General features: G+C 42.4%; 1 protein-coding gene across 2 annotated transcripts; it reads left to right on the plus strand.

The window, feature by feature from the left end:
* The first annotated feature begins 3,536 nt into the window (after positions 1–3,536).
* On the plus strand, positions 3,537–48,211 carry TMOD2 (tropomodulin 2). 2 transcript variants are annotated; one of them, XM_081119426.1, is made up of 11 exons: positions 3,537–3,758; positions 17,126–17,323; positions 18,665–18,821; positions 23,740–23,862; positions 27,124–27,210; positions 28,756–28,886; positions 30,464–30,571; positions 37,770–37,913; positions 44,408–44,552; positions 46,481–46,511; positions 46,658–48,211. In XM_081119426.1, the coding sequence occupies exons 2-11, from the start codon at positions 17,198–17,200 to the stop codon at positions 46,764–46,766; spliced, it is 1,161 nt and encodes a 386-aa protein (XP_080975552.1). In that variant the 5' UTR covers positions 3,537–3,758; positions 17,126–17,197; the 3' UTR covers positions 46,767–48,211. The 2 variants fall into 2 exon arrangements, with proteins under 2 accessions (XP_080975552.1, XP_080975553.1); XM_081119427.1 differs by having other exon boundaries at positions 3,631–3,758; positions 17,129–17,323.
* The last annotated feature ends 11,221 nt before the right edge of the window (positions 48,212–59,432 follow it).

Consider the following 59,432-nt stretch of genomic DNA (forward strand, 5'->3'; position numbering starts at 1 on the left):
CAACATCATTCTATCTCTTTACTCTGCCATCATCAGTGTGTTGGCTTTGTCCTAAGGCTAGATCCCCTGATGGTTCTAAGAAGGCTATTCCAGTTTCAGATAACACAGCCGTAGGCAAAAATATCCAGTGGAAACGGGCATATTTCCCCAGATGTCTCCATTTAAGAGCAAGAAAGTCTTTCCCAGAAGGCCTCCAGCAGACTTCTCCTCAGCTTTCCCTGGCCTGAACTAGGTCACATTCCCACCTCTAATCTCTCACTGGCCAGTCAAGAGGATCCTATCCCCCTTGCCCATGCTAGGGCTAGGGGTATACCTCTGAGATGGTAATAGGGTCACCTTCCCTACTGGGTGAGCACGTGTGCAGGCTTCTGTACAGAAGGAAGAGGGAAGAATGGATGTTGAATAGGCAAGCAACAGCATCTACTACATGTTTCTAATGAGGTGTGCTACATCTTCCATTATGAATAACAAGAATACTTCATTACAACCACCACTTGGGATTTTTCACTTTCTACCAAGTGCCTTTCACTGTCGTGTATCAGCTTCCTCATCTGCATGAAGAAGAGACTAGACAAGATGATCTGTAAGGTCCCTGCCAGCTCTAGGAGTCCTGTTTCAGCTCTACATTTTCATTTTTATATTTTTATTATTTTCAATCCTCACCTGAGGATATTTTTTCCATTGTTTTTTCAAAGAGAGTAGAAGGGGGCAGAGAGAGAGAGAGAGAGGGAAACATCTATGTGCAAAAGACACATCGATTGGTCGCCTCCCACACCCACCTTGACCACTGGGGCCAGGGAATGAGCCTGCAACCGAGGTACATGCCCCTGGCCGGAATCAAACCCAGGACCCTTCAGCTGATGCTCTAACCACTGAGCAAAATTGGCCAGGGCTATTTTCCTTTTTCAAAAAGCAAATTGAAAACTTAAACCTATAAGATATGGTCCAGAAATGCTGATGGGTTTCAAATGATCACAGGCATGGCTGATATCCTTCTCTCCCTTAAAAACGTTTAGACATAGATTTAAACAGCTAAAGAGACTGAAGCTTATGATAACTGTTCATTAAGTTTTAACATAAAAATAGAAAGGTTAAGTGTTCTACCTTCCTCACTCATCCATTAACACCTACTAGCTTCTAGCCCTCCTAGTACAGACAGAGAGATTAGAAGCTCCTTTTCATAACTTTTTTAGTTTGGTATCAACATCCTCTTGGAGCTTATCCATGGCCCTGGGGCTGTCAGATAGCTCTTGTATCTCTGCTTTGGCTGCCAAATGACTTTAACTTCAGAAATCATTTTTCCTTTCACAATCTTTGTCTGAATAATGCTCCATTCATTTCATCACACACAGACGTTTTACACTACTGAGTATCTTTGCTATATCAAAACTTTGCTACCCTTTCTTTTTTATCTGAATAAAATTGCTTTATTATTTTCAGCGTAGGCCTACCATCAGCTCTCTCTGGGAAAACTGCTGGCTTGATCTGTAAGCCACCCTTTATCAGAAGGCTATGATCTGTGACAAATGAACAACATAAAGCCAAGATATCGTGTCTCTTACACAGGACGTTTGGAATAACAAATGTCCAGGAAAACATAGAAAAGTGACTTAGGCTGGTTCGGTCACACCTCCATTTCATTTAACTCTTTCCAAGCGCAGATGTGTCGTGCTGGTGAGGAGGCCCAGGGTGTAGTCCATTACCACAGCTGATAGTGGAAACCACGCTGGTCTCTCAGTCAGAGCTCCTGGGTACCACTGTTCATCACTCTAGTTCCAAAAGCCTTAGAGAGTTCACTTTATTTTCTGATATGCAGCTCACATGCTGGGGAAGGTATGGCCCTGTTTTGAAATGAAATGTGCAAAGGAAAGACAGTGCTGAGGGTGCCTCTTTGGGGAAGGCCCAGCGTACCCAGGGTAGGAGGAGAAAAGATAGGCTTAATGACCAGCTGGATGACCTTGAATAAGTCCTGTCACCTTTCTGTGCCTCTTAGAACTCTGACTGGAGAGAAATCTTTACTCTGCATCTCACAGGTTGTTGCAAAAACCCAGTGAGAACATGAGTAGGAGAGTATGTTCACAAATGCAAAGTGGTGTTATTTTCAAACTGGGAATTTCCTCTGCAGCATTTTTTATTTTTATTTTTTTGCCATGTGATTACTGGACAGGTTATGACAGATTATGATGCTGTTTGACCTCCATTCACCTTCTGCCCATTCCAATCCTGCATCCATCCCTTTGGTTCTTTTTTCTTCCACCACACCTCTGAGATGCACATCTCACCATAGTGTGAAATACTGCATAGTAGCTACTTACAAAGCTCAACGTACCTTAATCTGTCCAGATTAGTGCTATAAGCAAGAGTTACATTAGAAGTATGCAGCATGGGTTCAAAAAGGAGATCAGGTCTAATTAGAAAAAGCTTCTGGAAGGTGACCCCATTATGCCATATATTTTAGTAATTTTGATATTTGTCCTATGTCACCGCATCCCGCTCCCATGCTTCAAAGACAAGACAGTATTTTCTCTATCTGTGTAGCTCCCAAGAACCTGGCAGAGAGGTCATCTCAGTGCATGGTCAGGGATGAAGTGAACCAGCTAAATAGCTGACAATAAACCCGGTGGGTTTTAACTTTTATTTATCCAGGGCAACAAGCCCCAGCTATCTTTAGCTTAGCTTTATATGTAGGACTTTCTAAGTAAAAAGTGAGCCCGGGAAGGTCTCCCTAACTCCCAAGGAAAGGACCTTTATTAAGCTTGTGCTAAGTGCCAGACACAGGCGCTTTCACATAGGAACCTAACAGGCGTTTGGGCCTCACAGCTCGCGCTTTAAGGCTACGTTACAGAGGAGGCTACTAAGGCTCTCAGAGGCTAAGGTGTTCAGCCTCGCGCCTAGTGAAGCCGCTGCAGTGGTGGGCTCTCCAACACCCTCACCCCCAAGCTCAGGCCCGCTCGCTTACCTCCCCATGCCCAGACATGCACCCCAGCTACTCCTCCTTCCCACGCTTGAGCCCCAGGCCCCCGGAAAGCCAGTAAAACCCAGGACAGCCCGGCCGGCGTGGCTCAGCGGTTGAGCATGGACCTAGGATCCAGGAGATCAGGGTTCGATTCCCGTCAGGGCACATGCCCGGGTTGCGGGCTAGGCAGTCGATCAATGACTCTCTCATCATTGATGTTTCTATCTGTCTTTCCCTCTCCTTTCCTCTCTCTGAAATCAATAAAGATATATATATTTTTTAAAAAGAATTTAAAAAAAAAACACACCCCAGGACAGCCCTGGTCTCTCTCTGAGCCTGGCCTATAACTGAGCTGGATCTTGACCAGCCTTCCACGTAAAGATGCTCACTCACCCAACAGCTCCCCGCAAGCTTGCGGGACCCTTGCCACCCTCCCTATCTGTAGACCTAGCTTCTCAAAGAGCCCGCGGCTTCTCCGCAGAGCTGCGGCTCTCCTCGCCCGCGCAGCGCCCACGGGGTCGGACGCAGATTCGGGGAGGAGACGCTCGCGGGGGAGGGAGGCGCGGCGAGCGGGGCGGCGGGCGCCAGGCGGGGGTCGCGCCCGCGGCCGCGCGCCGCCGGAACTACGCTTCCCAGGCTGCTCCGCTGCGGCAGCGCCGGGCGCCGCGCCCGCCGGCCGCGAGCCGCCTGTTGATCGCCGCGCTCGCCCGGCTGCGGCGCCGCCCCTGCTCGTGGCCCCGCTCCCTCGAGGCTGACGGATTGACGGCTCGCACCGCCGGCTCGGGGATGGGCGCACGGACCGGTGAGCGCGCAGGGCGTGGGCGGGGGCCGGCCCGGACCGGCGCGGTCTGCAGCCGGGGTCGGCGACGCGGGGTGGGCAGCGCGGGGGCGGCCGCGCCCTCCCTGCGGCTGGAGGATGCTCCGCGGGCTGCGCGCAGAGAGCCCGGCCGCCGGGTGCCTCCCGGTCCCGCGGGCTGCGCGGGGCTGCGCGGGAGGGAGGCGCCCGCGGGGTGTGGGTCCCGCGCCCCGCACTGCAGCTCCGCAGCCCCCGCAGCCCCCGCAGCCCCGGGGCCGCTGCAGTGAGGGCGCGGTCTCCTGCCCTCCCCGGGCTGCGGGGCTGGGTTTTTCCACCCTGGGCTTTGTTTCCCACTTTCCTCCGCTCCTGCGAACGTCTGACCAGCTCCTGGAGCCACTAATGCTGCTCGCGGCATCGTCGCGGCGGGCGGCGGGGCGGCGGCGGTCTCTAGGATCCCCGGGCTGTCACCCGCGGGCGTTTCAGCCCCGAGGACGCTGCGCGCGGAGCGCGGCCTGACGCAGGTCCTCGAGCCCCTTGTGTTTCTCCTGGTTAAAGAAAAATGGTAGCGTGTGCTGCCGGGAATCTTCCTAAATTTCCCCTGTTGACATGCAGAAATGGAGATTGATTTTTTTTAAAATGTCGTAATAATAATATTAATAAAAGGCTCCTAACGGGAATTTTTACTTAAAAGTATTCAAAGGTGGGAAGGTGATGCAGGCCAAATGCAAATTAGCAATGAAATGCTACGGCTCCATCCTGCCCATGAAATCACGAGGCACTTGGAAAGGGAATGGAAAGAACATCTGAGCGGGGGTTTTTAAGACGGGTTCCTGTCCTAGCTCGACCATGAAGGAGCTGAGGGACCCTGGGCAAGTTCCTTCACCTCTCTGAGCCTCTTCCTCCATGTAAAATGGGCCGTTTGGGTAAATGATTTCTAAACCTCTGTTCTCTCCAGGATGCTCAGATCAGGGAACTGAAGAGATGAGGGTGCTCTATGCAGCATGGTCACAAAAAGCCTGATTGTGAAGGACAAGCGGCTTTACCCTAGTGAGGAGGAAAGATTTTTCAGGGCTTAGGCAACCTAATTATTAAAAATAATAATAATAAAGGTGATTTCTTCTACTCTCTTTAGTATAACCCAGTAAATATGTGTTGCCACTGTTTTAATTTTTGTAGATTACTGTAAATTTGTAGGCAATGTGTTGTGTTCATTTTTGATTTGCTGAAGGTGAGGTCATGAGATCGGCAGGTAAAGGGAGAAGCCAGTGGCTCCCCAGGGCCGGCCAGCAGTGGTCAGATATAGTCAAAAGGGCTGTGGGGAGAAGTCCCAGCAAGAAGTAACTAGAGAGTATATATACTGAGGAAAGCGAGGATGGGCACTGATGGGTTTATTTGAATAATAAATACTACACAATAGAAAGCAGGAGAGAATCTGAAACCAGTGCAGTGTCAGCCCTAACATAACTGATTCAGTCAAGGACTCATCCAAGGTACAAAACCTCTTGAGCAAAAGGTTGGAGAACAGGATTCTCACATTAAGTATTTCACCACAGATTACCTAGGAAAAATGTGTCCTTTCAGTGGAGAGATGAGATTCTCACTTTAGCCAAGCGATTAGGTTTACCAATACCTAGAATGGGTCTCCTGTTGGCATGCAGCAAGGTCATAACTCCACTATGGGGTGTTCCTGCCAAAAAGACTGGAGTAGGGGGCAGTATTATAGATTAAAATACTCAAATGGTGTGACAACCAATTGGGGTGTGTGAACTTGGGATCCTAGATCAGAAAAAATAGCTATAAAAGATGATTTGGAGCAATTGGGGCAAGTTGAATATGGACTGAATATTAGATAATGTTATGGAATTACTTTTCATTTTCTTAGGTGCAGTAGTGGTACTGTGGTTACGGAGGACACTGTTCTCATTCTTCTGAGATGTGGGTGTTAGAGGCAAAGTGTCATGACATCTGGAACTTTCAGCTGGTTCAGGAAAAAAGCCTACGAGTAGGAGAGCAAGCTCAGAAATATAGCAAAGTGATGACACTTGGTGAATCAAAGGCAGTGGTATACAGGTGCTTATTGTATTATTCTTTTCCCTTTTTGAAGATTGAAACTTTTTAAATAAAAACATTGGGGTATATCAATAAAATAAATAAGTAAATAAAGAGAAAGCACTGTAGGTGGCTGTGCAGTTGATGACAGACAGCTGCAGTGAAGCTGCGGCTTCCAGTTCCCAGCGTTGAAATCCGATTGCAGGTGTGAGTGGGGTCAGGGAAAGTTCCCTTTTTTGGTTCATTTTGGCTACTATCAATCATTTTCTTAGGACACCCCTGCTCCTAACTCTAACCTCAAAGTATTAATAACTCCTAAACCTTAGAAATTCTAGCCCTACCCAAGAACCATGTTGAAAGCACTTTCTCTTTCCTCTCTATGTTCAAGATCTGTGTAAATGTAGGAGGACGTCCCAGGTGGTAGTTCTTGTTATTCTGAGTTAGGGAAGTGTTGGAGGAAAAACATCTAGCTTTTTGACAGAAGTTTTAGTTTCCTCTCATTCCCTTATTTGTAAGTCACATACAACCAAATGTTTCCTTATAGACAGAATCTCAGTGGTTCAAAAACATTCATAGAAAGCATGTGCAAAAGAGACTTCCTATTTCCAGACCAAGAAAACAGAAATAACTCTTAAGATACATCATTTAATGTAATACAGAACCTTTTGCTACAAGGATATTTTTGCTATACCTGAAATATACATTACTGCTTTTATGTTTGCCCTCCTGTTTTGGCATCAAGACTACCCCATCTCTTTTACGTGTGTCGCCGGTATCCTGGATACCCTTAGTGACAACTGAAGAGAATGGGAATGAGGTCAGCTCTAGGACTGTGGATAACCGGAGTTCATGAAACAAGGCAAAAGGCTAACAGCCATGCTAAGCATGTACATAAAGGAGTAGAAAGCAAATCTGAGGCACCAGCCCTGAGAAAGAAGCAGGAGACCTCTCATTAGAGTGGTTGGAGGGGTCTGGAGTCTAGCGAGATGGGTTCCTGTTCAGCCAGTGTATGCAAGGACAGCCATCTCTGTTGTGTATAGCTGGGCAACCACTCTCATTGGGCAGTGCCCATTCCATACCAGTTGCTAAATATTTTGCATATCACTTGGTAAACACTTGTGAGTCAAGGTGCACACAATACCCATAAGCCATAACAAAGCATTGGTCAAAACCTGGGATACATATGCCAGAGAAAGAGACAAGATAAATAAGCCCAAAATGACGTAAGCAGGCATAAACTACATAAACATGTTTTTTGTCAAAAGACAAAAAGTAGGGAACCCATAGTGCCAGTCAGAAGGTGAAAAACTCTTAACTTCCTGAAGGCAAGATGAGAGGACATGGCTAGCACCAATAGGCAGTTAAAAGCTAAAAAGACACAGATACCCAAGTGGAAGGCAAGGAGGCAGAAACAGGAACTCCCCAGGAAACGGAGACGAGGGCCAGACAAAGGGATAAGCCAGACAAAGGGATAAGCGGGAAGTAGAACCTGACAAGAGGATTGGAAAGCAGGTGGCAGTCTGGGCAGACAGTAAGACTTTCATGCTAAAGAGCTTCTGCCCCAGCCAAGCAGTTTCTTGGCTACTTCCCGCCCAGGTGGAAACCTATCTCATACTTTTGAAAGCCTACACATGCTACACCTGGCAACACTGACTCAGGGCTCGTATAGGACGCTGCCTCTCTCTATTCAACAGATCCTGACAAGAGTAACAGAGGGAACAAATACCCCAATTGGAAGATTATCCCCAGCCCAAGCACAAATGAGAAATGGCTTTGACTGAGGGTTTGCATGTTGAAGGCACTTAACCTAGTACTCACATTATCACATTTAGCATCATCTCCACCTTCTGAGATATGTACTGGTTTTTGCCCATTTTATAGAGAAAGGGACAGAGGCTTGGAGAGGTTGTCATCCGCTCATGGATCTCTAACTATAGGACCCAGGGCTGGTTGACTCCAGGGCTCATGCTTTTTAATCTTCTGTTTTCTGAACCTGGAGGGGGATGGTAACTGGTGGGCACATTGTTTTAAATGGAAACTGTTTTCGCCCTGGCTGGTTTGGCTCAGTGGTTAGAGTATCAGCTCACGGACTGAAGTGTCCTAAGTTCGATTCCGTTCAAAGGCACCATCCCCCGCCCCGGTTGGGGTGCATGGGGGAGGCAACCAATCCATGTGTCTCTCTCACATGGATGTTTCTCTCTCTCTCTCCCCCCCTTCCACTCTCTCCGAAAAGCAATGGAAAAAAATATTCTCAGGTGAGGATAGATAGATGATGATAGATAGATAGATAGATAGATAGATAGATAGATAGATAGATAGATAGATAGGTACATAGGTACATAGGTACATAGGTACATAGGTACATAGGTACATAGGTACATAGGTACATAGCCTGGCCGGGCGTGGCTCTAGGTTGAGCATTGACCTAGGATCCAGGCGATCAGGGTTTGATTCCCGGTCAGGGCACATGCCCAGGTTGTGGGCTCAATCAATGACTCTCTCATCATTGATGTTTCTCTCTCTCTCTCTCCCTCTCCTTTCCTCTCTCTGAAATCAATAAAGATATATTTTTTAAAAATAAATTAAATAAATAAATAAATAAATAATAAATGGAGACTGTTTTCAAGCACAATTTGAGCTATGCCTACTTCTGTGTTGTGTGAGTGGCAAGTTAAGAACAAATAGTCTTAGATACAGACTCTTCATTCTGGTAAGATCTGTTCCTCATTCCCCTTTCAGCTTGTTTCCTCCAATTGCCTGGTCACATTTTTTGTCTGAAATCCCTCCTTATTCCAACTTATTCTCTGCCTTTTATCTCCTGCAAGAATTTTCTAGAATAGGGCAGGAGCCATTTGGTTGTTTTAAAAAAGAAACAGACTTGACTATGCCACCTTCAAATAGCTAGATTCCCAAACACAGGCTGTGTGTTTAGTACACATCTTTGTATTTACCCACAGCTAGAAGAGAATTAAGTATGTAAGATGAATTCAAGTTTTGGGGAGGATATGTTGATATGCTGATTTTATTCTAATTTATTTGTTTTAGAAAATGTAGATTTGGTTCCTGAACAGATTGGCTCTGGTAAAAATTATTATGAAATATTGAAGATATTTGATAAAGAATTATAATTTCTCCCTTACTGACTACCACCACTTGGGATTAAGTACCAGAGCTGAAGCCCTAGTCCCCCTTCTGCAATCAAATCCCTCTCCCCTCCCTCCCAGTGTGATCTGTCCTTTCCATGAGCGGTCCTTTGTATTTTTCCTAAGTACATATGTTTTCCGAAGCAATTTGTGGCACTGTTTTGCCCATTTAAAAAACCTTTTCACTAGGTTTTTACGAGTAGGTTTTGTTTACTCTTTTATAAAAATTATTGTCAGGTTTGGATTGAGTTTAATAAATAGGGCTGCTTGGTTTGGCTTTGGTTGTAAGACTTGTGTGTCGGCAGGGCCAAAGGCTAGGCACTTCCTGTTGTATCTGATTTTCCTTTTTCATACCATAGTTCACAAAGAAGGTAATGGAAAGAGAAGCAAAAAAGCCGCACTCTTTGATTTCCTTCTCAGGGCTTGTATCTTTGGGGAGTAGGAAGAGTTATTTCAGGGCCCAAGTGATTCCTCCTTCAGCTCATGTCCCTACTCCTGTTTCCTGTTTTCCTAACTGGCTCGCTGTGTGTCTGTCCACCTGGACTCCTGCAGCCTTATTTGTCCTTGCTTCATTCCAGGGTGCACGTTAGTATCTCGTTGCATGTTGAGCGCTTGCCATGGGACAAACACTCTTCTGGAGGTGAGGCTGTGGCAGTGCTTTGCAAACTTTCCACTGTGGCATCACTAACAGGAGGAAAGGACAAATGTGAACCCTTCTGGGGCCTGGGTAGGGCTAAAGCAGGCCAGCCATGAGCCAGAAATCTGCCACTTGATTTTAAAAGCTCTGTGAACGCTGCATTCTTCCCTGTAGTATGTCTGTATTTGTTATTTAAAAATAACTAGCTTTTCCCCAAACCTTCAACTCAAACTTGTACCCCAAGAGGATGCACCTTTTATTTTTGTGTCCTCTGGCTTTGAGATCCCCTGGTACACTGACATAACATATGCAATATGTTTTACCAGGTACTGTTCCATAGTATTAACACGTTATTGTAGTCCTGGCCGGTGTGGCTCAGTTGGTTGGGCTTCGTTCCGCGCACTGAAAGGTTGCTGGTTCTATTCCCAGTCAGGGCACTTGCCCGGGTTGCGGGCTGCATCAGTGACTCTCATCATTGATGTTTCTATATCTCTCTCTCCATCTCCTTTCCTCTGTCCGAAATCAATAAAGATATATTTTTCTAAAATAGTAAAAATAATAACAATAAAAATATTTTTAAAAAACATGTTATTGTAACTGTGTAATGTCTCTCTCACTGCTAAACCATAAGCTCATTTGGGGCACAGGATATCATCTGTTTGTTTACTCCTGTTGTCCCAGCAGTATCTGGAAAACATGGGCTTTCAATAGATATTTGTTGAACAAATATATAAACCTGAGCTGGAGAAGGAATGTAAAGAATTTTGATATTGTCCCTGTCCTCTGAGAGTTTGTGGTGTAGCTGGAGAGTGAACCATATATGTAACATATATGGAAAGATAATGGGAGAGCAAGGGATGAACAGCAAATTGTTAACATAGGTGATTCGAATTGAGGAAGCAAAGCAACTTCTGTGGGCTTAGGTGGCCTCAAAAAATTCCGTGACAGAGCGTGGAGGCGGTGGCTATAGGAATGAGCTCTGGACCAGTGGGTCACTCACCTCTCTGAGCTCATTTCCTTCATCTGACATTTGTTGCACAATATTTATTGGATGCCTACTCTGGTTCAAGACCTGTGCTGAGAGCCAGGATTACAACAGTGACTAAAATTGATGCAGTCCCCACCCTCACAGAGATTAGCAGAGAAGATACAGATAAAATAAGCTATTGCAATAAAGTCAGGGGAAGCTCTGATCAAGGGGTGTGCCATGGGGATGAGGAGTGACTCAGACCTTGTCTGGGGGTCTGAACAACGCCTCTCTGAGGAGCTGAAGCTTACACTGAGACTGAAGATGAGTAGGACGGCAGTGAGCCGGAGGAGGAGGGGGTTAAGAGTGCTCCAAGCAGAGGGAACAACATAAGGCATGATCCAGGAACTGGAAGTGGTCCAGGAGGCTGGAGCCAGGAGGAGATGGGGGGAGTGCAGTGCAGGATGAGGCTGGTGAGGATGACGGAGGCCAGACTGCGAATTTGAACTGTAGCCTCAAGGCAATGGGAAGCCTCTGGAGAATTTTAAGTAACTAGAGCAGAGTTGTTTAAAAAGTTCACTTTGGTCATTTGTATGGCGAATGGATTGAAGGGGTAAGAGGGATGGGAAAGTGCAGTAGAGTGAAGTAGGTGGATTCTTAACAGATTTAGGTAAAGACAGGATTTGGTGATTGATGGGTTGAGAGGAGACAAGAAGTGTCAAGAATGGCTCCCTGGTTTCTGGGCCAACTTCCTGAAATTAGAAATTCTAGAGGAGGAGAAGCTGTTTGGAAGGGAAAATGATGAGAGCCCTTCTGACATCTGAGGAGACTGAAGCAGCCAAGTAGAGATGTGGGTTCAGCAGTTGGAAACATATATATATATCTAGCCTCAGGAACAAAGTCTAAAACAAAGATATGGAGTTAAGGATCTTTGGGGTATGGATAATAATTAGAACTTTGGAGGAGAGGAGTTCCCCCAGGGAAAATGTATAGTGAGAAAAGAAGGTCTAAGACCAGACCATGCATCTTGCCAGCATTTAAGGTGGAGGAAGAGGAATTGTCAGAAGAGACCGAGACGGGGTGACCAGAGAAGTAGGAGGAAAACCATCTATGCTGCTGGACTGGGTGATCTTTAAGGCCTTAGTCAGCTCTGACAGTCTGTGGTCCCAGAGAGCCGGAATCCGAGCCAGGTCTCATAAGCAGAGCACATGGATTAGCCATGAGAGCAAAGGAGGACATTCCAAGTAATATCACTGTATCAGCCAAGGTCCCAATGATAAACAGAGGACATACTCAAATTGAATAATTGGAAGGAATTTTAATAAAGAGGCGATTTACAAAGATGTGGGGAGGGTTTAAGGAATCCAGGAAGGCAGAAAGCTGGCCCTAGCCACAGAGAGACCCTTCACCGCCCCCAGCAAGGGCTGAAGTCAGCCAGGGGAGTGCAGCTGTATGGAGAATGCTGCCTGTAGGAGGTGTGGCATCTGGACCAACTTCCTGCCTCTCCCTCTGCCCTCCAGTTTCCTGCTAGTGCCTCCTATTGGCCAAACAAAAGCCAGAGAGCAAGGAAGCCCATTGATGCAGTGTAAATACTTCATCTTCCTGGGGCGCAGAGCAGGGTGGGGAGTGGATGTGGAGGGGCAAACAAGATATCTGGAACAATTACATGGGAAAATGGAAGTGCATGGATAAGAGCATGCATTCGTTTCTTATTGCCGCTGTCAACAAATTCAGTGGTGTAAAACAACACAAATTTATTATCGTACGGTTTGGGGAGTTTGAAGCCCAAAGCAGGTTTTATTGGGCTAAAATCCATCCATTCCTTTCTGAAGGGTCTAGGGGAGTATCCACTTCTTGCCTTTTCCAGCTTCTAGAGCCCCCACACATTTCTTGGCGCTCTCTCGACCCCTTCCTCCATCTTCAAAGCAATTGCATCTGCCTCTGTGGTCCCACCTTGTTCTCTGACTCCTCTGCTTTCCTCTTTCTTCTTTTAAGAGCCCTTGTGATTAATTGGGCCCGCCCAGATAATCCAGGATAACTTCCCTATTTTAAAATCTTTGATTTAACCACACTGATTCCTTTGCCATGTAACATTCCCAGGTTCTGGGGATTACCATGTGGACATCTTTAGGAAGGCGTTATACTCTGTCTACCACATAGAACGAATAAACCATTTTGACTGGGTTGGAGGGCTCCCAAGGAAAGTAATGAAAACAGGAAGTGCAGATCAAAGCCAAATTACAGAGCTTTCAAGGCGGGACTGTCTGAATTTTATTCTGTAGACAAGAGGGAGCCATTGAAAGTCCTTCACTGGGGCAGTAGCTTGTTAAGAAAGATGTTAAGAAAGATGATCTGATAGTGGTGCTCTGGGCGGCGTAGAGGGAAGAACAGAAACCTTTCAAGATGCAATTGGAGTAGTCCAGGCCCAGAGAAACAAAAGTCTAAAACGAGTGACAGGAAGGGATGGTGTGAAAAGTGCTGTGCTGTAGGATTCTACAAGAGGTGCTAACCAACTGGACATGGAACGAAGGGGAAGAACCTGAGCTTTGGAAGTCACTGACTGGTAGATTAATGGTATGATCTAGAAAATCAGGAGAGCAAATCTGTTTCAGGGGGAGAGGAGGAGTCAGTATAGTGGTAAAATCCTAGAATAGAAATACAAATAGAATCTTACCAATGATAAAATACCACTGATTGTAAAACACACCAATATTTTATGTACCACTAAGAAAAAATTAAAATATGGTACATATCTTCTTAAATATACTTTACTTTATTGAAAGAGCTGTTTTAAATTTACAGATTTTGAAGTTTTTTAATTGATATAAATTATACATATTTAAAGTATACAGTTTCATAAGTTTTGACATATGCATGCACCTGTGAAACTATCATCAAATCAAGGTAGTGAACATATGCAAGTTTTTTCATGCCCCTTTGTAATCCCTCCCTACCTCTTTTTTTTTTTTTTTTTTAAGAGACAGAAAGGAGTGTGTTCTTTAACAGTTTTTGTTCGTTTATTATTTTTTAAATATACCTTTATTGATTTCAGAGAGAGGAAGGGAGAGAGAGAGAGAGAAAATAGAAACATCCATGATGAGAGAGTCACCGATCGGCTGCCTCCTGCACGCCCCCGACTGGGGATCAAGCCCGTAGCCCCGGCATGTGCCCTGACCGGGAATCGAACCCTGATTGTTTGGATCCTAGGTCAACGCTCAACCACTGAGCCACGCCCGGCCCGGCTCTCTACCTCTCTTTTATCCCTAAGCAACTACTGATTTGCTTTCTGTGGTATAGATCAGTCTACATTTTCTAGAATATTAGATAAATGGAATTATACTATATACATTCTTTTCGGTCTGACTTCTTTCATTCAGTATAACTGTTTTGAGGTTCATCGGTGTCATCATGTGTATCAATGGTTCATTTGTTTTTATTTCTGAGTAGATTCCATTATGTGGATATACCACAATTTGTTTATCCATCCACCTACTAATGATCATTCAGGTTGTCTGCAGTTTTTGGCTATTACAAATAAAGCTGTTATGAATATACACAGATTTTTAAAATAATATATCATCCCTGTGCATATATAAAAAGGGAAAATGCAAGTGAAATTAATTGGCTGAGCCCAGCCAGCTTGGCTCAGCGGTTGAGCATCGGCTTATGATACAGGAGATCAGGGTTCAGTTTCCTGTCAGGGCATGTGCCCAGGTTGTGGGCTCGGTCCCCAGTGGGGGGGCTTGTAGGAGGCAGCCAATTAGTGACTCTCATCATTGACGTTTCTATCTCTCTCTCTCACTCTCCCTTCCTCTCTCTGAAATCAATATATATATATAATATATATATAAAAGAAAGAAATTAATTGGCTGATATTCTTAAAACTTCATGTTTAGATTCCAACTTTTTGAATAATTTTTTGACTCATAGCCATCAATGTCTGTTTTTTTCCACCCAGTACCTCCTCTGTGCCATCAAGAATGGTAATTTCATAAAAGCCATTTCTGTTGGCTCTTAAACCACTCTGTAATTACATGAACTGGCCTAATCTGGACCTTCCTTTGGGAGTGCTGCTAAATGCACCTGAGTCCCCACCTCTCCCACTCCCTCCCCACTAGGTTTTAAAAGAGTTCTGGGATTTTTTTCAAATCCCTGACACCTGTTCTGCAAGTTTTAAAACTGGTGCTTTTGATATTTATGCAGAGGTAGACAATGATAAGTACATCTTGTCTGCTGCTGCGTCGGTGGTTGTAGAGCCGTCAATTGTAAGATATATCTCAATTTCAGAATGTTAAATGTGGGAAACTGCATCTTAGACTCCGTTAGGTAGGGTAGTTCAGCCAGTTCGTTCGATGGCTAAGAGCCCGGCTGATTGAGATCCTTGTTTAGAGTCACATAGTAAATTGGTGGCAGCTGGGACCAGAACAAAGTGTATATGGTCTGATTGGTTTCTCTGACTTTAGTGGGATGAGTTTTGTTTTGTTTTTACTGGAATATAGCAATTGAAGCTAAAAGAAAGTCAGCTAATGAAAGGGAGAGTTACATTATATACGGAAACGGCATATAAATACACACATAAAAATCACAAACTTGAAGCCCGGCTGGGCGTGGCTCAGCGGTTGAGCATTGACCTAGTATCCAGGAGATCACGGTTCAATTCCCGGTCAGGGCTCATGCCTGGGTTAGGGGCATGCAGGAGGCAGCCGATCAATGTCAACTCTGTCATCATTGATGCTTCCATCTCTGTCTCCCTCTCCCTTCTTCTCTCTGAAATCAATAAAGATATTTAATAAATAAAAAAATCACAAACTTGAATATGGTAGTAGTTGTATTAATAAGGAGACGGGAACAACATTCTTCCCAGGCCAACCCATTTTTCATTCTTACAGTTTGAATTACCTTATTAAAAACAGGGCTTCTCAGATCATTCCTCTACTTTAAAAATTTGTAGTGCGTTATCTTCCAGCAGAATAAAGCCCAGGTTCCTCGGCAAGGGATATAGGGAAGGCCCTGCACAGGTGTCTTCCTTGTCTTTAGTTCTTTCCTCTCCCCTCCCCACAGCCCTCCCCTCATACACACCAAGCATTCGCTAACTTACCATGTACTTTCTTATCTTTGTGCCTTTGTTTATGCTGTTCCTTTTTCCTAAGAATGACCCTGCTCCATTCATGTCTACCTATGACCTCTTCCTTCAAGTCTCAAACTCAACCTCTTTTTCACAGTGTCCCCTCAAACCCTAGACCCCCTTACCCAATCATTATTTCCTCATGAGTCTCTATTATATATTAGTTCTGTTATAACATTTATCAAGTGGTACTATCCTATTTGTGCATCTCAACTGAGCTGTGATCTCCTTGGGGAAGGGGTCATGTCTTGTTTGTCTTGGTACTCCTATTTTCTAGAACTCTGCGTGGCAGTTAGTGGGTATATAGCAAGTATTAATTGTTTTGAAAGGTCTGACCAATATTAATACTTCCTAAGGAGAAATACAATTGGTTGAGGACATTGTTATTTCCTGAATGCAGTATTATCTTTCTAGGGAATACCTGTAAAATCCTCTGCAAAAAAGAAGGAATTGATTAAAAATTTCATTGTGAGTGGGAGTTTAGGTGTGAGGTGATATAGAAAGAGGGGTTTCAAAGGAGAATGGACTAGGGGTGTAAAGAATTAAGCAGATGACCCAGGAAACAAAAAGGAAATGGGACTAAAAAGAGAATGGAAGAGGAGGAAAGAAGAAAAGAGAGGAGAGCCCTGGCCGGTGTGGCTCGGTTGGTTGAGTGTTGTCCCATGAACCAAAAGGATGCCAGTTCGATTCCTGGTCAGGGCACATACCTAGGTTTCCAGTTCAGTCCCTGGTCAGGATACATGCAGGAGGCAACGGATCCGTGTTTCTCTCTCATATCGATGTTTCTCTCTCCTCTTCTCCCTCCTCTCTCTCTAAAATCAATAAAAACATTTAAAAAATTAAAAAGAAAGAAAAGAAAGGAGAGAAGTCTAGAGGGATCACGCAGCCAGGATTTTAGAATCTACATAGTTTAATGGCAGGGGGGTTACTGGACAATGCTTTCTCACATGGACGTTCCAAACTCTCTTTCCTGAATGAACCCCATTTTGTATTCTTCACATCACTCTTTCTCTGCAAAGACACAAGTGTGCTGCTCACAACTGCCTTACAATTAGTGCATTGTTCTCCACTGTGTTCTGTGGAAAGCCGGAGGAGGCAGAGTAGCGTGGTGGGAAGGCACTCACTACCCTGGGAATCAGCAGGCCTGGCACATCCCAGTTCTGGAGCCTCAAGCAAGGCAGTAAGCCACTTTTTGTCTCAGAATCTTTATCTGTAAAATGGGTTATTAATGTCTGTCCAGGCTTTCTTTCCAGGTTGTTGTAAAGATCAAAGTAAGAAAAATAGTATATATGAAAACACTTTTTAAGTGGTCAGGTTGCTCTGCAAATGAAAGTAATACTTTTTAAGATTATTCCTCTAATAGAGATCCTCCACTGGCAGATAGCATATCCCTATCTCCTGTTAATAAATCCTGTTTACAGAAAGGAGATAACAGTGTTTCTTTCTTATTAGTAGTACTCTGAAGTCTCAGGAAACTGGCCCATTTAAATGTTCGTGGCCCATGAGAAAGGCATCTGAGAAACCATGGCACTCCCTTTTCAAAAAGAGTTGGAGAAATACAAGAACATTGATGAAGATGAGCTTCTTGGAAAACTCTCAGAAGAGGAACTGAAACACTTGGAAAATGTTCTCGATGACCTAGATCCCGAGGTTAGTGACCTGGAACTGAAGCAGCGTGGTTAATGATAGTCTCGGATAAATGGCATGGTGTGTCCTTAAACAATAGTGTAGAGATCCCTTAGCTCCAAGTGCAAATCCTCCATTCTTCCCTTGTTGGTCCTGAGTCACTTGCTCTTACAAATTTAAGGAGAAGCTCAGTAACCACCATCTATAATACAATATAGCAAAATGTAGTTCTCAAAAACGGTTTAATGTAAATGGGGGAAAATCATTTCCATCAATTGACGAAAGACTACTCTGACTTGGGAGAACAGAAAAGAAAGAGAGAAAAGGAACAAATCTTATACCAAGTTTCTTCTGTGAGTCACGCATTGTGCTGGGCACAAGAGCCCCTTAAGTAAATTGTATTATCTCCATTTCATAAATGAAGGGACAAACTGGGAGAAGTGATTTACCTAAGATCCCATACTAGTAAATGTCAGAGATGGTATTTAAACCAGGTCTTTAACCCCAAAGGCAAATCTTTTTTATATCTAGCTTCTTTAAAATGTATAAATAACTTGAAATCTTTGATGATCCCACAACAATAGGTAGATTAGAATAACTGTGACCATAAATTTACTCTGTTTAAATGTACTTGATATTATCAAGTACATTAATATTTTTATGAGCTCTTGGAAAGCTAAGTAACTTTTATAGTTTTCATTTAGCAAGCACCTCCTTCAGCCCTGCTGGTATTATCTTAAACTTAGAATCAGCATCCACAACAATGATTTTACTATAAATAAAAATGTCACTAAAAATTATTTATATGATAATCTGATGTGGCAGATACTTTGGATATTATATTTACTTTTAAAAATATAAGTATTCTGTTTGTATTGTTTAAACTTAAGGAAGAAATCTCTAAGCTAATCAAGCAGGTATGAACATCTACCATAATATTCACTTACCTGCTTGGATGTTTCCCCAGGAGAGGGGTTAGAAATAAGAGAGTGTACCCATATTGACTCCTTTATAGAATCTCCCTATGCATGCCAGGGAGCACCTTGGGTGCAGATCTGGCGAAATCTAAGTGGCATCTATAAGGCTGTGAAGGGAGGCTGGCCTTTTGCCATCACACTCTAGAAGGCAGCTGCAGAAGACCCAGAGGCTGCTCCAGCCATCTGTGTGCTGCCTGCACTCATTGGGAGTCTTCCTGTCAGCGCAGGATATTATATATGCCAGAGAACCCCACCCTCAGCTCACACCCACATCCCCACATCTCTGCACAGGTCCTTCTCCACGCTTCCCCCATGTACAGCAGAGGAGGGGGGGTAACAGAGTCTCAGTTTGGCAGACACCTTTCTGCTCACACCTCTGTCTTATCAGAGTGCCCTGCTACCAGCTGGATTCCGACAGAAAGACCAGACACAGAAAGCGGCCACTGGCCCGTTTGACCGTGAGCACCTCCTCATGTACCTGGAGAAGGAAGCTTTGGAACAGAAAGACAGGGAAGACTTTGTGCCATTCACTGGAGAAAAGAAAGGTAAGGACCACAGGTGGCACGTCTTGGGACAAAGGTACTCCTAATGTATTGTCGTGGAAGGTCAAGCAAGGGACCTGACCTGGGAATGGGAAATAAGCCCATAAACTGGATTCAGTGTTAAAAAGAATCATGGTTGATGGATACATGTCAGTGTAGACATTTGCCCAGACCCATAGAGTGTACACCACCAAAAATGAGCTCTAATGTAAACTATAAGCTTTGGGTGATAATGATGTTGATATAGGTTCATTGATTATAACAGATGTACCACTCTGCTGTGGGATACCGATAGAGGGGGAGGTTGACCTTGTGGGGCCAGGGAGTAAATGGGAACTCTCGGTACTTTCCTCTGTGAACCTAAAAACTGCTCCTCAAAATAAAGTTTATTAACTAAATAAAAAAGAAGCATGGAGGCTAATTAAATGAATGCTCAGAGTGTGATGGTACTCAAATTAGTTCTATTAAAAAAAAATTCTTAACTCCCCAAGAAAAAGTTTTGGAAGTGAGAAGTAGAGTCGTGCTCAAAAGACATGAGTGGTTCTCTTAGCCGGGTGCTTTACCCGCTGCAGAAGTCTACTCCATGTCTAGGCATTGGCTCTGTTCCTTTAGGTCAGGGGTGGGGAATGCCTGGCCCACAGGCCACATAGGGTCTGCAAAATCACTTGGTCTGGCCCTGCCAAAGCAACCTCAGATGAGACTTGACATTCAATAAATCGAGGAGCTTTTTTCATAGCTAATTTTTAAGTTGATAATTTTGTATGGCACTTGAATGATGATATAAATTTCCAGATGGCCCTCGGCAGAAAAAATGTTGCCACCCCTGCTTTAGGTGGTACCTTTACAGGTCAGTGCAGTAAACCATTCATTCACTCAGCATTTGCAACCTCTGTGCAGAGCCAAGTACCAGGTACTGGGACCACAGTGAGTAAGACCCTGTGCCCTGCCCTCAGGGACCTTGTGGTCTAGCAAGAGAAACACTATGATAGACCTGGGAAGGCTCTCAGGAGAAGTTCTGAGCTCTCGACCCTGAGCCCCTTTGGAGAAAAAAGTGTATACTAATCACCTGTCCAGGTTCTTCAGCTATAGATGGCAACTTGGGCCCATAGGTACTTATGAGATCATTGATAACCTCATGGCAACCACAGCCTTTTTAAAACACAAATCAGAACCTGTTGCTTCCCTGCTTAAAGCCCCACATCCTCACTGTGGTCCTCAGAGTACTGGGAGAGTTCGCCCTGCCCACCTCTCTGACTGCCTTCCTTCACTAAGCCTCAGCCCCAATATCTTTGTTCAGTTCCCCAAACCTACCAAGTTCTTTTCCCATCTCAGGGTCTTCTTGTGGACTCTTCTCTCTGACCCACATCCTCATTTCTTACATTCTGAGTCTCAGCTTAAATGTCCAGGCCTCTAGCTTTCCCTGACCTCTCTGTCTAAAATAGACCCCTTCTTAAAAAAATAAATAAAATAAATGACAAAATAAAATAAAATATAAAATAATAAAATATACCCCTTCTTTCTGCCATGACTCTCATTTATTACTTTCACAGCCCTTTGACAGTGTTTATCCTTTTATTTGTTTATTTCAGGTTTTGTGTGTTTTTCCATATTAGACTGAGATCTCCACAGTGGGACTGTCTCTTGCATCCTGGCACAGAAACTGACACAGGGGAGGCACTTGATAAATATGGATTCAAATGAATGCCATCTCTGAGCTCCTGTATCATGACCATGTTGGGGGGGACCGCAGGAACACAGTTCCCCTGCTGGCCTGAGTCACAGCAATGCTGCCTCCGCTTACACGGTATCCAGGCTCTCCCCTGAGATGCATATTCGATGGATCATGCACCAATGATATCATTTTATTAAGAAAGTAAAGTTTCCTGGCCTGGCGTGACTCAGCAGTTGAGCGTCTACCTAGAATCCAGGAGGTTGAGGTTCGATTCCCGGTCAGGGCACATGCCTGGGTGGCGGGCTCAATCCCCACTAGGGGTTGTGCAGGAGGCAGCCAACCAATGACTCTCATCATTGATGTTTCTATCTCTCTCTCTCCCTCTCCCTTCCTCTCTCTGAAATCAATAAAGATATATTTAAAAAAAGAAAAAAAAGAAAGTAAAGTTGAACAGTGACAAACGAGGCAAATAACCAAGGATTACCGTACAAATACGGAACTCTTTCTATGACAACATAGTTGCTATTGGACTAATTTAGTTGTGAAAGAAAAAATAAATTACAATGTCAAATTTTCAATAAAATTCCTGTTAATACCCGATATTGGGGTAGTGACAGAATAAGAGGAAAGCAGTTGTCTTCTGTTCTCAGAGTAGAGGTCTGAGGAGTGGCCGTGGTCAATTCTTTCTCAATCCAGATTAATCTACGGATGGTTCACGCGGAGTTAGGAGCAGTCTGAGTAATAAATGGGGATACAAAAGGGGTATACAGCTGTACAGGTAGCTTAGGAGAAGGTTGAGAAGCAACATAATTGAGGAAAATGAGAACAAGTTTTCCAGACAGAACAGAGGGATGGGGGGAGGGCGTCTTCAGGTCCCCAGGAAGGACCAGTGGATGCTCTAGAAGCCATGGGAGGCTGTGGTGAGGGCCTCAAGAGAGGGGTGGTACAGCCTCAGTTCTGAAGGCCATATGCCTGGGCCCTCAGTTCCTGGGCTACATTTAACTCTCCGCTGTAGCTTCATTCACTGAGAACTTACTTGGTTGGACACCAGGAAATGGATGTGCAGCAGCAGTTGTCCTGAATACTGATAGCTGTGGGCCACCTGTGCTAGTGCTGAGAGTAATCCTAAACAGTACCAGGAATTAACAACTTAGAAATCCTATTTTGACTCTAGACTCAATATTATACGAGCCAAAAAAAAAAATGCTTCAGGTTGCAGATACTGTGAAAATAAGTCGGGATAAGCTCCAGTGTCTGAGATGCTATTGATTGGTTGATTTTTTAATTTATTTTTTTGCTTTTCTATCTTCTGGCCATTCTCCTGTTTTGTCTCCCAGGGTATTTTCTTTCTTTCTTAGAAAGAAAATATGAAAAAATTTTCTCAGAAAGCTTATATGAATGTCAAAGGTAGAGACCTATGGCCGGGATACCCTGGCCTGATCACAAGGAGTGGGGCCTCTGTCAGGTGCCCAGCTCTGCCTGGCCCCTGTTTCCTTATGCAACCATTTGAAGATCTGGTGAAGCATCAGGAAGTATTCAGCGCCTGTAACCAGGGATGTCTCCTGGAGAGTTTTCATGAGGGAGAGGTACTGACTTTGGGTTTGACCCTTTCCTTTCCTGTGAGAGTGGGCAGTCCAGACTGGCCAAGGAGACCTGGAAGGAACTTGGGTCCCATTTGGCAGAAGCTGAAGCCAGCTGTCTGTTCTACCCAAGGTGACAAAGAGGAGAAGGATTGGAGGGGGGGCTATTTAGGGAACTCTAAAGATCAAAATGGAGACCAATTTCAGAGATCATACCAAGGAGTAAGAGCATCTCCAAAAAAGAGAGAAGCCAAGGGTCAAAGCCAGGAGGAAACGGAAAGAACATGAGGTCTGGGGTATTGCTATGTGGCCCTGGAGTGTCTTGGGTTCACCTTTATAAGCCCATGTGGGATATGGGTGTACTGGCCTGGCTGAAATTTAGGCTAGGAAGTGTACCATCCTCCCAGTAATGTGATTATTAGTGTAGAGGTTTGGGTGGGGTGGGGGTGTTGTAGATACTGGCATATTCAGAAGTGAGTGGGGGCAAAGTAAAATGCAGTCCAACTGACAGGGTGAGGTGGGAGATGATGGCAGAGAATGTGTGCGTGGGAAGCAGAGAGTGCCCTACTGCTCAGATCTCCATGTCTCTGAGTATGACAGCCCTGATTTTTTATTTTAAATCAGGCTGACTTTGGTATGCTCTAGAGAGGTGGCTGTGTCCCCAAGTCACTGCTTAGTCAGGTGGTCCTAGATATAGCATCCTACTGGTCTACAGTCTGTTGGTGAGAAGAAAACTCTCGATAATCACCAGTTTGTTCCTCAAGAATCCTGGGACCATTTGGATGAATCTGGCCCAAATATTTGCAGGGTCCAAGACAAGAACACAAGTAGAAGCCTGTGTGCCTTTTTTTTTTTTTTAAAAAAAACACAACACAAATATTTAAAAGTTAAACTGTTAAAATATGTTATATCCTACACATATACCTAGGCCAGTCCTCTTGGACTTCCAAGAGTTCCACACAGGGATGTCTGTCCTTTGCTGCTAGGACCTCAAGCACACATGGTTGTCACCTCAGCCATGTGTTGATATCCAAGCTTCATTCATACTCACCCACAAACAGCCTCCCCTTGGCCTGGGAGTGCACATCCCAGCAGCGTGACCTGCATTCAGGAGGGTGGACATAGAGATGGGATTCATGCAGGCCCTGGAAGCAGGGTCAGGGCTCTTTAGGCAAAGAATTCCAGGGTCCCGGGTGCCTGGGGTGTGTTCTAGCAGGTGGCCTTTATCCTGGATGGGAATGTCCCTTTGTCCTATGTCTCTTCCCTTGGTGGGGCAGAAGCAGTGTGGGGGAGTACAGCCAGAGTAGACCAGAGTTGGACTCTTTAAAGCGTGGGGACCATGGCAGGGCACCCCTTGCCCAGGTCTAAGTGCAATGCTGCTGCTCAGTAGGAGGGAGGGAGGTAGAAGCCATTTCTCTCTGTGTTTAAGGACTGTAGTCTCTGTGGATCTCAGTGTTGCAGAATGCTGGATTCCTCCTCTGACCTTCCTTCCCTCTAATTGTGGATTATTGATATTGGCATCATCCCAGCAATTAAGGCATTCCAGTTGGATGTGCAGTGGCTTAACAACTCGATTCTTAATGGCCAGAGCTGCATTCTCTGGTGGGTCCACTTACCCTACAATCAGGCAGCAGCACACAATGGTTTTTGTTTTTCTTCTGATTTAAAGGGAGAGTCTTCATCCCCAAAGAAAAGCCCATAGAAACTCATAAAGAAGAAAAAGTGACCCTTGATCCGGAACTGGAAGAAGCTTTGGCCAGTGCCTCCGACACTGAACTCTACGATCTTGCAGGTTAGTCCTCAGCTTTGGGTCACTTTCCTGTCTGGCTCTGTTACCTCCAGGCGGCACCCATGGCAGTGGCATTTGAGCTTTTCTGTAGCTACTAATTTTTATTATAATACCTGGTTGACTTCAGTCTCTATGTAGCTGTAAGACTTGATACGGGTGACTTAACCTCTCTGAGCAAACATTCTGCTGTATTTCAGCTATAAAATGTCCCCAAAATCCCCATCCTACCAAACTCAAGAGTTTCCTTGAGAAATCAGAGAACAAAGATGAAGCAGTGCTGAGAACTTATACAATAAAGTAACAGCCCTTATGCTTTCTAAAGAGCTTTCACATTTGGCACTTTATCATCACAAAATCTCCATGAAGTTCTCGTTCTCCCCCATTCGCTGTTCCATTTTGATCCCCACTAAGAGGTCTGTTAAACCTGACTATGGAACAGGAGTGATTTACCGTTAGGTTCACTCAGCACAGGAAATCCACATTCAGCCCAATCTGCTGACTTTTTTTTTAGTTTTCTTAACAGTAGCAACAATATAATAATTATTAGCATTATTATTTGAATTGGTTATACATGCAGATAGAAAAAATCCCAAAAGTACAAAAGAATATGTAATGTAAGTAAGTCTCTCACCTTAATTACCTAAGCCCCCTCCCATTTCTTGTCTATCATTTGAGAAAGAGTCCATGCATATACCAGCATATTTGTGTACCAATGGGATGTACTTTTTTCCAGATGGGATGGATATATAGATTATTAGGGTCATTAGGTCATCACAGGAGAGATGCTTTAAAAAACAGCTCATAGAGAGTAACCAAAGAATTTATGCACAACCCAAGGACATGGACAATGATGGAGAGAAGGACTGGGGAGGGGGCTGGGATGGGGTGGAACGGGTCATTGGGGAGAAAAAGGGACATCTGTAATATTTTAAACAGAAATAAAATTAAAAAACAAACAAACACAAAACAGCTCATAGCTTTAGCAAGAATTTTCACATTTTTATTCCATTGGGAAGACATCTCATTATAACCTCCTTCCTCCCCTGAGAACCAACAATGCCTTATTCTAATAGTGTGCAAACCATTCCAGCTACATTTTCATTCCTTCTGTGATATCGGTGATCAGTATTAAATTCACATATTTGAACACCTCTCAGAAGTCACTGCAGCAGTTGAGGCACCTGTGCCACACAGTCAGGAAGGTGCTTTGCAGTGACCAGTCTTCTTAGCCCTGTGGTTGCTGTGGAGGGATCATGTTATGGTTACTGTTGCCTCCTGGTCTGTGCTGGAATTGCCCAAAGGGAGAATGCAGAACTGGGCTTAAAGTCCCAGGAAATGCCTCAGAAGGAAGAAAGAGATAGACACCCATCATTTGGAAGATACTAGATCCTGATATTCACGCAGTAAAACCAGGGGGATAATCCCCCCAAAACCTGTCTTGTTTATTTTACGTAGCCTCGCTCCCTCAGCAAGTGCCCCTCGGCACTCAGGAGGAAGCCCAGTGAGGGTGGGTCGCAGCATCTTCTCTAGGGTGGCACTCTCTGGAAGATGTAGAGACCCTGGGTGAGTGGACAACCAGCCTTTGAAAGAATGTCAACGCCCTGCTCATGTTACTCCAGCAGACCGAGAGCAGAATGACAGATGGCTCATCAACGGAGGCACCCCCACAGTGGCCATATTTTGCTATGGTCACCACCCTCACCAGTCTAGTTCTCAGCTCCACTGGTCTGGAGACTTGGTCTTGTCAGTGCACATAGTAGCAGTCTGACTGGGGCCACGGGACTGATCCACTAGCCAGGTTCACAGGAAACGGGTAACAAAAAAATTAACACTTGCCAATGGGAGCCAAATTATAATTTGAAGTTACTGGTGAGTATGGGCCCGAAGCAAGGTATGTTTTTTGGATGGTCTCAGTGGCCTGTGCTTATCAAATAGGGCATCTTCCCCCCTAGACAGTGCCAGGAACACAGTGACAAATTCTTAATAACAAGAATTCGTAAAGCACTTAGGACAGTGCCTGACGCATAGGAAGTCATTTCATCTCTCTTTTTTTTAAATCCTCATCTGAGGAATAAGGATATTTTTTCCATTGACTTTTAGAGAGGGGGGAGGGTGAAGGAGAGAGAAATACTGATGTGAGAGAGACACATGGATTGGTTGCCTCCCACACACGCCCTGACTGGGGTGAGAATGAAACCTGTGACCCTCTGGTGCTCAGGCTGACACTCTAACCATTGAACACGCCAGCCAGGGCAGTCATTTCATCTTTGTAGTAAGTTAACTATAATTACCCCTCTTTTACAGGTGAGGAAACTGAGGCTCAGAGGTGGTTAGTGACTTCTCAAGTCACACAGGTAGTGCATGACAGGATTCAGATTGGCTGACTGCTGCTGGGTGCCCCCCTTAATCCCTAGACTTGGTGGCTCTAGACGTTTGCTCTTTCTGGTGGTGTGCCGGCCGCCTCCCTCCTTCTAATGTGCAGATTACAGTCGCAGCTGACGAGGACCTCAGAGGCGCGCCTCTGCCACCTCTTAACAGAGGATCTATTCTGGGATCCCTCACCAGGTGGCCACCCGTAATGTTATTAGCAAAGGGAACGCTGGACGCAGATGCAGCTTTAGCCTGCCCCGTGTTCACTCGCCCCCAGTGCCGTTTCTAGCATACTGTGCTGCCTCCTGGTGCCAGGTCCATGTAATACGGGAGACTCAAATCTCTGCTTGCTTAGCCTTCTGTTGCTGGAGTTCCTTTTATTTTCCGCACTGGGATGCTCTGGTCTCTAAAGGGCAGCTTCTCTTGGTGAGGCTTACATTGAAAGAGACCCATGATCTTTTTGCTGTTTGTCTCTGGAAAAATACATGCCATCATCTGTGTAATGTTAGATCTTAAAATATCCTTAGACTCAGTCCTACCATCACATTTTACAGATGAGAAAGCTAGAGTTGAGTCTACTAGGAGGTCTCAGCAGATTTTCAGTAATTTGGGGCCCTAACTAGACCATTGTCCCTCAGATCCTACATGGCATCACAGGTACAGATGTAGAAAGACCTGTGAAGGTTGCTGGTGTTCTTGCAAGGAGGTTTTTTGGTTTTTTAATATATAAGCTTAACACTGTACACTTACTGCACATTATGCAAGGGAATGGGGGCCTGGAGACTTATATTTATGATACAAAGAACTGTTCTTCAAGGAACAAATTAACAATGTGGATAGCCTAACATGTTTCCCCAAATTTAATGTTTATTCACTGATTTTCTTTGCTTTCAGCTGTTCTTGGAGTACACAGTTTGCTCAATAATCCAAAGTTTGATGAAGAAACATCTGACACTAAAGGTGGCAAAGGGCCTGTGAGAAGTAAGTTGACGTGGAGCCTGTGGTTCTGTGAGTCTTGGGAGCCTCGAGGTGTTGCTGGGAGGAGAAAGGCCTGCTGACTGGGCCTCCTAGTGAATCCGGACTTCTGTCTTCCAGGCTTTGAAGGTGGCTTTTGTCAGTTCACCAAGGATCACTGGGCTCGGGGCAATCAAACCAGAATAGAGTTGCTGATAAAGGGAGCTCTGTCTGGCAGTGTAACTAGTAACAATCAGTTGTTTTGTCCAAAATACACCCTGTTGGTAGGTCCCTTCAGGAAAAAGATAAAATTCTGATAGAAAGGTTGCGTAGTCAGGACAGAATGCAAGCAGAGTTTCAGGTTCCTAAGATTGTTTAAATCAACCTAGTACCTCAGATAAGTTCCTTTCTCTATTTGAGTGTCTTTTTGTCTCACTAATGGATGCTTATTATTAGAATTTAAATACCCACTTCCCCCAGAGAACATAAAAGATACACTGGGATGGATTTCCTGGCCCAGAAAGTGCCAGACCACTCTCTTCTAGTCAACGTTTCCTGGAGAAGTGTCCGTTCATTAGACTTTCCCACTTACTCATCAGTCATCCTTCAAATACCTGCTATATGTCAGGGGTGTTCTAGGCTTAGGTACAAAGAGAAAAGATGATCACTGCCCAAAGGAACTTATCTACCCGTAGTAGGGACAGACTAATAATCAGGTAATGTTGGTACAACGTGATCCAGCTTTACCAAAGATCACAGCTTTTCTGAGGTTAATTATACTTTATTCTCTTTGATGAAAACTTGGGAGATGTTTTCTAGTCTCAGCAGCATATTTATGAATCATCATTAATATTGGATAATTTACCCAATGAGCAATATTCCTTTTATTTTCTTTCTGGTTTCTTATGCGTACATATGAAAAATGTTCTTCGTTAATTTCAACATGAAAGGGTAACATTATGACAACATGTTTGCTATTAAAAGTCTGGTGCCTAACCTTCTTGGCTTTTATAAATACACATACATATCATTAACTTTAAAAAACAAAATATTATTTTTTAGAGCAGTTTTAGGTTCAAAACTAAGAGGAAGTCACAGAGATATTTTATATATCCCCTGCCTTCCACATGGAAATCAGAGGAGCATGGGTTATGGCCAAAAAGCCAGAGACGTATAAAGGTTGGGAAATGAGGAGACTCATTTCTTTTTTGCATCTCAGATCCTAGGATTTGGTTATTATAGTCTGAAAGAGGTCCACTTGGAGCAGCAATAACTGCCCAGGGATTTTTTTTTGAGGTTTGAGTTTGCTGTAGAGTTTCCTGCACTTTTGGCTTCATATGGTATCAGCTACTGAGACTTCTCATTGCGGATGAGAAACATCAACCTTTGAAATTGTAACTCAGAGCCATACCTTTCCCATGCTTGCTTAGTTGAGAATAAGCTTTCTGTCACTGATACTATATTATTATTAGAATCAGAGCATATGAAAGAAAGGTCATTTGGGGGAAATCATCACTGATTTTGACAGTAGAGCTCTTACTTTTTTAAAAATTTTTTTATTAAAACCTCAAGATGTGGTCAAAGGCGAAAAGGTCAAGCCTGTATTTGAGGAACCACCCAACCCCACAAATGTGGAAGTAAGTCTGCAGCAGATGAAAGCCAACGATCCCAGCCTCCAAGAAGTCAATCTCAACAACATTAAGGTATCTCATTATGATTGTCGTCAGTCACTTGATTTATCATGAGTTTAGAAAACATAATGGAGATAACTGATTACCTGTTTGAAATCTTTTGAGTCACTGATTTTGAGGCAACATATCCTATTCAAAACAAGAAGTGAGTTTTAAAAAAAAGTGATTTCTAGAATTCCTTGAAAACAGTAACAGTACTTATATTAAACATAGTGTACTCGTTACCTATTGCTGATAGCAAATTACTCCAAAGCTTACAGGCTTAAGAAAAGAAGCATTTATTATCTTACACAGTTTCTGAGTATCAGGAATCAGGGAGTGACTTAGCGGGGTGGTTGTGGCTCAGTGTTCCAAATGAGGCTGTAGCGGTGCTATTAGCCAGGGCTGCAATCATCTTAAAGGCTCGACTGGGCAGGAGGATCTACTTCCTAGATGGTGCACTCATGTGGCTGTTTATAGGAAGCCTCAGTTTCTTACCATATGGCCCTCTGCACAGGGCCGCCTGAGTGTCCTCACATCACCACAGCCGGCTTTCCCCTAAGTGAGCGATCCAAGAGAAAGAGGACAGTCAGGAAGCCACTATGCATGTTACGACTTATTCTCTGAAGTCACATGTTGTCACTTACACTTTATTCTATTTGGCAATAGGTCATGTTACTCTCAAATGGAGGAGTGTGTGTGTGTGTGTGTGTGTGTGTGTGTGTGTGATGTCAACAAAACATCTTTGACATCTGTTTTGTTCATTCTTTTTGGGCCAATTTCTAGCATTTAATAATAATAACTGACTTTTACTGAGTACTCATTATGTACCAGATTTTTTGCTAAATACTTGAAATTCATCTCATTTAATCCTTAGTGGGACTTAAAGAGGTAAAGTTGCTCACAGTCACAGAACTAGCCTGTAGCACATGTAGGATTCATACCAACCTCTAGCTGTGCCCCATATTGTCCCCTCCCCAGTGGTCAGTACCATGCTAAGTGCTGTAGAAGAGGGAGTAAGATTCATTTTGCCTATTCTGAAGAACCTATTATTAAGAGAAAAGCACTAAACAAATAATTCAAACATGATGTGGTAAGCCCCCAAATGTTATGGAATTGCAGGTAAGAAAAACTTTGATCCTGCCTATAAGAGCCAGTAAACAAAGGAGATGATATTTTAGCTGGGTCTTAAAGTGTAGGAACTAATCAGAGAAAGGACAAAGGAATTTCCAGGCAAAGGAAAAAGCATATCTAAAGGTATGGAGAAGGGAAAGACCATGGTATATTAAAAGAATAGCAAGTAGGTCAGTCTGGTTAGAATACAGAGAATGAAAGAGAAGAGGGGAATATGGTTTGTGCATAATTTCTTGGTTAGTAACAAAAAGGTAATGTTGGAATGTCACGTGTTAAGTTTCCTTGTTTGACACTAAGCGTTGCTATTGGTTAGGGATGGCTTGGTTGTAGGAAGATGAGTGATAAATGTCCTTTAGAGGGGTTATCATGCAATTAGTCATCTAAATATATAAAGTACTTAAAAGCTATGGGTCCTTAGCTTTGGAGAAAGGTGCTGCAACTGGGTTTATCAACTATATGTACTGTCCTCATTTTAGAACATTCCAATTCCAACCCTGAAGGAATTTGCCAAGGCTCTGGAGACCAACACTCATGTAAAGAAGTTCAGCCTGGCTGCAACCCGCAGTAATGACCCTGTGGCAATTGTGAGTAAAATTCTTAAAAATATAACATGAAAAGATGAAATTTATTATAAACTCTTTAATTTGTCTTATGAACAATTTTTAGATCTGGTAAATTTATTTTCTACACAGTTAATAAACAAAATAAGTTACAATGAGACAATAAAACAGAATCCAGTTGTCAAGCACTTTGAATTAAGTGGAACTTTGTTAGCAGTACACTTTTAGGAGAAAGAAACAGGATTAGATTAGGCATTTAGCTAAACAAATATTTGGATTTTGTTCTGGGCTTAGTACAAATTTTCTGAAACTTTTATATCTACAGTAATATCCTGTCACAATTAATGGATGTTATAAGTCCCCAAATCCTACAGGAACTTGGCACTATTATATAAAAAATATTAAAGTATGTTTCATTTTAATCTTCAAAATGGATTAATATGTTTCAAAAATATTTTAACAACCAAATCTTGAAACGTTTTTTGTTTGACATTGTTAACCAGAGTATGAAAATAAAACAACCAAAGCCCTGTTCCTTCTATACACTTTAGATAATTCAGCTAAGTAAGGAAGCCCCTTGACCCAATTAAATACTACTACCCTCCATCATCAGTATTATTCCTCCTATTAATAGCTAACATTTCTTGAGCGATTAGTAAATTCCAGCACTGATCTCTATGCTTTACACATGTCATCTCACCTAATCCCCACTATATTACTATGAGGTATGTACTATTATTAGTTCCCACTTTAACATATGAGCAGTCTGAGGCTCAGAGAGGTTAATTCACTTTTCCAAGGTGAGACAGCCAGTAGGCAGTAGAGTCAGGATTCACCATCAGGTCTTTTTGGTTCCACAACCACGATGCTTCACCATCAAGCTGTGCTGTACTTATTTACATGCAGTGCCTCTCTGTCAAACATTTGCTAAAATATGTCAGTTATCAGGAGCCTAAGTATCACCCTGTGGGTCTACAGCATCTAATGCTCAGCTAGAAAAACAGAAGTTTTCTTCACTTGATGGTATGATTTAAAGTAACATGTCTTGGGTTGGCTTTAGCTCAAGCGGTTACTTCGTCAATAAAGTAACATGTCTTGCCCTGGCTGGTGTGGTTCAGTGGTTAGAGCTTCGGCCCACACACCAAAGCGTCTTGGGTTGATTCCCAGTCTAGGGCAGGTACCTGGGTTGCAGATTCTATCCCTGCCCAGTCGGGGTGTATGCAGGAGACAACCAATAGGTGTGTGTCTCTTCCATCAATGTCTCTCTCTCCCTCTCTCCCTTTCTCCCTCCCTTCCTCTCTCTAAAAGTCAATGGAAAAGATATCCTCAGGTGAGGATTGAAAGAAATAATAAAAAATAAAGTAGCATGTCTGTTTGGAAGATCTAAAATACCATTAACAGAGACAATATGAAAGTTTTGGTGCCGGCACAGGGTAGATGTTTGAAAAACACTTGTTGAATGAATGAGTGTGCCCTCCAACCTCTCAGCAATAGAGAGTATTTCCATGATTACATAAACACACATGTAAAAGAGGGACTAAGCTACAAAACTGATGTTTTCACCAGCAGTTATTACATATCTAAATTTGTAAGTTGCAAGCAGTTTTGAATTTGAAACCTATCATTAAATTAGAAAAAAAGCACAACCAGATCATTGGTAAGGTGAAATTAACAATTTAAGGATTCTTATTTGTATATGATTGTATATAATCTCTGCTTTTTAGATTTGTTTTCAATAAAGCAAAAATATTCACAGTGCATTTTGGATGTAAGCGACTAAAGAGATGAATAAAAAAATGATTTGTCACTCCTATTTAATATATTATGTAGAGTAAAGTGGCAGGGATGGAAATAGTTTATAATCTATTGTCAACACTACTAGTAAGTAATCTAACCTACTCTAGGTCAGATAGGTAACTTTCTAAGTGAACTTAGTAAATTCCAAATAATCTCTTTGATACTGTTTTTAATGCAACAACTATGTGTTGAATGTAGACAGTGCAGCAAGCGTACCATACAGTTGTGAGGAAGAATTGCTGTCCTTCAGGGTGTGAAGAGAAAAGCCTGTTTTGGCTTTATGCCAAGATGGCCCAGCTCTCACCTGCATGCCCCCAGATGATTCCTCTTTCAGCTGTGCCGTCATCAGGAAAGACATTACCCCACAGGCAACAGAGATCTTTAGACTGTGTTTATGACTGAACACCTCACTGTTGCGAAGTAAAAATCAGCATTAAAGCAAAGAACTTCAAGACACCTTTTTATGTAAGCTTCAAAAACTGATTCAATGAGGCACTTGTGGATCACTGGGCATATAGACAAACTATGTGTATGTGAGATTGCATTATCCCCATTTTACAGATGAGGCAACTGAGGCTCAGAGAGGTTGAGTAAATTAACTAAGATTATACAGCCTGTGGTCAAGCCAGGAAGTGAATTTAAGTGATCTATAATCAAGTTTAGTTTAGTACCTGTGCCAAGTACTTCCATATAACCACAACTATAGAAGTGAGTATTAACAGAATTTGCCCTCACTGAATACCAATGTAGAGAAAAGGCCCTAATATGTAAAAAATGCTATTACTATTAACAATGGTGCCCTAGAAAAATGAAGAGTTTAGTTTAGCACTGTCCAATAGAAATAAAATGACATGCCTGGCCGGCATGACTCAATGATTGAGCATCGACCTATGAACCAGGTGGTCACAGTTCAATTCCCAGTCAGGGCACATGCCCGGGTTTCAGGCTTGATCCCCAGTTTGGGGTGTGGCAGGAGGCCACCGATCAGTGATTCTCTCTCATCATTGATGTTTCAATCTCTCTCTCCCCCTCTCCCTTCCTCTCTCTGACATCAATAAAGACATATTTTTTAAAAATAAGGAAATAAATAAAATGACAGCCACAAACGTAAACCACATGTATAATTTTCAGTTTTCTAGTAGCCACATTAAAAAACAAAAAGAGCCCTAGCCAGTGTTGCTCAGTGGTTGGCGCATCGGCCCCTCAGACTGAAGGGTCTCAGGTTCAGTTCCAGCCAAGGGCACGTACCTTGGTTGCAGGTTTCATCCCTAGCGAGAGGCAACCTGTCTGTTTCTCTCTATCTCCCCCTTTTACTCTCTCTGAAAAGCAATGAAAAAAACATCCTGGGTTGAAGATTAAGAAAAAAGAAAGAAATAGATGACATTAATTTTAATAATATATTTTATTTAAACCAATATAGTCAAAATATTATTTCAAAATGTAAGTTGAAAATATAATGAGGTATTTTACCCTATTGTTTTCATATACTTCTTTGAAATCCAGTGTGTGTTTTACATTTATAGCACGTCTCAATTCAAACAGCCAGTTTTCGTGGCTACTATCTGGATGACACAGGTTTAGGGACTGCAGAAAACTGCATTTTCATACAGCACTATAAAGTACAGAAAGCAAAGCCTTCTCTTTAAAAATGTATTTTTACTCTAATTATTTCTATAGCATTTAAGAAATCTAGTCTTTGTTTTGCTAATGTTATCATCCCCAGCACATGTAATAGATGCTCAAATATTTGCTGAACTGAAATGAACTTGGGCCTGCAGCCCAGGGTTATGTTTGGCTGGGTCTCCCCTCTTTTGTTCAGTCTGAGAAAAGTGTTTTCTCAAGTTTAAAAGAAATTGGCAAGATCTGGCTGCTTGCCAGGAGGTCCTGCAGCTTTTTTGTAAAGGCAGAATTATTGCTCTGACATTTTGTTATTCTAATAACAAAAATAAATACCAAAGCTTGAAGTGTCCATAAGGAAAGGCCTGATGCATTCCCTCTGGTGCTCTAATTAAAGTGTGTACATTTAATTCTAATTAAAGACCCAACGCTGAATAAATGCACTTTGATTTACATGTTCTACAATAATGTCAGTCCAAATCTTTGAACTTCCTTTGTAGTTCAAGCAACTGCCTAATACACAGGATTATTCTTCTAGTCCAGTGGTTCTCAGCTCAGTGCAGTTCTGCCCTCCAGGGGACATTTGGCAATGTCTGGAGATAATTTTGGTTGTCATTACTGGGAGGGGTACAGTTGGCATTTAGTGGGTCTCAGAGATTGCTAAACCTTCTACAGTACAAAGACAACCCCCCACAACAAAGAATTCTTTGCCTTAAATGTCAACAGTGCAGAGCCTGAGAAACCCAAGTTAGATTCCTTTTCTTTTCTTCTTCCTGTTTTTTCCTCCATAAAAACAATTTAAATAGTTTAGACGTTCCTTGTCCTATTCCCCAGAGCAATCACTATTAGTTTGTTTTTCATTCTTCTAGTTGTTGTCTTTATGACTTTAATTAAAGTGCCTGTCAATCCTGGCTGAATATTAGTCACCTGGAGAGCTTTTCAAAAATGCAGCTCTCCGCCCTTGGACACAGACAATAGTGTGGTAAAGGGGTGGGGTGGGGTGGGGGTTGTGTGGAGGGGGGATTGTGGGAGGGGGGATTGGGGACATCTGCAATACTATCGAAATTTCTTTTAAAAATGTAGCTATCCAGCCTTAGCTGGTTTGGTTCAGTGGTTAGAGCATCGGCCTGCAGACTCAAGGGTCCTGGGTTCAGTTCCGGCCAAGGGCACATACCTCTGTTGCAGGCCCAATCTCCAGCCCTGGTCAGGGTGTGTGTGGAAGGCAACCAATTGATGTGTCTCTCTCACATTGATGTTTCTCTCTCTCTCTGTCTCTTCCTTCCACTCTCTCTGAAAAGCAATGGAAAAAGTTTCCTTGGGTGAGGATTTAAAAAAATAAAATAAAAATGTAGCTATGCAGGCCACCACATTTTGACTTAATTACTCTGGGGTTGGGCCTAAGCACTGGTATATTTTTTAAGGCTTCCAGATCATTCTCATATGCAACCAAGGTAGAAAAACACTAACATCGTACATTTTCATTTTTAATTTATCATAGATAATTTTTGATCCCCCATTAGAAAAGATGAGGGCGTTTCTAAGCTCACTCTACCTTCCATCCCTCCTTCCTCTTCTAGCACCAAATTGTAGTTATTCTATTATTTTCACACATTTGAGCTTTGACACTTTATGTCATTATATTTTATGTTATGTATATAGATTGGCTCCAAAATTTAAAACTTATCCCTAGCATTTACAATTATCGGGATATAAATTATTGGGAGATAATATATACATATATATATAAAAATCTCCCCTGTCCTCAAGGGCCTTGAAATTGAGTGACTAATGTTTATCTGACTAATGTTTCCTTGCTAGAAATTTTTAGGACTCTCTTTCCTTGGAGTTCTAAAATTTCACTTGTATGTGCCCGCTTATGAGTCTCTTTTATTCATTCCTCTGAGCCTCAATGAGTACTCTCAGATAAAAACTTGTAGCTTTCTTCAACTCTGGGGGATTTTTTCTTATTATTTTATAGTTTTTTGCTTTTTCTTGTCTTCTTTGTTGTTGTCCTTCTGAAGCTCCTATTGGATGAGTGCTGACCTCTTAACATTTCTTAGCATCAGTATCTCCTAACACTTCTCTCTTTTGTGGTGTTGGCTTTTCTAACACGTCTGGCAATCACTGATGGCCCATTCAGATTTCTGAGTGGAGGACAAGTTTAATTTGTGTAAACCAGGATCATTTCCTCAGAAGTTGTATAGATCTGATTCACCACATGACAGGCTATCTATTTTATAAATTAATTATTGACTCTGCCCTACTGCTCAAATATAAGCTCCCCAGGAAAGGAACTTTTGTTTCCTCTACTGCTGGAAAATAGTAGAAGACCAATAGCCTTTTTTAAATAAATGAATGAATGAATGAACGCTTTTGTAAGCAGGCAGGTGAATTGACTGGTAACCTTCTCTGTAGTGAGTATATGAGGAACTGGCAGGCAGCGGGGGGTCCCCCACAACTGCTGCAGTTAGGAGGGCTTCATCTGTGAGTGTAGATTTCAGTATGTTTCATTCCTGGGCAATAGCTGCCTCTGTCTCTCCCCTCCTTTCATCCACAGTGTATCTGGTGATGGTCTGGAGGTGCCTCAGTTTCTGTACTGCTTCTCTCTCAGGTCCTAGCACCCTCTCTAGAGGCTCCTCCTGGGAGATTTTTCACTGAGAGTTGTGTGGGCAGGTGCTCTTTTTGGGGGAAGCCACAGGGAGGGGTGGAGTGCTCTCCATCTGCTCTAGTTGTCCCATCTGTTCCTAAGTCAGTTCTTTTTGTTTTGTTTTTCTGAGAGAGAGAGGAAGGGGGGAGGGAGAGAGGATGAAAGAGAGGGAGAGGGAGAGGGAGGGAGAGAGAGAAACATTGATTGGATGCCTCGTACACTGCCAACTGGGCACTGAACCCGCAACCTAGGTATGTGCCCTGACTGGGAATCGAACCCTCAACCCTTCAGTGTACAGGATGATGCTCTAAACAATTGAACCACACTGGCCAGGGCCTAAGGCAGTTCTTTAATGAAATGCCCTAGTTGGGACTTACCTCTGGCATCTTAACCAGCTTTGTGCTGATTTCTCCACCAGCCTTTCTATTTTCTATGTTTTAGCAATTCTTCAAGATAATGGCCATCTTTTTTTGTTTTCTTGCAGTTCTAGTCACTTAAAAACTATATGTTTTCCTCATGAAGTGGAAAACTTTGTGAGCAAGGGGAGCAAGCAGATGCACGGGTGCCATCTGTGGGCTCGAACTGGGATTCTCCAGTGGCTTTGTCGCTCTGAGTGATGACTTTGTTCCAGGAGTTATCTTTGAGGAATTCTGATTTCTGGATGACCTGAAATAACATGACTAAATCAGTAGCACCTAAATGCTAGCCAGTGGCAAAGTTGTTTTTAATCCGTTCATACTAGAAGGGACAAAATAAAAAATTCTGAAATTATGTTCTTTGTACATATTTCCTAATGTTAAAATGTCTTTTCTTAAAAAAAAAAAAAAAAAAAGATAATGATAACAGATGGCAGTGGGTTTGGGTTTTTTTTTTAATGTCCTTATTTAACAAAGCAAAGTTGATAATCCTATGTCAGTATCGTGGGGGTTTTTTTTGGTTTTTTTTTTTAGTTTTACAGATATGTGAAATTCATAAGTCTGGGCTGCTGGACTAAACAATTTTCTTGAGTTTTAAATTATTATCTTTGTTACTTGAAGGAGAAAGTATGATTTAACTTAAGGTTTTAAGTACCGTAAAAAATACTTTTTTAATTTGGGGATGGGGAATTCAGGAAATAACTCTTTAGAAACCCTAATGGTTATTTCCTTTTTGCATAATAAGGCTTTTGCAGATATGCTGAAAGTAAACAAGACCTTGAAAAGTCTAAACATAGAATCTAATTTTATAACTGGACCTGGGATCCTGGCCCTGGTAGAGGCACTAAGAGAAAATGACACCTTGACGGAAATCAAGATTGACAACCAGGTAAGCTGTCCCACAGGATACGTGTGAAAGGAACGCCACAATGGAGGGACAAAGCTCTGTCACTCGACTTGATGCTCTGGCTTTCCTGTACGTTGTAACAGCTGCGGGCCTGTGGCTAAGTTGGGGAGAGCATGTTAATAGTTAAGCAGTGCACCTGGGGCAGCCTGAGGCCTAAAGAGCCAGCGAGCACCCAGCCCTGGGCTAGTCGGGCACTAGAGAAAGAGAGGAGGTGGGTAGAGGTGTGACAGATGCTTTGTCAGCGTCATCACTGTTGCCTCTTAGCAGGAATCTCAACCCATTCTGTCCCAGCCTTGCTGTTGCCTGTCACTGGGACTGTGGCTACAAAGAGAAAGCAGAGTGGCCACTCCCAGAGACAGACTTCTTGTCCCTGTATAGAGGTTGCCAGGGCGGAAAGAAAGCAGGCCAGGCCCCTGCAGTCCTGTGCTGGCCACAGAGCCCATTGAAAGGAATTTGGGATCTAGAAGATGGCCTGCCTTAGAGTAGCATCAGGACTCAACCACAGTGAGATCACAATCTCAGCTCTGTCACAGAATTTCTCAGGTTCCCATGAACAGCCAGAGCAAGTTGCTTTTCCTTCGAGCCACCACTTCCTGACCCCTGGAGAGCCTGCCGTGCCTGTGGAGTTGCTCTGCTGGCTTCAGCTGGCTCCTGCCCACAGACAGCAGGTCTCAGCTCTCAGCATATAGCCCTGCCCCTTTGACTACAGGGAAGTGCCTACAGTGAGCTTTGGTGAATCCAAGGGGTCTAGACACTGTATAGTAGGAAGAAAGGGTCCTGGGATGGAAAGAAAGAGGAAAGAGCAAGGACACTTGTACTGTGAACATTCCCCTGTGGTGTGGTGGGAAGGACAGTGGGGAAGTGTCTGTTGAGAATGCCCCCTGCATGTCTGGGAAATTTCCTGGTCTAGACCCTCTAAGATGTGATAAAGCCCAGAGTCCTACCCAGGACTTTTTTTGCCTAAGCCTAGAGACCCCTAACAGGTTCCGTGGACAGCTCTACTCTCCTTTTTTGTTAACTAGGACAAGGGGACTGCTCAGTCCCTGTACTCCTCCTGAGGTTTGTTGCCAGGGGAGCAGGGGAACCCCACCAGGAGACAGGCAGCCTTCCTCACCCTCCCCAGAAAGGATGCATCACCAGAACAGCTTTCTAAATGCAGAGGGGTGGAGGAGAGCACAGGGGGATGATCATACACACTTAGGGGAAGCTCGATACTGTGTGTCTTGGTACGTGTTCAGCTGCTAGTAAACTAAGAGTCATCAGGGATTGGGAGAGCAGAAAAACAAGCTAGAGAAAATTACCAAAAGTAAGTAATAGCTCAGGGATATTTACCGAATAGATTAGTATCAGGAAGAAGCTGAGGGCACTTCGTAAATATTCCCAGGAGATCTAAGACAAAAGTGCACATTTTACTCCAAAGTATATTTAGCATTTTGTGTTGGTTTAGTCTATAATGAAACCCCATATCTGAAATAATGTTCTTGATTCTCTGTTCCTAGTTCCTTGTAAAATACCACCCAATTAGGGTTGCCAGATAAAATACAGTTGAATTTCAGATAAGCAACAATTAAGTTTTAGTATAAGTATGACCCATGAAGTATTTAGGACATACTTATACTAAAACATACTTGTTATTTATTGAAATTCTAATTTAACTGGGTGTCCTGTATTTTTTTAAATATATCTTTATTGATTTCAGAGAGAGGAAGGGAGAGGGAGAGAGGGAGAGAGACAGACAGACAGACAGACATCAATAATGAGAGAATCATTGATCGGCTGCCTCCTGCACACCCCCAACTGGGGATTGAACCCGCAACCCGGGCATGTGCCCTGACCGAGAACCGAACCACAATCTCCTGGATCCTAGGTCGATGCTCAACTGCTGAGTCACGTCTGGCCGGGCTCCTATATTTTTATTTGCTAAATATGACCTTATACCTAGTGAATGAGCTGAAATCCTGGAAGTTTAGAATAGAACAGGTTTTTCTCCCACTCCCTGATGACTCTTAGTTTACTAGCAGCTAGACACATACCAAGACACACAGCATGGAGTGTCCCCTAAGTGTGTATGGTCATCCCCCTGTGCTCCCCTCCACACCTCTGCATTTGGAAAGCTGTTCTGGAGATGCATGTGAAGAAATCCCCTCTAAAGCATCAACCCCATCACCCCTCTTAGTCATCTAGGCACGGATTTGTGTAATTTTTCGACTTTAGTCCCCCAGTATGCCTCGGAAATGACTTCTCTTTACCTGTGACAAGAAAGAGAGGATTAAGTCTAGAGCAACTGGAAGAATTCTTTGTATTATTCTAAGAATGAGGAAATTCAGAGTCAAAACTTGATTTCCATCCACAACTTTGTTCACTGACTCATAGACTGTTAGAAGTAAATCTCAGCTTCCTCATCTCTCTAATGAAGGGTTTGAAATAAACTAATCCCTAAGACAGTTTCCTCAGGCGGGGCCAGCAGCTGAGACCCAGTTAGTGTCCTTGCGGCAGGCAGCTGCACCAGATGGAGGCCTGCTGAGAGCCCACCACTACGTGGGCTCCAGGTAAATGGGTAATGACTTAAGTGCCCTGTGAGAAGAACAGTCAGTTCTTCTCACATATTCATGCATATTCATGAATAAATAAATTGGAATAGAGAAAAGAGGTTTCTTCAAGAAAAACAGAAGGTGCCCTGGCCTGTGTGGCTCAGCTGGTTGAGTGTCATCCCCTGCACCGAAAGGTCACTGGTTTGATTCCTGGTCAGGGCACATACCCAGGTTGCAGGCTCGATCCCTAGTGGGGGTGCATTCGGGAAGCAGCCAATCGATGTTTCTCTCTCCCTCTTCCTTCCTCTCTCTAAGAATAAAAAAATTAATTAAAAAATTTAAAAGAAAAGAAAAACAGAAGGTGATCTGAAGAAATTTATGCTTAGCCTAACTGGCATGGCTCAGCAATTGAGCATCGACCTATGATCCAGGAGACCACGGCTCAATTCCCAGTCAGGGCATGTGCTGGGGTTTCAGGCTCGATCCCCAGGGGAGGGGGCCGTGCAGGAGCCAGTGGATCAGTATGACTCTGTGTCATCACTGATGTTTCTATTTCTCTCTCCCTCTCCCGTCCTCTCTCTTTGAAATCAATAAAATATATATATTTTTAAATTTATGCTTAAACTTTTGGTTTTTTTCTTTGTATTCAGTGACTTAAAAAGAGATAAATACTATCCCAATTATAAGAAATTTTGGTTCTCATTTGGTGCCCTGGGTTTATACAACACAAAAGACCTTAAATCAAAAATAAATAAATAAATAAATGACTCAGGCTGAGAAAGAAAGATGCCCTACATTATATTACTTTCTCCTCCTCTTTTATATGCCCCCCTCCCAATATAATTTTCTCCAGCTCCTACATCCTTTGTATCACCATCAACATACCAGCCTTCAAGTTACCCAAGTGCAGGACCCCAAATGCTTGAGATTTGTAAGGGGAAATAAAGGGACTTTTATATTATCCCTCTCAGTCAGCCACACCCACCATGAGCTCCTGCTGCCTTTGGATGGCACCACGTTGGCCTGTTCTAGGGGCATAAGCCATGACTGGGGCAGCCCGACCTTAGCTTGGATCTCAAGCCTTAATACAGTTCCATTGTTCGAAAGTGTGTCATGAGCTAAAGTTGCTCGTGATACTATGAGGTCAGTATCTCTTTATTGCTGCTCCTCCCTCCCATAGACCCATGTTGCTTAGAATGCTGATCTCCACCCTGTGGATTCCCGAAACTGTTTTTGTCTTACTGGAAGTACCACATTTTGTTAATATCTTTGTAAGAGACTCATTTGACAGGTTGTTGAATGAAAAGAAAGATGAATAGAAAGGAGTTGAGCCTTAGAATTTGCCTAGGACACAAAACTTCCTCCATAAACTTTTCTCCTTCATCTACTCTGTACTTCAGTTTTCTAAATTTAAAAGATATATATTTTTTAATATGTTGTAAAGCAACCCAGTTTCATAATATTGGCACAGCAATAGACTGGCAGGGTAACAGTCCAGAAACACTCAGCCGTACCTGAGAATATTGCAGCCAAGTGATATTTTAAATCATGAGGAAAATGAAGTAAAAGATGGTGGGACAATTTGCCAGCATTCGGAACAAAATTAAGTTGATGTTCTATTTTAATTCTTATACTAAAATTCATTTAAGATGAAATCAAGATTTAAATATTTAAATATTACAATATGCAAAATCATAAAACAAGTGTAAAAAATCAGGAGTAGAGACTTTGTAAACATGACATAAAATCTAGATTGATAAATTTAACTGTATGAAAGGGGTAAAGGTCTTATAGTAATCAAAAAGAAAGACAAACTGAGCAAAGTATTTTCAGCAAATTTGACAAATGGTTAATTTCCTAATACATAAGAAATTTACAAGTCAAAAAAAGGGCAGGAACTGTAACCTGGGAGAAAAATTGGCAAGTTACAGATATTGTAGTTTCCAAAAAAAGAAATACAAATGCATGATAAAATTAATTGTTCTTACCCTTAATTTGAGAAAAACAAATTAAGGCAATTAAATATATACAGGTAAAATATATGTTTCACCTATTGGATTGACAAAGATGAAAAGATTGGTAATATCCCCTGTTGGTTAGGGTAGAGAAAACAGTAACTCTCAAACACTGTTAGCAGGAGTAAAATTGTTATAACCTTTGAGGGTAAATCAGTAATATATCAAAAATTAAGACATGCTAAAATTTGCCTCCCAGGCACACTTGCAGAAATGCCCCCAGATATACTGTGTGTGTGAGGGAAGTTCCCCGCAGCATTTTTGCAATAGTAGAAATGGAAAGCAATGTAACAAGAATCATTAGGACCTAGCTACAAATATTCATTACTACAGTGGAATGCTGTGCAGCTGTTGGATGAGGTAAACATATATTTACCTACATGAAAATGTGTTAGTAATGTTAAAATTAAAATAAAAACATGTTTCAGAATAATATACAAGTAGAATCCATTTCTGTGAAAAAAGCATAGATGTACATGAGGTTACATAGACATGCAATGCAAAGAAATTTTTAGAAGACTACATACTATATGCCAAACTGTCTTTCTCTGTAGGGAATGGGAATATTAGTGAAAGAGAGCTTTTGTATTTAATACACTTTTTTGTTTGCTTTTTCTAAACAAGCCTGTACTTTTTACTTAAAAGTATTTAATGCATATAGTATGAAAAGAATACTCCATCCCTTAAATTTAATTTTAAATTCTTATTTTTACATGCTGCCATTTTTTAAAAATCTACTTAATGTTTTTATTTTTCTGTGTCTCAATAGACAAGCAAAATACCTCTTTTCACAAACATAAAAAATTTGGGGCTTTTTCTATAGCCCAATAACCCCTTTAGTGTTTGAGAACTCTCCTGGCTGTGATTCAAACCACAGTAAAGCCTCTTGGGGATCTCCTAATAAGACTCTGCTGAGAGACAATGGCCCATTAATTGATAACCTATAATTATTTTTGGATATGGATTCCAGACTAGGAAATTCAGTAATTGGATTGATTGCTATAAGACAGTTTCGCTATTAAAAAACACCCTTTGGCCCTAGCCAGTTTGGCTCCGTGGTTAGAGCGTCGGCTGGTGGACTGAAGGGTCCTGGGTTCAATTCCAGCCAAGGGCACGTACCTCAGTTGCAGGCTCAGCCCCATTTGGGGTGCGTGCGGGAGGCAACCAATCGGTATGTCTCTCTCACATGGATGTTCTCTCTCTCTCTTTCCCCCCCTCCCCCACCTTCCACTCTCTCTGAAAAGCAATGAAAAAAATATCTTCGGGTGAAGATTAAAAAACAACAAAAAACCACCGTTTGTGTCCAGCCCCGTGGCTCTGTGGTTGAGCGTTGACCTATGAACCAGGAGGGCACTGTTTGATTCCCTGTCAGGGTACATGCCCAGGTTGTGGGCTCGATCCCCAGTCAAGGGTCACATACGGGAGGCAACAACCGATAGATGTTTTCTCTCTCTCTCTTCCTCCCTACCCCTCTCTCCAAAAATCAATGAATACGTCCTTGGGTGAAGATTAAAAACAAACAAAAAAAAGATTATTCTATACATCAGGAAAACTGATGCATGATCAACACACACACATACACACAAAACACCCTTTGTTTAAACCATACTGGGGAAATTGGAAACACCAAGTATTCGTTTTGCTCTAATTTTACACCTGGAATCATCTTTTCCTTCATAAATAATTGGCCTAGCCCTCTCAGGTTAGCATGCCAGCAGACCTGGGTGTCTCTCTGTTGGGTTTCGCTTCTATATAAGGAGCAAATGACTGCATGGGAGAAAATGTCTCAAGTAACTGTCCCATTTAATTGGAGACTTTTGCCTCTTTGTTGGTTTTTTTGGTCCAACAAGTAGCCATTATCTTTCCCACACGAGTAACTGTTTCCCTTTCTCCTTCCTCTTCCTATGCTTGTGTCTGCACCTGCAACCAGAGACAGCAGCTGGGAACAGCCGTAGAGATGGAAATTGCCCAGATGCTCGAGGAGAATTCAAGGATCCTGAAATTTGGATATCAGTTTACCAAGCAAGGGCCACGAACAAGGGTGGCGGCTGCCATCACGAAGAATAACGACCTGGGTAATGCGGCCGCAATACAGTGCTGTTAGCAATTAGAAGAGCATGGTGATCCTTCATTTCTCCACTTCAGATATAACATCTCACCTTTCCGCTGTCCTTTAGTGCCAGCCCTTCGTCAAAGGCACACTGTTCCATAGTCATGGGAACCCTCCTCATCTCCACAGTGTTTAAGTTTTATTGTAGCATTCTCTCCAGAACTATTTGTTCTTTTTTTCCAGATAGCCTGTGATTTTTTGCTCGGTTTCCTTTATGCATTTGCTTCTCTCCTTCCTTACTGCATGTAACCACCCTCAGTTGTTACCTTCACCAGAAGGTGGATAGATACGATGACATGGACATTCCCAGTTCACTTGTGTTTGAGTCCTGACTGTGCTTCTGTACTTGGGTTTAAATATGGTTATGGCTGATACTTTGGTAATTCACATGTGAAATGAACTAATGGAACTGTGATCTGAAGGAAAACTCAGAAGTAGCTTTTTCAGTGAGCCTCTCGTTCATCTTTCCTGCTGGCCGCTCTCTGCTGAGGATCTGTGGCATTGCTTCTGTTAGAATGAGATGGGGCATGTCCTGGTCTTCCACAGCACAGGAGAATGGGACCCATTGGGAAGGCTTGGTCTGGGGACATCCCAGCCACTTGAAGCAGCATGGCAAAAGGGCATGCAGGTGCTTACAGTCCACTTGGCAAGCAGTCAGCCAATAGCAGGCCTCAGTCCCCAGTCTGAGGTTCAGGGTCAGAATGCCAGATCTTAGACAGGGGAGCTGGGCACAGTGTTCCACCAAGTATAGTGCTGGCCACCCAGAGGATTCAAATAGTGGACAAGATAGAAGCTTAAGGGTTAGAACCAGAAGGGGGCAGGTAAAGGTTACTGTGCAGTTCCCTGCCCATACATGCTTAGTCGAGACCCTGAGGCCCAGCCAAAGTGCAGTGTGTGGCATCTAGAGGCTGGCTGGGCATATGGCAGTGCTTCCCTTCAGGGTGCAGAGGGTGAGGCTAAGGAGGCATCCCAGCAAACAGGGCTTGGGGAAGGGTGGAGGCTACAGTCAGAAGGCATCTAGGAAAAGCAGATGGGGTCCACAGCTGAACAGCGTGGAGACCAAAGGAAAACAGGCACAACAAGATATTTGAAGTAAACAGGTGATTCTGAGACCAGGAGCAGTAACTGTGGGCTGCACCTTTGAATTTTCTGTAGCCTCAGCAGGAGTAGGCTGGGTTATTTAAAGTGGAGAGTTGGGACAGGACTACAGCCAGGGCACCATTTTTGCCAAATTCAGGAAGGTTGGAGTAGCGCTTCTCCTACCCACCAGAAGAGTCTGCAGGCAGGGAGGTGAAAGGGGGAAGTAGAGGGTTGCAGAGACCAGGCAACTCCTTTGATACTAAGAACCAGTTTAAGGGAACCTTAATCTCTGGTTTGCTTGCCATCCAAATCACACCTTCCTTGGAGGTTGATACTTAGGAGATTTTATTTAAAACAGGTTTAGAAACTTTGAACTTCTGATAACATATCCTCCTTGTCTTCAAACCATAATGAGAATTAATAGATTATGACTATGTCATTCTGGGGCATTAGTTAAAGCCAATAGGTGATTGAGTTGCACAGAAGCTGAGAATATGGACAGTGGATAAGTGACCAAGAAAATATTTAGGAGTTTACTGCATTGTAAGATCTATTCTACTGCATAGAAATGGGAAAGTTACAACATTCAAACTCTCAACTATCAGACATATCTTTATCTACATGTAAATCCCATAAGACATTGGATTATTCTCTCATTATTGGGAATGATAGAATAATTGAATCTTGAAATTTAAGATAATTGTATCCTCAGGTGTGCAAGATTGCTATTCTGTGTGATTAATGTTATTTATCTGAAATTTAAGGAGTATTCCTTCACTTTGTCTTTTTAACCTTTCTTTCTTTCTTACCTAGTTCGTAAAAAGCGAGTTGAAGGAGACCGAAGGTAAATTTCTACAAGAGGCGAAGTTGACCATGTGGCCATGTAAAAACAAACACAAACTCTACTCCTTCCCATCGGGACTATTTGATCAAAGGTCATCCATTTCCGTTAACCACACAACTAATACTTTAATTTTTATTCTTTTTTAGCACTACTTACTTATCTTGGATTTTTAAATGTATACAGTTGTATTTGCTCATGGGCGCCTCTGGCAACTGCAACTTGCACCAGTGGACACAGGCAGATCTTAGTGGGTGACAACAATCGAAAAGGACTTAAACTTTCATATTGGGTTGTCTCGCTTTCTTATATAATTTTTTTTTTTAACCACTGAAAGGAATTTAGTATATAAGTGTGTTTGTAACTGTGATTATGATAGAGGCCTATCTCTGTTTACATGCATAGCTTTGAGTTAGGCTAACTACATCAGAAGTGTTCCGCTGACCACATAAGAAGTTAATATTGCCAATCTTTCTCTGGGTTTGAAAATGCGACCCAACTTAGCACAAAGTGTCTCTTAGTTCCAGAAATATCTCTAAATGCACATGCCCCCACTGATCAAAGATCAATGGTGTCAACTTCTTAAAAACAAGATAGCATTATGATACTTTAACACAGTCTTAGTAAATAAGTATAGAATGTTTATTAACCTGCAAATATAGCTACAAGCCCGGTTCACGGGTAGCAAAATGAATTGGCACACTTACCTTTACTGATTATTCAACATAAATTCAGTCTTTAACATGACTCTCTGATGGATAGCTTTTTACAAAGCTGTTTTAAAGTTTCCCAGAAGGGATGGGATATTTTTAAATTTTAGTAAAAGGGAAGCTTTTAAAACAGTATATGCCCAAATAAAACAATAATAATTGCACATTAATCAAGGTTGTCTGATACATGTGACTGCATTGTTTTGGCACATTTTAGAAGCATTTATTGCTTTTAAGATCTTTAGTGTAACAAGATCGCAGGATGAAATGTGAACACTCAAGTTGATTAGATAGATTTTTGTCTACATGTCATGATCCATCCAGACATTTGCAAACATCAGGAAAAAATGTGAATTATCACTTATCCAGATGTTTGTCATCTCAAGAATGAGAGCTTTGACAGTACAGCGGAGATGACTGCATGGTAGTGTGCATTCATCTTGCAGCAGTGGGATGCTGCAATAAGGAAAGCAGTGACTGCAGACTGGCGCAAGCTTACATCTTTGATGACTGTCAGTACTCAAGGCTGGAACTGATGGCACTCCCTCCCTTACTCCCTTCTCCCCACCCTTCCAACTCATTCTCTTTTTTCTTTTCTCTGAATTCCTGAGCCCTGTGAAGGCGACACCCCTTGTGGTAACACCTGGAGCTAAAGAGGTTGCTGACTCTGGCAGAAGGTGGGCCCAACCCAGGATTTGTTTAGAAATTGAGTATTCCTGAGTCGCTTGATAGCAGTACAAGTTAATGGTAACATAATTCATATATTCTTCTAGTTAGCTTGTAGAGCACATGGAAACCATTTAAGATAGTCTTTATAAAAGTGGACATTTACCTGTATTTTAAGTACTCACATCTGTAGCTTTAAAATCCTTTGAAACACTCATTTTCCTGAGAATATTTTACACCTTTTGAGGGACTAATGAGCAGAACATGTTGACACTTTTGGAAACCTAAAAATTCTTTAGTTTTCCACTATATCTCCCTATCTATACCAAAAAAAAAAAAAAAAAGCACAGTAGATAATATTTAATGGTTTTCAGTCTGATTTTTTCTTCTCCCTAACTCACTTAGATGTGGTATGTTGGAGCCAACTGATACAGGCTTACTGATTATATTACATTTTCAAGAATTTTGCAAACTGGTTGTTAAACACAGCCATTATTAAAAATTAAATGGCGCCCAGCCGGGCGTGGCTCAGCGGTTGAGCGTCGACCTATGATCCAGGCGATCAGGGTTCGATTCCTGGTCAGGGCACATGCCCAGGTTGCGGGCTCGATCAATGACTCTCTCATCATTGATGTTTCTATCTCTCTCCCTCTCCCTTCCTCTCTCTGAAATTAATAAAGATATATTTTAAAAAATTAAATGGCATGCACTTACAATGAAGTAAATTATATTAAAAACAAAAGTAATACCCCCAAATAATTTTACTATTCCCTATGCTCTTAAGACTATTTGCCTCTGTTGTCTGTATGGCAGACTTACTATGTAATGGTTTGCTATTTACATCTCTTCTGAACTCAGAAGTTCAGTACTTCTTGCTGGTAGTATGAAATTGGCCATGGTGGGAGTATTTATACCAAGGAAATTAGCAAATTTTACAAATCAGGAATTTTCCCCCTAGGTTACTGGTTTATAACCATTCATCAGCAACATATACAACTGTGTTTTTTTGTGTGTGTGTTTTGTATACATATGTTTTGGTTACCATGTTGCCAAAGGGAAGAACATTTCTCTTCCATGTCTTTCTCCTATCACTTTAGATTCCTTGCAGATATATTTAAGCACAGCCCCTAGCATGCCCCTCCAGATAAGGCTTTTTCCTTTCTTTTCTCATTCACTCTTTCTTACCTTCACCTCTAAGGAACCTTGGATTCTACAGAGTGTTTTCTGCAGCCCCAAGGTGCTGTAAACTGCGGCCTAAAGCAGTTTCTGACAAACCTGGCAGAAAGCAAGAAAAAAAATCAGAATTGGACAGTGGCCATGCTGCAGTTGTTGATAGTATTAAAGCAAGGTAACGGGTGTTATCAAAATATAGCACTGTTTTCGCTTATAAAATAATTGGGTCACATGTAATAGAGTCTATGAAATCAAATATTTATTACTAATCATTTTATCTTCATATTACCTGTGTTTTAAAAGTAGCTTGAAAGGTGACATTTTCATTAGTATTCACATATTAAAGATAACTATTAGAAGATAAACTTATATCATTTAATTAGCCTAGGACTTCATCTCTCCATTTACCCAAAGTATGCAAGTAGAAGTTCTTTCATGATCGTGAGTGTGATTAATCCCTTACCATTTATCACGGTAGTGCACAGTGTATATAAAATATTTTTACATATGCATTTTGCCAAATATTATGTTGAGATATTTGGCAACATCTGGACAGATGATCTCTCCCCAGATCACTTCCTTCCCTCTTTTAGACTTATACAGCCCACATTAACTGCAGAACTACTCGCCTGGACCTGCAGGTTCATATCACAGCGTGACTCCTGAAAGGTGATTTTTAGGAGACAAATTCTGAAAGCCTGGTGATCACATCATTAGTCCAGCACTCCATCTCCCCATCTTATGAAAGTGTGTAATGGAAGCTGTTTTATGTCATCGGCAGGAGTAAATTCCTTCCTTTCATCTTGGTAGGGCCTAACGTAAATAATTTGTGTGTGTGTGTGTGTGTGTGTGTATTGCCAAATATCTAAATATCTAACTAGGTATTTGGCTACATCTGGACAACCGATTGAAGGGGATGCTATCCCCAGCTCCATGTCCCTTGTCCTTTTTAGAGTTGCTGCAGGCCCAGGTTAATGTGAAAATCACTCCCTGGAGTTTGCATGTTAGGTCACCTACCACCAAATTTCACAGTGTGTATAGAAATAGCCTTAGGGAATAAATATTAGGAACCTCAAAATCATTCCATTGTTTCAGCACCCAATTTTTGCACATGCCTAAAGTGTCTAAGTAGAAGCTCTCTCATCTTCATCAACACGATTCAGCCCCTTCCATCTGTGTAGGTATACTATATATAAATATGTTGTACATAAAGATCACTAAATACTGTAAGGAGCTATTCAGCTAAAGCTGGACAACCAATCGAAGGGAGATGCCGTCTCAGTCTCTCTTCCCTTACCCCTCTCAGAGTTGCTGCAGGCCTAGGTTAGACAGAGAATCAGTAACCTGGAGGAGCACGTGCAGCTCACCCATTTGAGAGCACCGACTTCATCGTACAGTAAAAATCCATCTCCTTTTCAAAATTCAGAAATCCCAAATGCCTATACTCCTCAAAACCATTCCCCTAAGGGAAGCGTGGTGCACCAGGTCAAAACAACAGCAGCTTCTCTTCCAGACAGAACCACGGCCCCTGGCAGGGCACCAGCATTAGGGAGACCAGTGTGCTCTGAATGACTGCCCCGAGATCAGTTCAGACCCTCCAACTTGCAACCAGTGTTAGGCATCAGCATGCTTTAAATGTAAGGCAGCCCTTTAAATTCACAGAAGGGTGTGCCGATATTTCCTTTTTCGTGGATTTGAGGCAGGTAGCCCTCTCCTAGGCACTGAAGGAGACAGGAAGTTCAAGAACTGGATTGATACAATTCGATACGTGTTTCTTGGGTTTTGAGGCTAGAGTGCCTTTTTGCAAAGTGGATGCCATCTTCAGCACAAGCATTTACGGCCGCTGTAAACATGGGCAGGGCGGTAAGTTGTGAATGCTGGGTTCTGTGGTATGTTACCTGTACGTACTGGAATCGGGTTTTAAGTCACGATCTGGAAGCTTCCTTCCTCTCGTGTGCTAATGATGCAGTAATAGGTACTTTGGTTTTAATGAGCAGAGAACTAAGGTGAAATGTTTCAGCTCTGCCTTCTAGTAGCAGTTTTCCCTTATTGCTCCTCATTTCAAATCTCCCCACCCGCATACCGTGCCATCCTCAAAGCTAAAGGACTGAGACACGTGCAAAGAAAAGGTGTGAGAAGGATTGGAAGTGTCAGGCTGAGCCCTCTGGATGAAAATCACATCACCAGCCCCCCCTTATACCCCCCACACCCAACAAGCTAGAGAGAGCAAAGTACCCAGAACCCAGGATGGAGTCATTGTTTTCTTGCTACCAACTCTGGCTTAGATTGGATTTCGTTTTGTGGTTCAGGAATTCAGTCAAGCGGAGAGGATGAGTGAGGTGGAGACGGAAGATGGAAATTAAAGGTGGTTCAGTGCACCTCTTTCCCATTTGCCCATAATATTGATGATTGAACATTCGGTAGGTGGATGGAGGCCGATTCCAAGGTTTAAATTTGGGACGTGCCTCTGGGTACTGTTCTAGAAAGACTGTACATGCACCAGAGGTTATCCCAATTTTGAGATGCATCACTGAGTTGTGGGAGGGTGAAGGAGACTAGACATCTCTCTGGTATCTTCCATGGTAAGTCATTCCGAGCATATGGGCGTTGCTAGTTGGTATGGAGGAAGGGCACCGTACTAACCGATTCAGAGACTGACTCCTGATCCCATCACCAACACTTAGCAGGTATAGTTCATGGGCAATTCATTTAATTGCCTGCCAATTACAGATAATATAGGGGGAGAGTACTGGATTTAGAGTCAAGAAACCTGGGCACTTGGCTCCACACTTAGCTGGTTGACTTTGGGGCAAGCCACTTAGTCTCTCAAGCCTAAGATTCTTCAGCTGTATTATAATGGGGACAATACCTCCACTAACTACCTCACAGGGTTGTGGTGAGAATATACTCAGATAGTGGGATGAACATACTACACTGGAAAGGACTATACAAAAACGGGAGATCACTTTTATTATCTGTTCACAAATGTTCCCCACTGCCTCTTGGATCTGTTTTATTTTCTTCTGACCAACTATTACATCTTCCACGTCTGTTCAAGTCTGGGGACTGGAGTTACTTTATTTTCCACGTAGACCTGGAGAGGTGATTGATGGGGGCGGTGGGTGTTTATATACCAGTGATGTGTGTGGTAGGGCGTTTTCCTGAGTTGCTTTGACAGTTTCTTGGGGCACGGTCAGGACCCTTGAAGAGAGCCTAAGGCTGGGCACAAGGGGGAAGCAAACAGTGATGAGGGTCGGGGGCATTGCTGCCCTCCTGTCAGCTCTGTCACCTCTCGGGTGGGGCAGGCTGTGGCCTGAGGGGTAACTGGAGGGCTAGGAGAAGAGACTGTCCTAAGGTAGGGCTCCAGCAGCTGTGTGACGGGCCGAGGTCTGATGGTGAAGGGAAAAAAGTATCACTTGTGAGATCAGCTCCCCTGGGCAGCTGCTGCCTCGCTATCACCAGCAACCTTAGCCCCGGCCAGTATTCTTTTCTGCTAAAAAAGGTCTTGAAACATGGCCTCACAGGACTTTCACAAGCACTTGGAGGCAGGGACTGTCCCATCAATCTTTGTACCTTTAGTAGCATCTACTAAGGTGCCTTGTACAAAATAGGTGCTTTAATAAATGTTGCTTGAATTGTCCTCCAGCTCAAAACAAAACAAAAAAAATGCTCCATTTGCCACCATGTGGTATTTTTGGAAAACAATACTGATTTGGATATCATCTGTATGTGACTTTGGGCAAGACTTTCCATCTATCTTGTCTTCATTTCATCTGGGAAATGAAGTGAGTGGATGAGATGCTCTCTCAGGGCCCTTCCGGCTCCTGAACGTGACAATCCTGTGATTCTGAACTCTTCCCGTTGCAGTCGCATCTCATTCACAAGGCCGCGTTCAGAGGAGGAGGTCTGAACGTGCCACCCACAGGTAGTTGTCTGTTCCTCCTCAGCAGTTTTTACTGTCTTCAGGATAGTTCTCAAGGAACAGCCTTTTCTGAAAGGATATTTTAAAATATATAATATTTTCTCAAAATTGGTGGAAGAAAAGGGGAAATGCAAAGAAGGAAACTGAGCACAGTAGACAGGATGTTTTTCATAGGCTTTTATTTAGTGTGAGTGTGAGTGTGTGTGCGTGTGCACGTGGGGGGGCAGTGAGCACATGTTGACTGGATATCAGAGAAGCTGATCAGAAGTACACTGTGCAATTGAGAGAAGCTGGCCCGGGATTAAAAACTTCCCATGGATAATCTAACTGTAGACAGATAGGAATTGGTCATATGTTGGAATGAGATGGTTAGGGAAAATGTGCATTTTAAGAAATTTTTAGTAGCAAACATTGCCAGTGACAATCTTTAGTTAAGAAAGAAATTGTTCTGACCTAAAATTTTTATCTCTGCCACTTTGTGTGTGTTTTTAAATACACCTCCACATGGAATAATATTTATATTTTAATTAAACCTTTATCTTAATTCTGTTTCATCTATTCGAGGGAAACAAATAAGCATTTTTCATTGCACTTAAAAATGTAAAATACTTGCATGCCACCATCTCTAATATTTTACCAGATTAGATGCCTGTAATGTGTGATCTTATGTGTACCTGTATTGTTTTGAATAGAACAAAGGAAATAATTCTTTGTAAACTGTTTAAACTTATATTGGCAACTTTTATTTGGCTAAGCAGTTATTGAAAAATCTACATTGTTTCGTATTTTTAATTGAAACTTTTCAGTCAAAGGTAGACATTTATTAGGAAATTAATGACTAATTTGCTTTTTAAATGTGAACTTGAACATTGTGAGGGAATTAAATGTGTGATAAAGCAAAATGTATGAAGCGTGAAATATGTTTACCCCTGATCCCAGTTGGCACAAGTAGGTGCAATGTTTGACCCTTTAGGATTTGCCAGCCAGATGTAATGCTAAAGTAAACGTATACTGTTTTAATTAACCATGACCTTTTTGCTTTGAAAGATAAAATCTATTCAGTTGTGTCTGAAATGAAATTTCCAAGTGAAAATATGTACAGAACATTAGAAATGAATAAACTTTCCTTTTAAAATGAAAGTAAAGACTGATTTGATCTGGTTAATTTTTAGACACATTATCTCTTTAAAAATAAATGGTTGGCATCATGTTAGATGAAACCATTTGCAGAAAGAACTGTAAGTGCCCTTATTATGAAGATAAGAAGTAGACAGACAACCAGAAGCCAGAGGGAGAAAAGAGAACTCATTATTGTAACAAAAATGCACACATTCAGTTAAACAGTTAAAATGTATAGGAAAAAATGAGAGGAAGAATACAGATAACCCAAATGGGTTAAGTGTTTCGCCTTGAATTTTTTATATTAAGTTTGGACTTACCTTTTTAAAGCTGTGCTGGGATAAAAATCATAAAGTTACATATCAAGGTTTGCCCTAAAAAACAAGAAAACCTACTCTTCTTGCCCTCCTGCTGAACTCTGCTTAATTCTTTGTCACTTAAACTGATGACAAGGTCCAAGAAGGAGCATATAAGGCATATTCTAATTTCTGTTTGCTGTTTGACACCTTATCATGGACAAGGAATTGTAGTAATTATTTTATTTCAAGGATTCTCTTTCAGCGTATGGGGCTGTAATGGACAGGAATTACAAGTATGAACTTTGGGGTCCTACTTGCCTAGTTTGAATCTCATTTCTGTTAGCTGTGTGAATTTCTGCAAGTTGCCTATCCTCAGTTTCTTATCTATGAAATAGGAATCACGATCATACTTCACAGTGGTACTATTATAAGGATGAATGTATAAAACACTTAGAACAGTGCTTGGCATAAGAAGGTACTCGGGTGTTACTATCCTAAATTCTAACCTAAACAAATATCCATGAATCTTAATGCCAACAAAGGTCTCCGTTTTATGCTGACAATGTCAGGAATTTAAACAGGACTGAATCTTACTCCGTTTTGTCTTTCCTTCTGGCAGACAGGCCCTCCCCTGCCACTCCAAGAATTGAATATAAACAAGATAGAGCTGACTCGGGAGTTAACTCCTGACCCACCCTCTCACTCCCCTCTGCTCCTCATGGCTTCCCTGATGTTTCCACTTGTTTGTACTTGCTCTGCTTTCTGGGTGCCCTCTGGATTTGGCAGCTGGTGTGGGTCTGCTGTAGGTTAGACTTCACTCTGCTACGGACCCCATCTCGGTTGATCACTCAGCCTTTCTCTGTGCTCTATGAAATGGTGCCCCACACCCTCCTTGCCCCAGCTGCTAACCCACTTCCCTGTCCTACCACTCAGGGAGCGTGAGCAGATGCTCACAACCTCTAGCAACTGTCCCACATGTCACAGGACCTCGACAGGAACTAGATGTACATGTGCTTGAATGAGATTGGGCTACGCTTTGGGCCCAACCAACCTAAGAAGGGAGGTGATGTAGGAAAATCAGGCAGGTGCAGGGCTCAAACGGGGTGTGTGTTAGAGAATGTCTTTAAATCCTAGACCACTGAATTCATCAATTCTCAGCACAATTTTAGAAAAGCATATTACCCACTTAAGTGGTTCATAAGCACTTAGAAGTGAAACAGTGATCCCTATGAGGCAGCACAGATTCACTTAATAGGTGATAGAAAATCATGGGAGTTTGGTCAAAAGAACATACTGTATTTGGATTTTCGCAAAAGATCCTTGAGAAATGTGGGCTGGCCCAGCCGGCGTGGCTCAGTGGTTGAGCATCAACCTATGATCCAGGAGATTGCAGTTCGATTCCTGGTCAGGGCACATGCCCGGGTTTCGGGTTCCATTCACAGCAGGAGGCATCCGATCAATGATTCTTTTTCATCATTGATGTTTCTCTCTCTCCCTCTCCCTTCCTCTCTCTGAAATCAATAAAATATATTTAAAAAAAAAAAAAAGTGGGCTGCATAACAAAGCAGCTAAATAGTTAAACAACTGGTTTAACTCTTGATCATAAGTAAATGATGGAAAATTTCAACCAGAAGGGCTTAGTAGCCACTGCAGGGCTCTTTCCATGACGTGATTTGATCAGCAGTTTACTAGTAATTTGGATGTGATTCTGATAAAATATCTACTGGGTCTCTCACCGATGGGCAATGGGAGGCCAAAGTATAAGTCTGTATCTACTCAGATAAAAATTTAATACAAGTAACAATACAGTTGTCTACTTTTAATCCCAAAATATCAACTAGTACGCCCTGGCCAGGTTGCTCAGTTGGTTAGACCTTTGTCCCAATACACCAAGGTTGTAGGTTCAATCCCTGGTCAGGGCACATAAAAGAATCGACCAGTGAATGCATAAATAAGTAGAAAACAAATCGATGTTTCTCTCTCCATAAAAAATAAAAAATAAAGCCCTGGCCAGTTTTGCTCAGTGGTTAGAGCGTCGGCCTGCAGACTGAAGGGTCCCGGGTTTGATTCCAGCCAAGGGCATGTACTTTGGTTGCAGGCTCGATCCCTGGCCCCGGTTGGGGTGCATGCAGGAGGCAACCAATCTATGTGTCTCTCTCACATCGATGTGTCTCTCTCTCCCTCTCTCCCCCTTCCACTCTCTCTGAAAAGCAATGGAAAAAATATCCACAGGTGAGGATTAAAAAATAATAATAGTAATAATAATAAACAAGAAATCAACTACAAAGACAGAATGGGGAAAATATGATGACTTGACTGCCATCTATGTGGATAAAGACTTTGATGTTGAATGAAAGCTAACTGTGAATAAGCAGTAGAACATACCTGCCTAAAAGCTAACGCTATCTTAAGCGGCATTAGATAAAAGAGTCTTGGGCAATTGCAATTGTTCGGATGGAAAATTGTGAGGGTCTGAGCTAGGGCAGTAGCAACAGAGGTGCTCACTAATTATAAGGACCCCAGAGAACAAATGGTATTGTTAATAGAGGCTGATAAGGACGGGGGGGGGGGGGAATCTTCAGGTGGATCCTTGTGTGTGCTTCTTAAAAAAATAAAAATGATACAGTTACATGACTTTTATTTTCTTAATATATCTTCATTGATTTCAGAGAGAGGAAAGGAGGGAGAGAGAGAGAAACAGAAGCATCAATGATGAGGGAGTCATTGATCGGCTGCCTAGCCCGCAACCCGGGCATGTGCCCTGACAAGGATTCGAATCCCGATCTCCTGGATCCTAGGTCGATGCTCAACCGCTGAGCCACGCCGGCTGGGCAGACTTTTTTTTTTAAATCCTCACCCAAGGATATTTTCTCCATTGCTTTTCAGAGAGAGTAGAAGGGAGAGAGAGAGAAACATCGATGTGAGAGAGAGAGTACATCGGTTGGTTGCCTCCCGCACAAGCCCCGACCAGAGCCAAGTATTGAGCCTGCAACTGAGGGATGTGCTCTTGGCTGGAATCGAACCTGGGACCCTTCATTCCCCAGGCCAACGCTCTAACCACTGAGCAAAACTGGCTAGGGCTACATGACTTTCAATTAATAATAAAAATTAAAAAAAAAGATAAAGAGTCTTGGCTGTTTGGCCCGGGCTTTGGGCCGCAGCTTTTGGAATGCCTACTTCAATATTATTGCTATCATCCTTAAACTTTGGCATGGTTAAGTGTAAAGGTTATTCTTATATCTAATCAGTAACAGTGTCCCCGATAAGAACAAAGTATGTTATTTAGATTTGTTACTATTATACAAATATTCATATTCAGAGACAGGCAGGCATTCTAGGTGGAACCTAAGCAAAAAATCAAACTTACTTGTTGAAATTCTATTAAAGTATAAATGTATAGTAATTATTGGATAAGTAAAATGCTGTGATGATTGCTGATTGTTAAAGGTTTATTTTTTCACCCTGACCAGTGTGGTACAGTTGGTTGGGCGTCTTCTGGCGCACTGGGATGTTGCCGATTCGATTCCCTTGCCAGGGCTGCGGGCTCAATCCCCCTTAGGGGGCATGCAGGAGACAGTAGATCCAAGTTCCACTCTCATATCAATGTTTCTCTCTCTCTCTCTCTCTCTCTCTCTCTCTCTCCCTCTCTCTCCCCCTCCCTTCCTCTCTAAAAATCAATAACCTATTCTTTTTTTAAAAAAAGGTTTAGCCTGGCTGTCATGGCTCAGTGGTTGAGTGTCTGTCTATGAAACAGGAGGTCATAGTTCGATTCCATGTCAGGGCACATGCCCGGGTGTGGGCTCAGTTCCCAGTAGGGGGCGTGCAGGAGGCAGCTGATCAATGACTCTCTTTCATCATTGATATTTCTCTCTCTCTCTCCCTCTCCCTTCCTCTCTCTGAAATCAATAAAAACATATTTTTAAAAAAACTTTTAAAGATTTAATACTCAAAATCAGTTCAAAATAATTAAAAATTATTAAGAACTTTCAAGTAGATAAATAAGGAAATAGGTCGACAGTTACTACAAATATAGAGAATGTATTAGCTAGATAACCTATTTTAGTTAATAAATATTTACAAAATTGTGAATAATAATGCAAAGGGGAATAAGCAGAGATTATGTCATAACTCTGTCCTTTGTAGAAATGTTTGGTATACCTAGCATTTACAATTTAAAACCAGAATTTATTTATTTATTTATTTATTTATTTATTTATTTATTTTAATATATTTTTATTGATTTCAGAGAGAGGAAAGGAGAAGGAGAGAGAGAGATAGAAACATCAATGATGAGAGAGTCATTGATCAAGCCCGCAACCCGGGCATGTGCCCTGACCTGGAATCGAACCCTGATCTCCTGGATCCTAGGTCGACGCTCAACCGCTGAGCCACGTGGGGCTGGGCTAAAACCAGAATTTAACTCCATTTAGGACATGAATCTTGTACATCCACCCATCTCAGTTGAAATTTAACTCTCTGTAGTGACTATAAAGAGCCTCACAGCTGACAGTGCTGGGAAATGATTGTTTCTATACTTGTACATGCTGTAAATATACAATGTTAAACTTTATAATTTTAGCACTAACATTTAAAATAAGGATATTGCCTGGCTGGTGTGCCTCAGTGGTTGAGCATCAACCCATGTCCCAGGAGGTCATTGTTCAATTCCCCGTCTGGCACATGCCCGGGTTGCAGGCTTGATTCCCAGTAGGGGGTGGGCAGGAGGCAGCCGATTGATGATTCTCTCTCATATTGATGTTACTATCTCTCTCTCCCTTCCTCTCTTTGAAATCAATAAAAACATATTTTTAAAAAAATTAAAATAAGGATATTAAAATAATAATTTAAATTTTGGCATAATACTTTAGGTTTATTTGTGTATCCTAGAGGCTTATTATTTGATAGTGATATTTGTCAGCAAATTGGCTTCAGCTGAAAATTTAAATTCTCAGCCCTTTGGCATTTGGCAGAAATGTGTATTTAGTGCACCTCCAGGGGAGGCATAATAGGGTATGAAAATATGTATGAGGCATGT

This window comes from Miniopterus schreibersii (assembly GCF_964146895.1).
Source record: "Miniopterus schreibersii genome assembly, chromosome: 1".
NCBI lineage: Eukaryota > Metazoa > Chordata > Mammalia > Chiroptera > Miniopteridae > Miniopterus > Miniopterus schreibersii.

Coding starts and splice junctions, on each gene's coding strand:
- TMOD2 (XM_081119426.1), top strand. CDS start 17,198: ATGGCACTCCCTTTTCAAAAAGAGTTGGAGAAATACAAGAACATTGAT. Junction 23,863..27,123: donor TGAACTCTACGATCTTGCAG/GTTAGTCCTCAG, acceptor CTTTGCTTTCAG/CTGTTCTTGGAGTACACAGT. Junction 28,887..30,463: donor TCAATCTCAACAACATTAAG/GTATCTCATTAT, acceptor TCCTCATTTTAG/AACATTCCAATTCCAACCCT.